The sequence below is a fragment of the Globicephala melas genome, chromosome Y (genome assembly GCF_963455315.2).
Source record: "Globicephala melas chromosome Y, mGloMel1.2, whole genome shotgun sequence".
NCBI classification, from domain to species: domain Eukaryota; kingdom Metazoa; phylum Chordata; class Mammalia; order Artiodactyla; family Delphinidae; genus Globicephala; species Globicephala melas.
The window spans coordinates 1,192,610-1,264,698 of NC_083336.1; positions in this window are offsets into that span (position 1 = coordinate 1,192,610).

Consider the following 72,089-nt stretch of genomic DNA (forward strand, 5'->3'; position numbering starts at 1 on the left):
TAGTGTAGGGTGTGAATAGAGTCACATTGAGCCATGCATATGTGTCTTGGCATGGGTGTTGTGGTATAGGCTGTGCATTGTGTCACAGTGACTGTCCGTGTGTGTGTGTGTGTGTGTTTGTGATGGTATAGTACGTGCATTGAATCAGAGAGAGCCATGCATGTGTCTCTCTGTGTGTGTGCTGGCATAGGCATTACATTGAGTCACAGTGAGCCATGTGTTTGTATGCTGGTGTAGACTCTGCATTGAGAAACAGTAAGCCTTGTGTGTGTGCCAGTACAGGTTGTGCATTGAGTCAGTGAGTCATATGTGTGTGTGTCTTTGTGTGTGTGTGTGCTGGTTTAGGCAGTGCATTGAGTCCAATGAGCAGTGTATGTTTGTGTGTGTGTGTGTGCTGCTATAGGTGGTTCACTGAGTCACAGTCAGGTATGTGTGAGTGAGTGTTTGTGTGTTCTTCTATAGGCTGTGAATTGATTCACAGTGAGCCCTGTGTGTATGGTGGTATAGGCGGTGCATTGAATCACAGTGATGGTTGTTTTTCTGTGTGTATGCTGCAGTAGGCTGTGAATTGAGTCACAGAAGGTGGGTCTTTGTGTGTGTATGTGCAGGTACAAGCTGCAGTTCGAGTCACAGTGATGGGTGCCTCTGTGCGGTGTTATAGGCTGTGTATTGAATCACAGCGAGCCGTATTAGTGTGTGTATGTGTATTTGTGTATGCGTGTGTGTGTGTGATGGTACAGGCTGAACATTGAGTCACTGAGGTGTGCATGTGTGTATGTGGTGCTACAGACTGTTCGTTAGGTCAAACTGAGCAATATGTGTGTGTAGGTGTGTGTGTGTACAGTTATTGGCTGTGCACTGAGTCACAGTAAACCATGTGTGTGTGGGGAGCTGGTATAGTCAGAGCACTGAGTCACAGTTGAATGTGTGGGAGTTGTTTGTGTATGTGTGTGTGTGTATTTGCTGGTGTAGACTGTGCATTGAGTCACAGTGAGTAGTGTGGTGTGTGTGTGCTGTGATGGTGTGGACTGTGGTTTTATCCACTTTGACCTGAACGGCTGTGTGTGTTTGTGTGTGTGTGTGTGCTGGCACTAGATGACAATTGAGACAGAGTGGGCTGTGTGTCTGTGTGTGCGCTGGTATAGACTCTGTATTGAGTCACTGTGAGCTGTGTGTGTATGTGTGTGCTCGTATAGGCTGTGCATTGAGTCACAGTGAGGTGTTTGTGTGTGTGTGTGCTGGTACAGGAAGCGTTTTCAGTCACAGTCTCGTGTGTGTGTGTGTGCATGTGAGTTTGTGTGCTGGTATGGGCTTTATTGTGCTGGTATGGGCTTTATTGACTCATGGGTGTGTGTGTGAGTGTGTGGTGATACAGACTGCATTGAGTCACAGTACACTGTGTGTGTGTGTGCTGGTATAGGCGATTTATTGAGTACCAGTGAGCCATGTGTGAGTGCGTGTTGGTGTGTGTGTGTGTGTACTGGTATAGGCTGTGCATTGAGTCACAGTGAGGCCTGCATCTGTGCATGTCTGTGTTTGTGTGTGTGTGTTTGCTGGTATAAGATGAGCTTTGAATCACTCTGAGGTGTGTGTGCATGTGCTGGTAAAATTGTGCCTTGATTCACTGTGTCATGTGAGTGTGTGTGCACGCTGGTATAGGTTGTGCATTGAGTCACAGTGGGAGGTGTGTGTGTCTGTGTGTTCTGGTATAGGGTGACAATTGAGGCACACTGAGGTCTGTGTGCACATGTGTGTATATGTGTGCTGGTACAGCCTGCTCATTGAGTCATATTGAGTTTTGTGTGTGTGTGTGTGCAGGTAGAGGCAGCACATTGAGTCACAGTGAGGTGTATGTGTGTGATGTTATATGCTATGCACTGATTCATAGGGAGGTTTGTGTCTGTGTGTGTGCACTTTCTGGTATAGGATTTGCATTGAATCACACTGAGCTGTGTTTTTGAGTGTCAGTATGTGTGCGTGTGTGGAGGTATGGGCTGTGGATTGACTCACAGTTTGCCGTATGTGCTTCTCTGTGTGTGTATGTCTGCTAGCATATCCTGTGCACTGAGTCACAGGGAGCCATGTGTGTGTGTGTGTGTGTGTGTTTCCTGGTATAGAGTGTGCATTGATTCACAGTCAGCCATGTGTTTGTGTGTGTGTGTGTGCACTGGTATAGGATGTGCAGTGAGTAAGAGTGCTGTGTGTGTGTGTCTGCGTGTTCTGATATAGGCTGACCATTGTGTAACATTGAGGGTGTGTGTGTGTGTGTGCTGGTATAGGCTGCATATTTTGTGACAGTGAGGTGTGTGTGTGTGTATGTGTAGGTACAGGCTGTGCATTGAGTCACAGTGTGGGGTGTGTGTGTGATGTTATATTCTGTGCACTAAGACACAGTGAGCCGTGTGTGTGTGCTGGTATAATCTGAGCATTGACTCACAGTGTGGTGTGGTGTATGTGCCTTTGCTGATATGGACTGTGCATTGAATCCCAGCCCTGTGTTAGTGTTTGTGTATTTGGTGCTGTAGAGTCTGCATGAGTCACAGTAAGATGTCTGTGTGTGTACTGCTATAGGCTGTACACTGAGCCATATTAAGGTGTGTTTCTGTGTGTGTGTGTGCGGGTATAGGCTATGCATTGACTCACATTGAGCCATGTGTTTGTATGTGCTACTATACACTGTTCATTGAGTCTCAGTGAGCCATTGTTGTGTGTGTCTGTTTACTTGTATGGGCTTGGCATTGAGTCACAGAGAGGTGTTTCTGTGTGTCTGTGTGTCTTTGTGGTGGTATAAACTGCATTGTTTCACACAGCGGTGTGTGTGAGAGTGTGTGTGTGTGCAGGTACAGGCTGGTATTGAAACACAGTGAGCCCTGTGTGTGTGTGTGTGTGTGTTTGTGTGCTGGAATAGGCAGAGCATTGAGTCTCAGGTGTGTGTATGTGTGTGTGTATGCTGGTATGGTCTCTGCATTGATTCACTAAGGTGTGTTGTGTGTGTATGTACATGGAGCTGAAGATTGTTCACTGATTCACAGTGAGCTGTGTGTGTATGTGTGTGTGTGTGATGGTATGGGCTTTGCATTGAGTCACTGAGGTGTGTGTCTGTGTGTGTATACCTGGAACTACAGACTGTGCACTGATTCACAATGAACCATGAGTGAATGTGTGTATGTGATAGTATAGGGTGTGCATAGAGTCACAATGAGCCGTGCATATGTGTCTTTGCATGGGTGTTGTGGTATAGGCTCTGCATTGGGTCACAGTGACTGTGCGTGTGTGTATGTGTGTGTTTGTGATGGTATAGTACAGGCATTGTATCAGAGAGAGCCATGCATGCGTCTCTGTGTGTGTGTGCTGGCATAGGCGTTACATTGAGTCACAGTGAGCCATGTGTTTGTATGCTAGTGGAGACTCTGCATTGAGTCACAATAAGAATTGTGTGTGTGCCAGTACAGGCTGTGCATTGAGTCAGTGAGTCATATATGTGTGTGTGTGTGTGTGCTGCTATATGCAGTGCATTGAGTCCAAGTGAACCATGTTTGTTTGTGTGTGTTTGTGGGTGCTGCTATAGGTGGTTCACTGAGTCACAGTCAGGTATGTGTGAGTGTTTGTGTGTTCTTGTATAGGCTGTGCATTGATTCACAGTGAGGCATGTGTGTAAGCTGGTACAGGAGGTGCATTGAGTCACAGTGATGGTTGTGTTTGTGTGTGTGTGTGTGCTGCAGTAGGCTGTGTATTGAGTCACAGAAAGTGGGTCTTTGTGTGTGTATGTGCATGTACAGGCTGCGGTTTGAGTCACAGTGATGGGTGTCTCTGTGTGGTGTTATAGGCTGTGCATTGAATCACAGCCCTGTGTTAGTGTTGTGTATTTGGTGCTGTAGAGTCTGCATGAGTCACAGTAAGGTGTGTGTGTGTGCTGCTATAGGCTGAGAATTGAGTCACACCTAGGTGAGTGTATGTGTATGTGTATGCTGATATGGGATTTGCATTGAATCACTGAGCGGTGTGTGTTTGTGTGTGTGTGTAATGCTATAGGCTGTACACTGAGCCATATTAAGGTGTGTTTCTGTGTGTGTGTGTGCGGGTATAGGCTATGCATTGACTCACATTGAGCCATGTGTTTGTGCTACTATACACTGTTCATTGAGTCTCAGTGAGCCATTGTTGTGTGTGTCTGTTTACTTGTATGGGCTTGGCATTGAGTCACAGAGAGATGTTTGTGTGTGTCTGTGTGTCTGTGTGGTGGTATAAACTGCATTGCGTCACACGGCGGTGTGTGTGAGAGTGTGTGTGTGTGCAGGTACAGGCTGGTATTGAACCACAGTGAGCCATGTGTGCGCGTGTGTGTGTGTGTGTGTGTGCTGGAATAGGCAGAGCATTGAGTCTCAGGTGTGTGTATGTGTGTGTGTATGCTGGTATGGTCTCTGCATTGATTCACTAAGGTGTGTTGTGTGTGTATGTACATGGAGCTGAACACTGTACACTGATTCACAGTGAGCTGTGTGTGTATGTGTGTGTGTGTGTGATGGTATGGGCTTTGCATTGAGTCACTGAGGTGTGTGTCTGTGTGTGTATACCTGGAACTACAGACTGTGCACTGATTCACAATGAGCCATGTGTGAATGTGTGTATGTGATAGTATAGGGTGTGCATAGAGTCACAAAGAGCCGTGCATATGTGTCTTTGCATGAGTGTTGTGGTATAGGGTCTGCATTGTGTCACAGTGACTGTGCGTGTGTGTGTGTGTGTGTTTGTGATGGTATAGTACGTGCATTGAATCAGAGAGAGCCATGCATGTGTCTGTGTGTGTGTGTGCTGGCATAGGCATTACATTGAGTCACAGTGAGCCATGTGTTTGTATGTTGGTGTAGACTCTGCATTGAGTCACAGTAAACCTTGTGTGTGTGCCAGTACAGGTTGTGCATTGAGTCAGTGAGTCATATGTGTGTGTGTTTGTGTGTGTGTGTGCTGGTTTAGGCAGTGCATTGAGTCCAAGTGAACCATGTATGTTTGTGTGTGTGTGTGTGTGCTGCTATAGGTGGTTCACTGATTCACAGTCAGGTATATGTGAGTGAGTGTTTGTGTGTTCTTCTATAGGCTATGCATTGATTCACAGTGAGCCCTGTGTGTATGGTGGTATAGGTGGTGCATTGAATCACAGTGATGGTTGTTTTTCTGTGTGTATGCTGCAGTAGGCTGTGAATTGAGTCACAGAAGGTGGGTCTTTGTGTGTGTATGTGCAGGTACAAGCTGCAGTTCGAGTCACAGTGATGGGTGTCTCTGTGTGGTGTTATAGGCTGTGCATTGAATCACAGCGAGCTGTATTAGTGTGTGTATGTGTATTTGTGTATGCGTGTGTGTGTGATGGTACAGGCTGAACATTGAGTCACTGAGGTGTGCATGTGTGTATGTGGTGCTACAGACTGTTCTTTAGGTCAAACTGAGCAATATGTGTGTGTAGGTGTGTGTATACAGTTATTTGCTGTGTACTGAGTCACAGTGAACCATGTGTGTGTGGGGAGCTGGTATAGTCAGAGCACTGAGACACAGTTGAATGTGTGGGAGTTGTTTGTGTATGTGTGTGTGTGTATTTGCTGGTGTAGACTGTGCATTGACACAGTGAGTAGTGCGGTGTGTGTGTGCTGTGATGGTGAGGACTGTGGTTTTATCCACTTTGACCTGAACGGCTGTTTGTGTTTGTGTGTGTGTGTGTGCTGGAACTAGGTGACAATTGAGACAGAGTGGGCTGTGTGTCTGTGTGTGCGCTGGTATAGACTCTGTATTGAGTCACTGTGAGCTGTGTGTGTATGTGTGTGCTCGTATAGGCTGTGCATTGAGTCACAGTGAGGTGTTTGTGTGTGTGTGTGCTGGTACAGGAAGCGTTTTCAGTCACAGTCTCGTGCGTGTGTGTGTGCATGTGAGTTTATGTGCTGGTATGGGCTTTATTGTGCTGGTATGGGCTTTATTGACTCATGGGTGTGTGTGTGAGTGTGTGGTGATACAGACTGCATTGAGTCACAGTGCGCTGTGTGTGTGTGTGCTGGTATAGGCGATTTATTGAGTACCAGTGAGCCATGTGTGAGTGCGTGTCGGTGTGTGTGTGTGTGTACTGGTATAGGCTGTGCATTGAGTCACAGTGAGGCCTGCATCTGTGCATGTCTGTGTGTGTATGTGTGTGTGTGCTGGTATAGGCTGAGCTTTGAATCACTCTGAGGTGTGTGTGCATGTGCTGGTAAAATTGTGCCTTGATTCACTGTGTCATGTGAGTGTGTGTGCACGCTGGTATAGGTTGTACATTGAGTCAGAGTGGGAGGTGTGTGTGTCTGTGTGTTCTGGTATAGGCTGACAATTGAGGCACACTGAGGTCTGTGTGCACATGTGTGTGTGTGTGCTGATACAGCCTGCACATTGAGTCATATTGAGTTGTTTGTGTGTGTATGTGCAGGTAGCAGCAGCACATTGAGTCACAGTGAGGTGTATGTGTGTGATGTTATACGCTATGCACTGATTCATAGGGAGGTTTGTGTGTGTGTGTGTGTACACTTTCTGGTATAGGATTTGCATTGAATCACACTGAGCTGTGCTTTTGAATGTCATTATATGTGCGTGTGTGGAGGTATGGGCTGTGGATTGATCACAGGTTGCCGTATGTACTTCTCTGTGTGTGTATGTCTGCTAGCATATCCTGTGCACTGAGTCACAGGGAGCCGTGTGTGTGTGTGTGTGTGTCCTGGTATAGAGTGTGCATTGATTCACAGTCAGCCATGTGTGTGTGTGTGTGTGTGTGTGCACTGGTATAGGATGTGCAGTGAGTCACAGTGAGGGGTGTTTGTTTCATTGTGCGTGTGCTTTCACAGGCTTAGAGGCACAATGAGATGTGGGTATGAGTGTGTCTGTGTGAGTGTGTGCTGCCATACACTGTGCCTTGAGTCACAGTGAGCTGTGTTGTGTGTTTGGTGCTGGTATGGAGTGGACACTGACTCACAGTGAGCCATGTGTGTGTGCTTGTATAGACGATTGAGTCACCATGAGACATGTGTGAGTGCATGTTAGTATGTGTGTGTGTTCACATATAGGCTGTGCATTGAGTCACAATAAGGTGTGAATGTGTGCGTGTGTGGGTTATTAGAGATTGTGCATTGAGTCACAGTGTCAAGTGAGTGTGTGCAGGCTGGTATAGACTGTACATTGCGTCACAGTGAAGGATGTGTGTGTCTGTGTGTTCTCATGTAGGCTGACCATTTAGTCACACTTTGGTGTGTGTGTGTGTGTGTGTGTGTGTGCTGGTATAGGCTGCATATCGCATCACAGTGATGTGTGTGTTTGTTTCTGTGCAGGTACAGGCTGTGCATTGAGTCATAGTGAAGTGTATGTGTGTGTGTGTGTGTGATGTCATATGCTGTGCACTGAGTCACAGTGAGCCGTGTGGTTGTGCTGGTATAAACTGAGCATTGGATCACACTGAGGTGTCATGTGTGTGTACGTGCTGGTGTGGATTGTATATTGAGTCACAACCATGTGTGAGTATTTGTGTGTGTGTGTTCTGGTACAGGCTGTGCATTCAGTCACAGTGAGGTGTGTGTGTGTGTGATGTTATATGCTATGCATGAGTCACAGGGAGGTGAGTGTGTGTGTGGGTGCACGTGCTGGTATATGCTTTGCATTGAGTCACACTAAGCTGTGTGTGAGTGATTGTATGTGTGTATGTGTGGAGGTACAGGCTGTGTATTGATTCACAGTGAGCCATGTGTGTTTCTTTGTGTGTGTAACTCTGCTAACACACACTGTGCACTGAGTAACAGGGAGCCGTGTGTGTGTGTCTACGTATGTTTTGGCATACTGTGAGCATTGAGTCAAACTGAGGTGTGTTCTGTGTGTCTGTATGCACTGGCATGGAATGTGCATGGAATCACATGGAGCTGTGCATGTGTGTGTGTGTGTATTTGGTGGTGTAGAGACTGTATTGTGTCACAGTAAGCTGTGTGTGTATATGTGTGTGTGCTGGTATAGCCTGTGCATTGAGTTACAGTGAACTGTGTGTGTGTGTTTGCTGGGGTAGGCTGTGCTTTGATTCAAGGTGAGCTGTGAGTGTGTGTGCTGTGCTGGTATGGACTGTGCACTGAGTCACAGAGAACCGTGTGTGTGTCTATGTGTGTTTTGGTATAAAGTGAGCATTGAATCACACTGAGTTGTATGCTGTGTGTATTCGTGCACTGGTATGGAGTCTGCATGGAATCACAGTGAGCTGTGCATGTGTGTGTGTGTATTTGGTTGTGTAGAGTCTGTATTGCATCACAATAAGCTGTGTGTGTGTGTGATGGTACGGGATGTGCACTGTGTCACAGAGAGCAGTGTGTGTGTGTCTCTGCTGGTATAGGCTGTGCATTGACTCACATTGAGCCTTGTGTATGTGCAAGTATAGTCTGAACATTGAGTTACAGTGAGATGTGTTGCATGTGTTTGTGCTGGTAAGAACTGTACATTATGTCAGAATGAGCCGTGCATGTGTGTGTGTGTCTGTGTGTGCATCTGTGTGCTGGTAGAGGTTGAGCACTGAATCACAGTTAGGTGTGTGTCTGTGAGTGTTCGTATGGGCTTTGCATTGAGTCACTGAGGTGTATGTGTGTGTTTGTGTGTGTGTGCGTGGTGCTACAGACTTCACTGAGTCACAGTGGCCCTTGTGTGTGTCTGTGTGCTGATATAGGCTGTGGATTGAGTCACAGTGAGTTATGTGTTTGTGTGTGCTGCTGTAGACTGCGCATTGAGTCAAAATGAGTTGTTTCTGTGTTACAGTGCTCGTATAGACTGTGCCTTGAATCACAGTCAGCATGTCTGTGTGTGTGTGCACTAGTATGTGTGGAGCATTTAATCAGTTATTTGTGTGTGTGTGTGTGTGTGCTCGTATGGTCTTTTCTTCGAGTAACTGAGGTGTATGTGTGTGTGTGTGGTTATACAGACTGTACATTGAGTCTCAGTGAGCCATGTGTGTGTGTGTGTATGAGAGTGTGTGTGTTGGTGGGCTTTCATTGATTCCATGGGGTGTGTGTGTCTGTGTTTGTTGTTCTAAAGACTGCATTGAGTCACAGTGAGTCGTGTGTGTGTGTGCTGATATAGGCGATTGATTGAGTCACGGTCAGCCATGTGTGTGTGCATGTTGGTATGTGTGTGTGTTCTTCTATAGGCTGTGCATTGAGTCACAGTGAACCCTGTATCTGTGCAGGTGTGTATGTGTGTGTGCTGGTATAGGCTGTGCCTTGAGTCACACTGAGGTGTGTGTGTATGCTTGTGTGTTTTGGTATACATTGTACATTGAGTCACAGTGCTGTGTGTTTGTGTGCACGCTGGTATAGTCTGTGCATTGAGTCACAGTGATGTGTGTGTGTGTGTGCGTGTTCTGGTATAGGCTGACCATTGTGTCACATTGAGGTGTGTGTGTGTGTGCTGGTATAGGCTGCACTTTTTGTCACAGTGAGGTGTGTGTGCGTGTATGTGCAGGTACAGGCTGCGCATTGAGTCACAGTGTGGGGGGTGTGCTTGTGTGTGTGATGTTATATGCTGTGCACTAGAACACAGTGAGCTGTGTGTGTGTGCTGGTATAATCTGAGCATTGAGTCACAGTGTGGTGTGGTGTGTGTGCCTTTGCTGGTATGGACTGTGCATTGAATCCCAGCCCTGTGTTAGTGTTTGTGTACTTGGTGCTGTAGAGTCTGCATGAGTCACAGTAAGGTGTGTGTGTGTGCTGCTATAGGCTGAGAATTGAGTCACACCTAGGTGAGTGTATGTGTATGCTGATAAGGGATTTGCATTGAATCACTGAGCAGTGTGTGTGTGTGTATGTGTGTGTACTGCAATAGGCTGTGCACTGAGCCACATTAAGGTGTGTTTCTGTGTGTGTGTGTGTGTGCGGGTATAGGCTATGCATTGACTCACATTGAGCCATGTGTTTGTATGTGCTAGTATACACTGTCCACTGAGTCTCAGTGAGCCATTGTTGTGTGTGTCTGTTTACATACATGGGCTTGGCATTGAGCCACAGAGAGGTGTTTGTGTGTGTCTGTGTGTCTGTGTGGTGGTATAAACTGCATTGTGTCACACGGCGGTGTGTGTGAGAGTGTGTGTGTGTGCAGGAACAGGCTGGTATTGAATCACAGTGAGCTGTGTGTGTTTGTGTGTGTGTGTGCTGCAATAGGCAGAGCATTGAGTCTCAGGTGTGTGTATGTGTGTGTGTATGGTGGTATGTTCTCTGTATTGATTCACTAAAGTGTGTTGTGTGTGTATGTACATGGAGCTGAAGACTGTACACTGATTCACAGTGAGCTGTGTGTGTATGTGTGTGTGTGTGTGTGATGGTATGGGCTTTGCATTGAGTCACTGAGGTTTGTGTCTCTGTGTATACCTAAAACTACAAACTGTGCACTGATTCACAATGAGCTATGTTTGAATGTGATAGTATAGGGTGTGCATATAGTCACAATAAGCCGTGCATATGTGTCTTTGCATGGGTGTTGTGGTATAGGCTGTGCATTGTGTCACAGTGACTGTGCGTGTGTGTGTGTGTGTTTGTGATGGAATAGTACGTACATTGAATCAGAGAGAGCAATGCATGTATTTCTGTGTGTGTGTGCTGGCATAGGCATTACATTGAGTCACAGTGAGCCATGTGTTTGTATGCTGGTTTAGACTCTGCATTGAGTCACAGTAAGCATTGTGTGTGTGCTAGTACAGGCTGTACACTGAGTCAGAGAGTCTTATGTGTGTGTGTGTGTGTGTGTGTGTGTGCTGGTATAGACAGGGCATTGAGTCCAAGAGAGCCGTGTATGTTTGTGTGTGTGTGTGTGTGCTGCAATAGGGGGTTCACTGAGTCAAAGTCAGGTATGTGTGAGTGAGTGTTTGTGTTTTCTTGTATAGGCTGTTCATTGATTCACAGTGAGCCATGTGTGTATGCTGGTATAGGAGGTGCATTGAGTCACAGTGATGGTTGTGTTTGTGTGTGTGTGTGAGTGTGTGTGTGCTGCAGTAGGCTGTGAATTGAGTCCAGAAGGTGGGTCTTTGTGTGTGTATGTGCAGGTACAGGCTGCGGTTTGAGTCAGAGTGATGGGTGTCTCTGTGTGGTGGTATAGGCTGTGCATTGAATCACAGTGAGCCGTATTTGTGTGTGTATGTGTATTTGTGTATGCATGTGTGTGTGATGTTACAGGCTGAACATTGAGTCACTGAGGTGTGCATGTGTGTATGTGGTGCTACAGACTGTTCATTAGGTCAAACTGAGCAATATCTGTGTTTATGTTTGTGTGTGTGTACAGTTATTGGCTGTGCATTGAGTAACAGTGAACAATGTGTGTGTGGGGAGCTGGTATAGTCACAGCACTGAGTCACAGTTAAATGTATGGGAGGTGTGTGTGTATGTGTGTGTGTGTATTTGCTGGTGTAGACTGTGCATTGAGTCACAGTGAATAGTGTGGTGTGTATGTGTCTGAGATGGTGTGGACTGTGGTTTTATCCACTTTGAACTGAACGAGTGTGTATGTGTGTGTGTGTGTGTGTGCTGGCACTGGATGACCATTGAGACAGAGTGGGCTGTGTGTGTGTTTGTGTCTCTGTGTGTGCTGGTATAGATTCTATATTGAGTCACTGTGAGCTGTGTGTGTATGTTGTGCACATATAGGCTGTGCATTGAGTCACAGTGAGGTGTTTTGGTGTGTGTGTGCTGGTACAGGAACCGTTTTCAGTCAGAGTCAGGTGTGTGTGTGTGTGCATGTGAGTTTGTGTGCTGGTATGGGCTTTATTGACTCATGGGTGTGTGTGTGAGTGTGTGGTGATACAGACTGCATTGAGTCACAGCGAGCTGTGTGTGTGTGTGTTGGTATAGTTGATTGATTGAGTACCAGTGAGCCATGTGTGAGTGTGTGTTGGTGTGTGTGTGTTCTTGTATAGGCTGTGCATTGATTCACAGTGAGCCATGTGTGTATGCTGGTATAGGAGGTGCTATGAGTCACAACGATGGTTGTGTTTGTGTGTGTGTGTGTGTGCTGCAGTAGGGTGTGAATTGAGTTACAGAAGGTGGGTCTTTGTGTGTGTATGTGCAGGTACAGGCTGCGGTTCGAGTCACAGTGATGGGTGTCTCTGTGTGGTGTTATAGGCTGTGCATTGAATCACAGCGAGCCGTATTTGTGTGTATGTGTATTTGTGTATGCGTGTGTGTGTGATGGTACAGGCTGAACATTGAGTCACTGAGGTGTGCATGTGTGTATGTGGTGCTACAGACTGTTCGTTAGGTCAAACTGAGCAATATGTGTGTGTGTGTGTGTGTGTCTGTGTACAGTTATTGGGTGTGCATTGAGTCACAGTGAACCATGTGTGTGTGGGGAGCTGGTATAGTCAGAGCACTGAGTCACAGTTAAATGTGTGGGAGTTGTGTGTGTATGTGTGTGTGTATTTGCTGGTGTAGACTGTGCATTGAGTCACAGTGAATAGTGTGGTGTGTGTGTGTCTGGGATGGTATGGACAGTGGTTTTATCCACTTTGACCTGAATGAGTATGTGTGTTTGTGTGTGTGTGTGTGTGTGCTGGCACTGGATGACCATTGAGACAGAGTGGGCTGTGTGTGTCTGTGTGTGCGCTGGTATAGACTCTGTATTGAGTGACTGTGAGCTGTGTGTGTATGTGTGTGCTCGTATAGGCTGTGCATTGAGTCACAGTGAGGTGTTTGTGTGTGTGTGTGCTGGTACAGGAAGCGTTCTCAGTCAAACTCTCGTGCGTGTGTGTGTGCATGTGAGTTTGGGTGCTGGTATGGGCTTTATTATTCTGGTATGGGCTTTATTGACTCATGGGTGTGTGTGTGAGTGTGTGGTGATACAGACTGCATTGAGTCACAGTGCGCTGTGTGTGTGTGTGCTTGTATAGGCGATTGATTGAGTACCAGTGATCCATGTGTGAGTGCGTGTTGGTGTGTGTGTGTGTTCTTGTATAGGCTGTGCAATGAGTCACAGTGAGGCCTGCATCTGTGCATGTGTGTGTGTATGTGTGTGTGTGCTGGTATAGGCTGAGCTTTGAATCACTCTGAGGTGTGTGTGCATGTGCTGGTAAAATTGTGCTTTGATTCACTGTGCCATGTGAGTGTGTGTGCACGCTGGTATAGGTTGTTCATTGAGTCAGAGTGAGAGGTGTGTGTGTCTGTGTGTTCTGGTATAGGCTGACAATTGAGGCACACTGAGGTGTGTGTGCACATGTGTGTGTGTGTGTGCTGATACAGCCTGCACATTGAGTCATATTGAGTTGTTTGTGTGTGTATGTGCAGGTAGCAGCAGCACATTGAGTCACAGTGAGGTGTATGTGTGTGATGTTATACGGTATGCACTGATTCATAGGGAGGTTTGTGTGTGTGTGTGTGTACACTTTCTGGTATAGGATTTGCATTGAATCACACTGAGCTGTGCTTTTGAATGTCATTATATGTGCGTGTGTGGAGGTATGGGCTGTGGATTGATCACAGGTTGCCGTATGCACTTCTCTGTGTGTGTATGCCTGCTAGCATATCCTGTGCACTGAGTCACAGGGAGCCGTGTGTGTGTGTGTGTGTGTGTGTCCTGGTATAGAGTGTGCATTGATTCACAGTCAGCCATGTGTGTGTGTGTTTGTGAGTGCACTGGTATAGGATGTGCAGTGAGTCACAGTGAGGGGTGTTTGTTTCATTGTGCGTGTGCTTTCACAGGCTTAGAGGCACAATGAGATGTGGGTATGAGTGTGTCTGTGTGAGTGTGTGCTGCCATACACTGTGCCTTGAGTCACAGTGAGCTGTGTTGTGTGTTTGGTGCTGGTATGGAGTGGACACTGACTCACAGTGAGCCATGTGTGTGTGCTTGTATAGACGATTGAGTCACCGTGAGACATGTGTGAGTGCATGTTAGTATGTGTGTGTGTTCACATATAGGCTGTGCATTGAGTCACAATAAGGTGTGAATGTGTGTGTGTGTGGGCCATTTCAGAGTGTGCATTGAGTCACAGTGTCAAGTGAGTGTGTGCAGGCTGGTATAGACTGTACATTGCGTCACAGTGAAGGATGTGTGTGTCTGTGTGTTCTCATGTAGGCTGACTATTTAGTCACACTTTGGTGTGTGTGTGTGTGTGTGTGTGCTGGTATAGGCTGCATATCGCATCACAGTGATGTGTGTGTTTGTTTCTGTGCAGGTACAGGCTGTGCATTGAGTCACAGTGAGGTGTATGTGTGTGTGTGTGTGTGATGTCATATGCTGTGCACTGAGTCACAGTGAGCCGTGTGGTTGTGCTGGCATAAACTGAGCATTGGATCCCACTGAGGTGTCATGTGTGTGTACGTGCTGGTGTGGATTGTATATTGAGTCACAACCATGTGTGAGTATTTGTGTGTGTGTGTTCTGGTACAGGCTGTGCATTCAGTCACAGTGAGGTGTGTGTGTGTGTGTGTGATGTTATATGCTATGCATGAGTTACAGGGTGGTGAGTGTGTGTGTGGGTGCATGTGCTGGTATATGCTTTGCATTGAGTCACACTAAGCTGTGTGTGAGTGTTTGTATGTGTGTATGTGTGGAGGTACAGGCTGTGTATTGATTCACAGTGAGCCATGTGTGTTTCTTTGTGTGTGTAACTCTGCTAGCACACACTGTGCACTGAGTAACAGGGAGCCGTGTGTGTGTGTCTACGTATATTTTGGCATAGTGTGAGCATTGAGTCAAACTGAGGTGTGTTCTGTGTGTCTGTATGCACTGGCATGGAATGTGCATGGAATCACATGGAGCTGTGCATGTGTGTGTGTGTGTATTTGGTGGTGTAGAGACTGTATTGTGTCACAGTAAGCTGTGTGTGTATATGTGTGTGTGCTGGTATAGCCTGTGCATTGAGTTACAGTGAACTGTGTGTGTGTGTTTGCTGGGGTAGGCTGTGCTTTGATTCAAGGTGAGCTGTGAGTGTGTGTGCTGTGCTGGTATGGACTGTGCACTGAGTCACAGAGAACCGTGTGTGTGTCTATGTGTGTTTTGGTATAAAGTGAGCATTGAATCACACTGAGTTGTATGCTGTGTGTTTTCGTGCACTGGTATGGAGTCTGCATGGAATCACAGTGAGCTGTGCATGTGTGTGTGTGTATTTGGTTGTGTAGAGTCTGTATTGCATCACAATAAGCTCTGTGTGTGTGTGTGTGATGGTACGGGATGTGCACTGTGTCACAGAGAGCAGTGTGTGTGTGTCTCTGCTGGTATAGGCTGTGCATTGACTCACATTGAGCCTTGTGTGTGTGCAAGTACAGTCTGAACATTGAGCTACAGTGAGATGTGTTGCATGTGTTTGTGCTGGTAAGAACTGTACATTATGTCAGAATGAGCCGTGCATGTGTGTGTGTGTCTGTGTGTGCGTCTGTGTGCTGGTAGAGGTTGAGCACTGAATCACAGTTAGGTGTGTGTCTGTGAGTGTTCGTATGGGCTTTGCATTGAGTCACTGAGGTGTATGTGTGTGTTTGTGTGTGTGTGCGTGGTGCTACAGACTTCATTGAGTCACAGTGAGCCTTGTGTGTGTCTGTGTGCTGATATAGGCTGTGGATTGAGTCACAGTGAGTTATGTGTGTGTGTGTGCTGCTGTAGACTGCGCATTGAGTCAAAATGAGTTGTTTCTGTGTTACAGTGCTCGTATAGACTGTGCCTTGAATCACAGTCAGCATGTCTGTGTGTGTGTGCACTAGTATGTGTGGAGCATTTAATCAGTTATTTCTGTGTATGTGTGTGTGTGTGCTCGTATGGTCTTTGCTTTGACTAACTGAGGTGTATGTGTGTGTGTGTGGTTATACAGACTGTACTTTGAGTTACAGTGAGCCATGTGTGTGTGTGTGTATGAGAGTGTGTGTGTTGGTGGGCTTTCATTGATTCCATGGGGTGTGTGTGTCTGTGTTTGTTGTTCTAAAGACTGCATTGAGTCACAGTGAGTCGTGTGTGTGTGTGCTGGTATAGGCGATTGATTGAGTCACGGTCAGCCATGTGTGTGTGCATGTTGGTATGTGTGTGTGTTCTTCTATAGGCTGTGCATTGAGTCACAGTGAACCCTGTATCTGTGCAGGTGTGTATGTGTGTGTGCTGGTATAGGCTGTGCATTGAGTCACACTGAGGTGTGTGTGTATGCTTGTGTTTTTTTGGTATACATTGTACATTGAGTCACAGTGCTGTGTGTTTGTGTGCACACAGGTATAGTCTGTGCATTGAGTCCAAGTGATGTGTGTGTGTCTGTGTGTTCTGATATAGGCTGACCATTGTATCACATTGAGGTGTGTGTGTGTGTGTGTGCTGGTATAGGCTGCACTTTTTGTCACAGTGAGGTGTGTGTGCGTGTATGTGCAGGTACAGGCTGCACATTGAGTCACAGTGTGGGGCGTGTGTGTGTGTGTGTGATGTTATATGTTGTGCACTAGGACACAGTGAGCCATGTGTGTGTGGTTGTATAATCTGAGCATTGAGTCACAGTGTGGTGTGGTGTATGTGCCTTTGCTGGTATGGACTGTGCATTGAATCCCAGCCCTGTGTTATTGTTTGTGTACTTGGTGCTGTAGAGTCTGCATGAGTCACAGTAAGGTGTGTGTGTGTGTTGCTATAGGCTGAGAATTGAGTCACACCTAGGTGAGTGTATGTGTATGTGTATGCTGATATGGGATTTGTATTGAATCAGTGAGCAGTGTGTGTGTGTTTGTGTGTACTGCAATAGGCTGTGCACTGAGCCACATTAAGGTGTGTTTCTGTGTAGGTGTGTGTGGGTATAGGCTATGCATTGACTCACATTGAGCCATGTGTTTGTATGTGCTACTATACACTGTTGATTGAGTCTCAGTGAGCCATTGTTGTGTGTGTCTGTTTTCTTGTATGGGCTTGGCATTGAGTCACAGAGAGGTGTTCGTGTGTGTCTGTGTGTCTGTGTGGTGGTATAAACTGCATTGAGTCACACGGCGGTGTGTTTGAGAGTGTGTGTGTGTGCAGGTACAGGTTGGTATTGAATCACAGTGAGCCGTGTGTGTGCCTGTGTGTGTGTGTGTGCTGGAATAGGCAGAGCATTGAGCCTCAGGTGTTTGTATGTGTGTGTGTATGCTGGTATGGTCTCTGCATTGATTCACTGAGGTGTGTTGCGTGTGTATGTACATGGAGCTGAAGACTGTACACTGATTCACAGTGAGCTGTGTGTGTATGTGTGTGTGTGTGTGATGGTATGGGCTTTGCATTGTGTCACTGAGGTGTGTGTCTGTGTGTGTATACCTGGAACTACAGACTGTGCACTGATTCACAATGAGCCATGTTTGAATGTGATAGTATAGGGTGTGCATAGAGTCACAAAGAGCCGTGCATATGTGTCTTTGCATGGGTGTTGTGGTATAGGCTGTGCATTGTGTCACAGTGACTGTGAGTGTGTGTGTGTGTTTGTGATGGTATAGTACATGCATTGAATCAGAGAGAGCCATGCATGTGTCTCTGTGTGTGTGTGCTGGCATAGGCATTACATTGAGTTACAGAGAGCCATGTGTTTGTATGCTGGTGTAGACTCTGCATTGAGTCACAGTAAGCCTTGTGTGTGTGCCTGTACAGGCTGTGCACTGAGTCAGTGAGTCTTATATGTGTGTGTGTGTGTGTGTGTGCTGGTATAGGCAGGGCATTGAGTCCAAGTGGCCGTGTATGTGTGTGTGTGTGTGTGCTGCTATAGGTGGTTCACTGAGTCAAAGTCAGGTATGTGTGAGTGAGTTTTTGTGTGTTCTTGTATAGGCTGTGCATTGATTAACTGTGAGCCATGTGTGTATTCTGGTATAGGAGGTGAATTGAGTCACAGTGATGGTTGTGTTTGTGTGTGTGTGTGAGTGTGTGTGTGCTGAGTAGGCTGTGAATTGAGTCCAGAAGGTGGGTCTTTGTGTGTGTATGTGCAGGAACAGGCTGCGGTTTGAGTCAGAGTGATGGGTGTCTCAGTGTTGTGTTATAGGCTGTGCATTGAATCACAGTGAGCCGTATTTGTGTGTGTATGTGTATTTTTGTATGTGTGTGTGTGTGTGATGGTACAGGCTGATCTTTGTGTCACTGAGTAGTGTATGTGTGTATGTCGTGCTACAGACTGTTCATTAGGTCAAACTGAGCAATATGTGTGTGTATGTGTGTGTGTGTATTTTGTGGTGTAGACTGTGCATTGAGTCACAGTTAGTAGTGCAGTGTGTGTGTGTCTGTGTTGGTGTGGACTGTGGTTTTATCCACTTTGACATGAACGAGTGTGTGAGTGTATCTGTGTGTGTGTGAGTGTGTGTGTGTGCTGGCACTCTATGACCATTGAGGCAGAGTGGGCTGTGTGTGTGTCTGTGTGTGTGCTGGTTTAGACTTTGTATTGATTCACTGTGAGCTGTGTGTTTATGCGTGTACTCGTATAGGCAGTGCATTGAGTCTCAGTGAGGTGTTTTTGTGTGTGTGTGCTGGTACAGGAAGCGTTTTCAGTCACACTCAGCTGTGTATGTTTGTGCACGTGATTTTGTGTGCTGGTATGGGTTTTATTGAAACATGGATGTGTGTGTGAGTGTGTGGTGATACAGACTGCATTGAGTTACAGCGAGGTGTGTGTGTGCTGGTATAGGTGATTGACTGAGTACCAGTGAGCCATGTGTGAGTGCATGTTGGTGTGTGTGTGTGTACTTGTATAGGCTGTGCATTTATTCACAGTGAGCCATGTGTGTATGCTGGTATAGGAGGTGCATTGAGTTACAGTGATGGTTGTGTATGTGTGTGTGTGTGTGTTTGTGCTGCAGTAGGCTGTGAATTGAGTCACAGAAGGTGGGTCTTTGTGTGTTTATGTGCAGGTACAGGCTGCGTTTTGAGTCAGAATGCTGGGTGTCTCTGTGTGGTGTAATAGGCTGTGCATTGAATCACAGCGAGCCGTATTTGTGTGTCCATCTGTATATGTGTATGCGTTTCTGTGTGTGATGGTACAGGCTGAACATTGAGTCACTGAAGTGTGCATGTGTGTATGTGGTGCTACAGACTGATCGTTAGGTCGAACTGAGCCATATGTGTGTGTGTGTGTGTGTGTGTACAGTTATTGGCTGTGCATTGAGTCACAGTGAACCATGTGTGTGTGGGGAGCTGGTATAGTCACAGCACTGAGTCACAGTTAAATGTGTGGGAGGTGTGTGTGTGTGTGTGTGTATTTGCTGGTGTAGGCTGTGCATTGAGTTACAGTGAGTAGTGCAGTGTGTGTGTGTCTGTGATGGTGTGGACTGTGGTTTTATCCAATTTGACCGGAATGAGTGTGTGTGTTTGTGTGTGAGTGTGTGTGTGTGTGTGTGCTGGCACTGGATGACCATTGAGACAGAGTGGGCTGTGTGTGTCTGTGTGTGCACTCGTATAGACTCTGTATTGAGTCACTGTGAGCTGTGTATGTGTGTGCTCGTATAGGCTGTGCATTGAGTCACAGTGAGGTGTTTGTGTGTGTGTGGGCTGGTACAGGAAGAGTTTTCAGTCACAGTCTCGTGTGTGTGTGCATGAGAGTTTGTGTGCAGATATGGGCTTTATTGTGCTGGTATGGGCTTTATTGACTCATGGGTGTGTGTGTGAGTGTGTGGTGATACAGACTGCATTGAGTCACAGTGAGCTGTGTGTGTGTGTGCTGGTATAGGCGATTGTTTGAGTACCACTGAGCCATGTGTGAGTGCGTGTTGGTGTGTGTGTGTGTACTGGTATTGACCGTGCATTTAGTCACAGTGAGGCCTGCATCTGTGCATGTGTGTGTGTGTGTGTGCTGTTAAAGCACACAAACAACTCACTGTGTCTGAATGCGCAGCCTATACCAACACACACACAAACACACTCAGCTCACTGTGATTCAATGCCCAGCCTATACTTGCACACACATGTACATTCACACACACACCTCACTGTGACTCAATGGTCAGCCTGTGTCAGCCCAGAGGTATTCAAAAACACACACAGAGCTCACTGTGACTCAAGGCACATTACCTAGCAGCACACATACACAAACATAATTCACTGTCACTCAGTTCACAGTCTAAACAAGCATCACACCCACACTCACAGCTCACTGTGACTCAATGTGCAGCCTATATAAGCACACACATACACACACAGCCACAGACTCTCACGGTGCACTGTAATACAGTGTACATCTTGTACCGCCATAAGAAACTCACAACCACACTGTGACTCAATGCTCAAACTATACCAGCACATGCTCACACACACAGCTCACTGTGACTGAATTGACGGCCTATACCATCACACACGCATAAACAGCTCACTATGAATCAATGCACAGCCTGTACCTTCATGCACAAACACACACACATGGCCATGACTCAGTTCACAGTCTATAACAATACAACACACACATGGCTCACTGTGACGCAACACACAGCCTAAACCAGCACACTTTGACACACACACACAGATGCACATGACTCACAGTGACTCAATGCACCGTCCATACCTGCACAGAAACCCATACAAAGAGATGGCTCACTGGGACTCTTTGCACAGACTATTCCAACAAACCCTCACAGACACTAACGGATCACTGTGACTCAATGTATAGCCTCTATCAGCATGCATAAACACACAAACACACTGTTCATTGTGAGTAAGTGCACAGCTTATTACAGCATACATGCATGCCCACAGACACACATAGCTCACTGTGAATCAATCGACAGTCTCTGACAGCACACACACACACAAACAGACACAAACCACACCATGACTCACACACACACCTCACTGTGACTCAATGCTCAGACTATACCAGCACACTCACATGCGCACAGATCAGTGTGACTGAATTCACAGCCTATACCAGCACACACAGCTCACTGTGAGTCAATGCATAGCCTATATATGCATGCACACACACACACACATGGCCGTGACTCAGTTCACTGTGTATAACAGCACACACTCACACAGGGCTTACTGTGACACAACACACAACCAAAAACAGCACATGTGGACACACACACACCCAGAGACACACACGACTCACTGTGACTCAATGCACTGTCCATATTTGCACAGACACACACACACAGATGGCTCACTCGGACCCTGGGCACAGCCTATAACAACAAACCCTCACAGACACTAATGGATCACTGTGACTCAATGCATAACCTATATCAACAATCATACACACACACCCAAACACGGCCATGTGACTCAGTGCACAGCTTATAACAGAACACATGCAGGCAGACACACACACACACAGCTCACTGAGACTCACTCCACGTCTCTAACAGCACACACACTCAAACCTCACTGTGTCTGAATACACAAGCTATACTAGCACACACACTGACACACATGTCACTGTGACACAATGCATAGCGTATCTCAGCACACACACTCACAAAGCTAACTGAGACTCAATGCCCAGCCTACAGCTGAACAGACACACACCCCTCACTGTGACTCAATGCACAGCTTATGCAAGCACTCACACACAAGGCTCAGTGTGACTCAATTCATAGTCTCTAACAACACACACCTCACTGTGACTCAATACGCACCTACAACAGCACAGACATATAGACACACACCTCACTGTGACTCAATGCACAGCCTATACCAGTACACACCAACACATGCACAAACACTCACAGCTCACTGTGACTCAATGTCCAGCATACACCTGAACAAGACACACAGACTCACACACAAACCTCACTGTGTCTCAGTGCATGGCCTAGGCCAGTGCACAAACACAGACACTCACACACACACCTCATTGTGACTCAATACCCAGCCTATATGTTCACACATATGCACACACACACACAGCTCAGTGTGAATCAAGGCAAAACATAGAGCAGCACTACACGCACAACCACACACAAAGCTCAATGTGAATCAATCAACCTATAAAAGCACACATGCATGCACACACACAGACACTATGTACAGTCTATAGAGTGACACACAGTAACCCATGGCTCACTGTTACAAAATGCGCAGCCTCTACCAACAGACACACACACACACACACAGAGCCACACATATACATGGCTCACTGTATCTCAATGTTCATCTTATACCAGATCACACACACACACACACCACACTGTGACTCAATTGTCAGAATATACCAGAACACACACATGAAAACAGCTCACTCTAACTCAATGCATGGCCTATACCAGCACAACACACACACACAGCTCACTATGTGTCAATGCAAAACCTATACCAGCATGCCCACACACACACACACACACACACACAGAAAAGGCCATGACTCAGTTCACAGTGTATTCAAACACACTCACACACATGGCTCACTGTGACTCAGTAACCAGCCTACACATGGACAGACACACACACACCTCACTGTGAATGGATGCACAGCCTATACCAGTACAGAAGCATACACAAACACACACCACACATGGTCACTAACTGCCAGCCTTTAGATGCAGACACATGCACACTCACACACACACAACTCACTGTGAAAGAATGCTCCACCTGTACTGGCACACACAAACACACACACACAGAGTTCACTGTGAAGCAATGCAAAGTGTATACCAGCACACACCCACACACACAGTTAAATGTGAATGAAGGCACAGCCTATAAAAGCACACACGCAGGAACACACACACACATGGATAACTGTGACTGAGTACAGTGTGGAACAGCACACAAACACACAATCACACCACACCTCGGTGTGATTCAATGTGCAGCCTCTACAAGAACACTCACACACACACACGACTCACTGTGACTGAATGCGCAGCCTATACCAGCACACACACAAACACACTCAGCTCACTGTGATTCAATGCCCAGCCTATACTTGCACACACATGCACATTCACACACACACCTCACTGTGACTCAATGCTCAGCCTATGTCAGCCCAGAGGTATTCAAAAACACACAGAGCTCACTGTGACTCAATGCACATTACCTAACAGCACACACACACACACACACACACACACAGAGACACACATGGCTCACTGTGACTCAGTTCGTAGTCTATACCAGCATCACAGCCACACTCACAGCTCACTTTGACTCACTGCACCACCTATGTAAGCACACATATACACACACAGCCACAGACACACACGGCTCACTGTAACTCAGGGTAAATCTTATACCGGCAAAACAAACTCACAACAACACTGTGACACAATGCTCAAACTATACGAGGATGTGCACACGCAAACAGCTCACTGTGACTGAATTGACGGCCTATACCAGCACACACACATATACAGCTCACTATGAATCAATGCACAGCAGGTACCTTCATGCACAAGTACACATACGTGGCTGTGACTCATTTCACTGTCAATACCAACACAACAAACACATGGCTCCCTGTGACACAACACGCAACCTAAACCAGCACACTTTGACACACACACGCACACACACTAGGACGCACACGATTCACAGTGACACAATGCACTGTCCATACCTGCAGAGAAACACATACACAGAGACGGCTCACTGGGACTGTGCACAGCCTATACCAACAAACCCTCCCAGACACTAACGGATCACTGTGACTCAAATGCACAGCCTATATCTGCATGCATAAACACACAAACTGCTCATTGTGACTTAATGCACAGCTTATAAAAGCACACATGCAAGCACAGACACACATGGCTCACTGTGAATCAATCCACAGTCTCTAACAGCACACACAAACACACACAAAACTCACTGTGACTGAATACACCACCTATACCAGCACACACACACACACACACAAGGCTCACTGTGACTCAATGCCAAGCAAAAAACTGAACAGACACACACAGACACCTCACTCTGATTCAATCCTCAGACTATACCTGCACACTCACATGCACACAGATCAGTGTGAATGAATTCACTGCCTATACCAGCACACACACACACACACAGCTCAGTATTAGTCAACGCATAACCTATATCTGCATGCACACACACAAACACACACATGGAATATCTCAGTTCACAGTCTATACCAGCACACACACACACGGCTTACTGTGACACAACAAGCAGCCTAAAACAGCACATGTGGACACACACACACATACAACTCACTGTGACTCAATGCACTGTTCATATTTGCACAGACACACACACACACAGATGGCTCACTGGGACCCTGTGCATAGCCTATAACAACAAATCCTCACAGACACTAACGTATCACTGTGACGCAATGCATACACACACAAAAACACGGCCATGTGACTCAGTGCACAGCGAATAACAGAACACATGCATGCACACACACAAACAAGGCTCACTGTGACTCAGTGTGCCACCTATATAAGCACACACATACACACACTGCCACAGACACACACAGCTCACTGTAACACAGTGTACATCTTACACCGGCACAAGAAATTCACAACCACACTGTGACTCAATGCTCAAATTATACCAGCACATGCTCACACACACAGCTCACTGTGCCTGAATTCACGGCCTGTACTGGCACACACACATACACAGCTCACTATGAATCAATGCACAGCCCGTAGCTTCATGCACAAAGAAACACACAAGTCCGTGACTCATTTCACAGTCTATACCAACACAACACACACATGGCTCACTGTGACACAGCCTAAAGCAGCACACTTTGACACACACACACACACACACTAGATGCACAAGACTCACTGAGACTCAATGCACCGTCCATCCCTGCAGAGAAACACATACACAGAGATGGCTCACTGGGACTCTTTGCACAGACTATTCCAACAAACCCTCACAGACACTAACGGATCACTGTGACTCAATGTATAGCCTCTATCAGCATGCATAAACACACAAACACACTGTTCATTGTGAGTAAGTGCACAGCTTATTACAGCATACATGCATGCCCACAGACACACATAGCTCACTGTGAATCAATCGACAGTCTCTGACAGCACACACACACACAAACAGACAGAAACCGCACCGAGACTCAGTACACAATCTCTTTCAGCACACACACACACAAGACTCACTATGACTCAATGCTAAACCTACAACTGAACAGACACACACACTCACACACACACCTCACTGTGACTCAATTCTCAGACTATACCAGCACACTCACATGCGCACAGATCAGTGTGACTGAATTCACAGCCTATACCAACACACACACACACACAGCTCACTGTGAGTCAATGCATAGCCTATATATGCATGCACACACACACACACACGGCCGTGACTCAGTTCACTGTCTATAACAGCACACACTCACACAGGGCTTACTGTGACACAACACACAACCAAAAACAGCACATGTGGACACACACACACCCAGAGACACACACGACTCACTGTGACTCAATGCACTGTCCATATTTGCACAGACTCACACACACAGAGATGGCTCACTGGGACTCTGTGCACAGCCTATTCCAACAAACCCTCACAGACACTAACGGATCACTGTGAATCAATGCACAGCCTATACCACCAAGCATACCCACCCAAAAACATGGCCATGTGACTCAGTGCATGGCGAATAACTGAACACATGCATGCACACAAACAAGGCTCACTGTGACTCAATTCACAGTCTTTAACATCACACACACACACACACCCCTCAGTGATTCAATGCACACTTACACCAAAACAGACACACGACTCATTGACTCAATACACAGCCTATACCAGCACATACACACACACTCACACACATGCACACATGGCTCACTGTGACTCAATGCCAGCATACACCTGAAAAGACACACAATCACACACAAATATCACTGTGTCTCAGTGCATGGCCTATACCAGTGCACACAAACACAAACTCACACACACACGTCACTGTGACTCAATGTCCAGCCTGTATGTTCACAGACATGCATACTCACACACACACAGGTCACAGTGAATCAAAGCAAAACATATAGCTGCAAAACATACACAGCCACACACAAAATCAATGTGAATCAATGCATAGCCTATGCAAGCACACATGCATGCACACACACAGACACAATGCCAAGTCTATAGAGTGACACACAGAAACACATGGCTCAATGTTACACAATGCGCAGCCTCTAGCAGCACACACACACACACACACACTGCCACACACAAGCACGGCTCACTGTGACTCAATAACCAGCCTACACCTGGACAGACAATCACACACACCTCACTGAGAATGAATGCACAGCCTATACCAGTGCAGAAACATACACAAACACACATGGCACATTGTGACCAATTTTCAGCCTCCAGATGCAGGCACACACACTCACACACACACACCATACTGTGACACAACGCTCAGCCTGTACCCGCACACACACACACACACACACACACTTCAATGTGAATCAAGGCACAGCCTATAAAAGCACACACGCATGCACACACACACAGAGCAAACTGTGACTGAATGCACAGTATGGAACAACACACACACACTCATACACACCTCACTGTTATTGAGTGTGCAGCCTCTACAAGCACACTCACATACATGGCTCACTGTGACTGAATGTGCAGCCTTGATCTGCACACCCACGAACACACACAGCTCACTATGTTTCAATGCCCAGCCTATACTTGCACACACATGCACACTCACACACACACCGCACTGTGACTCAATGCTCAGCCTATGCCAACCCAGTGGTATTCAAAAACACACACAGAGCTAACTGTGACTCAACACACGTTATCAAACAGCACACACACACACACAGACACATGGTTCACTGTGACTCAGTTCTTAGTCTATACCATCATCACACCCACACTCACAGCTCACTGTGACTCACTGCACTGCCTATATAAGCACACACATACACACACAACCACAGACACACACAGCTCACTGTAACTTAATGTAAATCTTGACCGGCAGAACAAACTCACAACAAAACTGTGACTCAATGCTCAAACTATACCAGCACATGGACATGGAAACAGCTCACTGTGACTGAATTGATGGCCTATACCAGCACACACACATACACATCTCACTATGAATCAATGCACAGCCTGTAGCTTCGTGCACAAGTACACACACATGGCCGTGCCTAAGTTCACTGTCTATACCAACACAACAAACACATGGCTCCCTGTGACACAACACGCAGCCTAAACCAGCACACTTTGACACACACACACACAAACGCAGATACACACGATTCCCAGTGACACAATGCACAGTCCATACCTGCAGAGAAACACATACACAGAGACGGCTCACTGGGACTGTGCACAGCCTATACCAACAAACCCTCCCAGACACTAACGGATCACTGTGACTCAAATGCACAGCCTATATCTGCATGCATAAACACACAAACACACTGCTCATTGTGACTCAATGCACAGCTTATAACAGCACACATGCATGCAAGACACATATGGCTCACTGTGGATCAATCCACAGTCTCTAACAGCACACACAGACACACACAAAACTCACTGGGACTCAATACACCACCTATACCAGCACAAACACACACACACAAGGCTCACTGTGACTCAATGCCTAGCCGACAACTGAACAGACACACACACACAAACATATAACTGTGATTCAATCCTCAGATTATACAAGCACACTCACATGTACACAGATCAGTGTGACTGAATTCACTGCCTATACCAGCACACACACACACAGAGCTCAGTATTAGTCAAAGCAGAGCCTATGTCTGCACGCACACGCACACACACACAGGGGATGACTCAGTTCACAGTCTATAAGAGCACACACACACACGGCTTTCTATGAAAAACAGGCAGCCTAAAACAGCACATGTGGACACACACACAACTCACTGTGACTCAATGCACTGTCCATATTTGCACAGACATGCACACACAGAGATGGCTCACTGGGACTCTGTGCACAGCCTATACCAACAAACTCTCACAGACACTAACGGATCACTGTGAATCAATGCACAGCCTATACCACCAAGCATACCCATCCAAAAACACGGCCATGTGACTCAGTGCACGGTGAATAACTGAACACATGCATGCACACACACAAACAAGGCTCACTGTGATTCAATGTGCCACCTATATAAGCACACACATACGCACACTGTTACGGACACACACGACTCACTGTAACTCAGTGTATGTCTTACACCGGCACAAGAAATTCACAACCACTCTGTGACTCAATGCTCAAACTGTACCAGCACATGCTCACACACAGAGCTCACTGTGACGGAATTCACTGCCTGTAGCAGCACACACATATACACAGCTCACTATGAATCAAGGCACAGCTCGTAGCTTCATATGCAAACAAACACACACGGCCGTGACTCATTTCACAGTCTACACCAGTACATCCACACACGGATTACTGTGACACAAAGAGCAGCCTAAAACAGCACTTGTGGACAGACACACACACACAACTCACTGTGACTCAATGCACTGTCCATATTTGCACAGACACACACAAACAGATGGCAAACAGATGCACAGCCTATAACAACAAACCCTCACAGACACTAACGGATCACTGTGACTCAATGCATAGCCTATATCAGCATGCATAAACACACAAACACACTGTTCATTGTGACTAAGTGTACAGCTTATTATAGCATACATGCACGCCCACAGACACACATGGCACACTATGAATCAATCGACAGTCTCTGACAGCACACACACACACACACACAAACACACATAAACCGCACCGTGACTCAATACACAATCTCTATCAGCACACACACACACAAGGCTCACTGTGACTGAATGCTAAACCTGCAACTGAACAGACACACACTCACACACACACCTCACTGTGAGTCAATGCTCAGATTATACCAACACACTGACATGCACACGATCAGTTTGACCGAATTCACAGCCTATACCAGCACACACACACACAGCTCACCCTGAATCAATGCATAGCCTATATATGCATGCACACACACAAACACATAACCAGGACTCAGTTCACTGTCTGTAACAGCACACACTCACACAGGGTTTACTGTGACAGAACACGCAACCAAAAACAGCACATGTGGACACACACACACCCAGAGACACACACAACTCACTGTGACTCAATGCACTGTCCATATTTGCACAGACACACACACTGGGACCCTGGGCACAGCCTATAACAACAAACCCTCAAAGACACTAACGGATCACTGTGACTCAATGCATAGCCTATATCTACAAGCATACACACACACCCAAACATGGCCATGTGACTCAGTGCACAGCTTATAACAGAACACATGCAGGCAGACACACACACATGCAGCTCACTGAGACTCAACCCACGTCTCTAAGAACACACACACTCAAACCTCACTGTGTCTGAATACACAAGCTATACTAGCACACACACAGACAGACACTGACAGACTTGTCACTGTGACTCAATGCATAGCGTATCTCAGCACTCATACACACAAAGCTAACTGAGACTCAATGCCCAGCCTACACCTGAACAGACACACACACCTCACTGTGACTCAATACACAGCCTATGCAAGTGCACACACACACACACAAGGCTCAGTGTGAGTCAATTCACAGTCTCTAACAACACACACCTCACTGTGACTCAATGCACACCTACAACAGCACAGACACATAGACACACACCTCACTGTGACTAAATGCACAGCCTATACCAGTACACACCAACACACATGCACACACACTCACGGCACACTGTGACTCAATGCCCAGCATACACCTGAAAAGATACACACACTCATACAGAAACCTCACTGTGTCTCACTGCATGGCCTATGCCAGTGCACAAACACAGACACTCACACACACACCTCATTGTGACTCAATACCCAGCCTATATGTTCACACATATGCACGCTCACAACACACAGCTCATTGTGAATCAATGCAAATCATATAGCAGTACAACATGCACAACCACACACAAAGCTCAATGTGAATCACAACCACACACAAAGCTAAATGTGAATCAAAGCATAGCCTATACAAGCACACATGCATGCACACACACAGACACTATGTGCAGTCTATAGAGTGACACGCAGAAACCCATGGCTCACTGTTACAAAATGTGCAGCCTCTACCAGCAGACACACACACACACAGCCACACATAAACACGGCTCACTGTTACTCAATGTTCATCTTATTCCAGAACACACACACACACACCACACTGTGACTCAATGGTCAGAATATACCAGAATGCACACATGAAAACAGCTCACCTGACTCAATGCTTTGCCTATACCAGCACAACACACACACACAGCTCACTATGTGTCAATGCAAAACCTATACCAGCATGCCCAGACACACACACACACATGCACAAATGGCCATGACTCAATTCACAGTGTATTCAAGCACACACACCCACACGGCTCACTGTGCCTTAATAAGCAGCATACACCTGCACAGACACACACACACACTTCACTGTGAATGGATGCACAGCCTGTACCTTCATGCACAAACATACACAGATGGTCAAGACTCAGTTCACAGTCTATACCAACACAACACACAGATGGCTCACTGTGACACAACACAGCCTAAACAAACACACTTTGACACACACACACAGATGCACACAACACACAGTGACTCAATGCAGAGTGCATACCGGCACAGAAACACATACGCACAGACGGCTCACTGGGAATGTGCACGGCCTATACCAACAAACCCTCACAGACACTAAGGGATCACTGTGACTCAATGCACAGCCTATATCGGCATTCATAAACACAGTTTATAACAGCACACATACATGCACACAGACACATATGGCTCACTGTGAATCAATCCACATTCTCTAACAGCACACACAGACACACACGAAACTCACTGTGACTCAATGCACCACCTATACCAGCACACATAGACACACACAAGGCTCAATATGACTCAGTGTCAAGCTGACAACTGAAGAGACACACACACACACACCTCACTGTGATTCAATCCTCGGACTATACAAGCACACTCATATGCACACAGATCAGTGTGACAGAATTCACTGCTTATACCAGCACACACACACATACCCAGCTCCTTATTGGTCAGTGCATAGCCTATATCTGCATGCACACACACACACACACATGCCGTGACTCAATTCACAGTCTATACCAGCACACACACACATGGCTTACTGGGACACAACAAGTATCCTAAAATAGCACATGTGGACACACACACCCAGAGACACACACATCTCACTGTGACTCAGTGCACTGTCCAGATTTGCACAGACACACACACACACACGTCTCACTGGCACTCTGTGCACAGTCTATACCAACAAACACTCACAGACACTAACGGATGACTTTGACTCAATGCATAGTTTATATCAGCAAGCATACACACACAAAAATACGGTCATGTGACTCAGTGCACAGCTAATAATAGAACACATGCATGCACACACACAAACAAGGTTCACTGTGACTCATTTCACAGTCTCTAACATCACACACACACCCCCCCCAGAGTGATTCAATGCACACTGACACCAAAACAGACACACAGACACACACCTCACTGACTCAATGCACAGCCTCTACCAGCACACTCACTCACACTCACACACACACACGGCTCACTGTGACTCAGTGCCCAGCATAAACCAGAAAAGACACACACAAATATCACTGTGTCTCAGTGCATGGCCTATACCAGTGAACACAAACACAAACTCACACACACACCTCACTGTGACAAAACGTCCAGCCTATATGTTCACACATATGCACACTCACACACACACAGCTCACAGTGAATCAATGCAAATCATACAGCTGCAAAACATGCACAACCACACACTAACTCAATGTGAATCAATGCATAGACTATACAAGCACACATGCATACACTCACACAAACACAATGCACAGTTTATAGAGTGACACCCATGGCTCAGTGTTACACAATGCACAGCCTCTAGCAGCACACACCCACACCCACACACACAGCCACACATATGCATGGCTCACTGTATCTCAATGTACATCTTATACCAGAACACACACACACACACACATACACAGCGACACACCACACTGTGACTCAATGTTCAGAATATACCAACATGCACACATGAAAACAGCTCACTCACACTCAATGCATGGCCTATACCAGCACAAAACACACACGTAGCTCACTATGTGTCAATGCAAAAACTATACCAGCATTCACACACACACACACGGCCATGACTCAGTTCACAGACTTTACAAGCACACACACACACATGGCTCACTTTCACCCAGAAACCAGCCTATGCCAGGACAGACACACACACACCTCACTGTGAATGAATGCACAGCCTATACCAGTACAGAAACATACACAAACACACAAGGCAAACTGTGACTAATAGCCAGCTTGTAGATGCAGAGACATGCACACTCACACAAACACACTTCACTGTGACACAATGCTCAGCCTGTAGCACAACACACAGACACACACACACACACACCCAGCAGACTGTGAAACAATGCAAAGCATACACCAGCACACACCCACACACACATTTCAATGTGAATAAATGCACAGCTTATAAAATCACACACAAATGCACACACACACACGGCTAACTGTGACAGAATGCACAGAATGGAACAGCACACACACACACAATCACACACACACCTCACTGTGATTCAGTGTTCAGCTTCTACAAGAGCACACACACATACACATGGCTCACTGTGACTGATTGCGCAGCCTATACCAGCACACCCAAGAAAACACACAGCTCACTGTGACTCAATGCCCAGCCTATATTTGCACACACATGCACACTCACACACACACCTCACTGTGACTCAATGCTCAGCCTATACGAGCCCAGAGGTATTCACAAACACAAACAGAGCTCACTGTGACTCAATGCACATTAACTTGAAGCAAACACACACACACATGGTTCACTGGGACTCACTTCACAGTCTATACTAGCATCACATCCACACTCACAGCTCACTGTGACTCAATGCACCACCTATATAGGCACACACATACACACACAGCCACAGACACCCACGGCTCACTGTAACTCGGTGTACATATTGTACCAGCAAAACAAACTCACAACCAAACTGTGACTCAATGCTCAAACTATATCAGCACATTCACACACAAACAGCTCACTGTGACTCAATTGACAGCCTATACCATCACACACACATAACATCTCACTATGAGTCAATGCATAGCCTATGTCTGCATGCATACACACACACACACACACATGGCCTTGACTCAGTTCACAGACTCAGTTCACAGCACACACTCACACATGGCTTACTGTGACAAAACACTCAACCGAACACAGCACATGTGGACACACACACACCCAGAGACACACATGACTCACTGTGACTCAATGCACTGTCCATATTTGCACACACACACACACAGATGGCTCACTGAGACCCTGTGCACAGCCTATACCAACAAACCCTCACAGACACTAACAGATCAGTGTGACTCAATGCACAGCGTATATCTGCATGCATAAACACACAAACACACTGTTCATTGTAACTAAATGAACAATTTCTTACAGCATACATGCATGCCCACAGATACACATGGCTCACTGTGAATCAATCGACAGTCTCTAGCAGCACATACACACACACAGCCACACACATGCACGGCTCACTGTATCTCAATGTACATCTCATACCAGGACACACACACACACACACACACACAGCTCATTGTGAAACAATGCAAAACGTATACCAGCAGACACCCACACACCCACACTCACAGTTTAATGTGAATAAAGGCACAACCTATAAAAGCACACATGCATGCACACACACACACAGCAAAAAGTGACTGAATGCCCAGTATGTAACAACACACACACACACTCATACACACCTCAGTGTTCATTAGTGTGCAGCTTCTACAAGCACACTCACATACACACACGGTTCACTGTAACTGAATGTGCAGCCTATATCAGCACACACACAAACACACACAGCTCACTGTGCTTCAATGCCCAGCCTATAATTGTACACACATGCACACCCACACACACACCACACTGTGACTCAATGCTCAGCCTATGCCAGCCCAGAGGTATTCAAAAACACACGCAGAGCTCACTGTGACTCAATGCACATTACCTAACAGCACACACACACACTCACACACATGGCTCATAGTCAGTTCATAGTCTATACCAGCATCACACCCGCACTCAAAGCTCACTGTGACTCACTGCACCACCTATATAAGCACACACATACACACAGAGCCACAGACAGACACGGCTCACTGTATCTCTGTGTAAATCTTGTAACGGCAAAACAAACTCAAAACAACACTGTGACTCAATGTTCAAAATATACCAGCACATGCACATGCAAACAGCTCACTGTGACTGAATTGATGGTCTATACTGGCACACACACATACACAGCTCACTATGAATCAATGCACAGTCGGTACCTTCATGCACAAGTACACACACATGGCTGTGACTCAGTTCACAATCTATAACAACACAACACAAACATGGCTCACTGTGACACAACATGCTGCCTAAAGCAGCACACTTTGACACACACACACACACACACAGAAGCACAAGACTCACAGTGACTTAATGCACAGTCCATACCTGCAGATAAACCCATACAAAGTGACAGCTCACTGGGACTGTGCACAGCCTATACCAAGAAACACTCACAGACACTAACGGTTCACTGTGACTCAAATGCACAGCCTATATCTGCATGCATAAACACACAAGCACACTTTCATTGTGACTCAAGGCACAGCCTATACCACCAAGCATACACACACAAAAACACAGCCATGTGACTCAGTGCACAGCTAATAACAGAACACATGCATTCACACACACAAACAAGGCTCACTGTGACTCAATGTGCAATCTATATAAGCACACACATACTCACACAGCCACAGACACACACGGCTCACTGTGACTAAATGCACAGCCTATACCAGTACACACCAACACACGTGCACACACACTCAAGGCACACTGTGACTCAATGCCCAGCATACACCTGAAAAGACACACACACTCATACACAAACCTCACGGTGTCTCACTGCATGGCCTATGCCAGTGCACAAAGACAGACACTCACACACACATCTCATTGTGACTCAATACCCAGCTTATATGTTCACACATATGCACGCTCACACACACACAGCTCATTGTGAATCAATGCAAAACATAGAGCAGCAGAACACGCACAACCACACACAAAGCTCAATGTGAATCAATGCATAGCCTATACAAGCACACATGCATGAACACACACAGACACTATGTGCAATCTATAGAGTGACACACAGAAACCCATGGCTCACTGTTACAAAATGCGCAGCCTCTACCAACAGACACACACACACACACAGCTACACATAAACACGGCTCACTGTATCTCAATGTTCATCTTATTCCAGAACACACACACACACACCACACTGTGACTCAATGGTCAGAATATCCCAGAATGCACACATGAAAACAGCTCACTCTGACTCAATGCTTTGCCTATAACAGCACAACACACACACACAGCTCACTATGTGTCAATGCAAAACCTATACCACCATGCCCCCCCACACACACATGCACAAAAGGCCATGACTCAGTTCACAGTGTATTCAAGCACACTCACATACATGGCTCACTGTGACTTAATAACCAGCGTACACCTGCACAGACACACACACACACTTCACTGTGAATGGATGCACAGCCTGTACCTTCATGCACATACACATATGTGTGAGACTCAGTTCACAGTCTATACCAACACAACACACACATGGCTCACTGTGACACAACACACAGCCTAAACAAACACACTTTGACACACACACACAGATGCACACAACACACAGTGACTCAATGCACAGTGTATACCCACACAGAAACACATACACAGAGACGGCTAACTGGGAATGTGCACAGCCTATACCACAAACCATCACAGACACTAACGGATCACTGTGACTCAATGCACAGCCTATATCTGCATGCATAAACACAAACACACTGCTCATTGTGACTCAATGCACAGTTTATAGCAGCACACATACATGCACACAGACACATATGGCTCACTGTGAATCAATCCGCAGTCTCTAACAGCACACACAGACACACACAAAACTCACTGTGACTCAATACACCACCTATATCAGCACACACAGACACACACAAGGCTCACTGTGACTCAATGTCAAGCTGACAACTGAAGAGACACACACACACACACCCCTCACTGCGATTCAATCCTTGAACTATACCAGCACACTCACATGCACACAGATCAGTGTGACAGAATTCACTGCTTATACCAGCACACACACACACACACAGCTCCTTATTGGTCAATGCATAGCCTATATCTGAATGCACACACACACACACGCCGTGACTCAATTCACAGTCTATACCAACACCCACACAAATGGCTTACTGGGACAAAACAAGTAGCCTAAAATAGCATATGTGGACACACACACACAGAGACACACACATCTCACTGTGACTCAATGCACTGTCCATATTTGCAGAGACACACACACACACACACAGACGGCTCACTGGCACTCTGTGCACAGCCTATACCTACAAACCCTCACAGACACTAACGGATGACTTTGACTCAATGCATAGCTTATATCAGCAAGCATACACACACAAAAATATGGTCATGTGACTCAGTGCACAGCTAATAATAGAACACATGCATGCACACACACAAACAAGGCTCACTGTGACTCATTTCACAGTCTCTAACATCACACACACACACACCCCACAGTGATTCAATGCACACTGACACCAAAACAGACACACAGAGACACACCTCACTGACTCAATGCACAGCCTATACCAGCACACTCACACACACTCATACACACACACAGCTCACTGTGACTCAATGCCCAGCATAAACCTCAAAAGACACACACAAATATCACTGTGTCTCAGTGCATGGCCTATACCAGTGCACACAAACACAAACTCACACACACACCTCACTGTGACAAAATATCCAGCCTATATGTTCACACACATGCGCACTCACACACACAGAGCTCACAGTGAATCAATGCAAAACATATAGCCGCACAACATGCACAACCACACTAACTCAATGTGAATCAATGCATAGCCTATACAAGCACACATGCATGCACACACAAAGACACAATGCACAGTCTATAGAGTGACACACAGAAACACATGGCTCAGTGTTACACAATGTGCAGCCTCTAGCAGCACACACACACCCACACACACAGTCACACACATGCATGGCTCACTGTATCTCAATGTATATCTTATACGAGAACACACACACACACACACATACACAGCTCATTGTGAAACAATGCAAAACGTATACCAGCAGACACCAACACACCCACACTCACAGATCAATGTGAATCAAGACACAGCCTATAAAAGCACACTTGCATGCACACACACACACAGCAAACTGTGACTGAATGCCCAGTATGTAACAGCACACACACACACTCATACACACCTCACTGTTAATCAGTGTGCAGCTTCTACAAACACACTCACATACACAAACGGCTCACTCTAACTGAATATGCAGCCTATATCAGCACACACACAAACACACACAGCTCACTGTGCTTCAATGCCCACCCTATACTTGCACACACATGAACACTCACACACACACCACACTGTGACTCAATGCTCAGGCTATGCCAGCCAAGAGGTATTCAAAAACACACACAGAGCTCACTGTGACTCAGTGCACATTACCTGACAGCACACACACACACACACACACACTCACACACATGGCTCATTGTCAGTTCATAGTCTATACCATCATCACACCCACACTCAAAGCTCACTGTGACTCACTGCGCCACCTATATAAGCCCACACATACACACAGAGCCACAGACAGTCACGGCTCACTGTATCTCTGTGTAAATCTTGTACCGGCAAAACAAACTCACAACAACACTGTGACTCAATGCTCAAACTATACCAGCACATGCACCTGGAAACAGCTCACTGTGACTGAATTGACGGTCTATACCGGCACACACACATACACAGCTCACTATGAATCAATGCACAGCCTGTACCTTTGTGCACAAGTACACACACATGGCTGTGACTCAGTTCACAGTCTATACCAACACAACACAAACATGGCTCACTGTAACACAACACGCTGCCTTAACCAGCACACTTTGACACACACACACACACACACACACACAGAAGCACAAGACTCACAGTGACTTAATGCACAGTCCATAACTACAGATAAACCCATACAAAGTGATAGCTCACTGGGATTGTGCACAGCCTATACCAAGAAACCCTCACAGACACTAACGGATCAAGTATAGGCTGGGCATTGAAGCACAGTGAGCTGTGTGTGTTTGTGTGTGTGCTGATATAGGCTGCACATTCAGTTACAGTGAGCCGTGTGTGTATGTGAGTGTGCTTGTAGAAGCTGCACACTGGTTAACAGTGAGGTGTTTATGAGTGTGTGTGTGTGCTGTTACATACTGGGCATTCAGTCACAGTTTGCTGTGTGTGTGTGTGTGCATGCATGTGTACTTTTATAGGCTGTGTCTTGATTCACATTGAACTGTGAGTGTGGGTGTGTGGGTGTCTGCTGGTATACATTTTGCATTGTTTCACAATGAGCTGTGTGTGTGTGTGTGTGTGTGTGTGTTCTGGTATAAGATGTTCATTGAGATACAGTGAGCCGTGCATGTGTGTGGCTGTGTGTGTGTGTGTGTGCTGCTAGAGGCTGCACATTGTGTAACACTGAGCCATGTGTTTCTGTGTGTCACTCTATAGACTGTGCATTGAGTCTGTGTGTGTGCATGCATGTGTGCTGGTATAGGCTATGCATTGATTCACATTGAGTTATTGTGTGGTTGTGCGTGTTGTTTGGCTATATGTTTTGCATTGATTCACTGTGAGCTGTGTGTGTGTGAGTGTGCACGTGTGTGAACATACAGGTTGGACATTGAGTCACAGTGAGGTGTGTGTGTGAGTTTCTGTTTGTGTGCAGTGGTAAAAGCCACTCACTGAGAAACAGTGATGTTTGTGTGTGATTGTGTGTGTCTTTTCAGGTTTATGTTGGGCATTGAGTCACAGTGAGCCGTGTGTGTGTGTGCATGTGTGTGTTTGTGTGCTGGTATAGGCTTGCATTGAGTCACAGTGAGGTGTGTGTGTCTGTTCAGGTGTACACTGGGCATTGAGTCTCAGCTTTGTATGTCTGTGTGTGTGTGCTGAGATAGGCTGTACATTGAGTCACAGTGACATGTGTGTCAGTGTCTGTGTGAGTGTGTAATAGTATAGCTTGTGTGCTCAGACACAGTGAGGTTTCAGTGTGAGTGTGTGTGTGCTGTTAGACACTGTGGATTGAGTATCAGTGAGCCATGTTTGTTTTTTTGTGTGTGCATGCATGTGTTCTGTTATAAGCTGTGCACTGAGTCACATGGCCGTATTTGTGTGTGTGTGTGTGTTTGCCTGTTGATATAGGCTATGCATTGAGTCACAGTGATCCGTTAGTGTCTGTGAGGGTTTGTTGTTATAGGCTGTGCACAGGGTCCCAGTGAGCGATCTGTGTGTGTGTCTGTGCAAATATGGACAGTGAATTGAGTCACAGTGAGTCATGTGTGTCTCTGCCTGTCTGTGTGTCCACATATGCTGTTTTCGGTTGTGTGTTGTGTCACAGTAAGCCATGTGTGAGTGTGTACTGGTATAGACTGTGAACTGAGTCACGGCCATGTGTGTGTGTGTGTGTGTATGCATGCAGACATAGGCTATGCATTGACTCATAGTGAGCTGTTTGTGTGTTTGTGACGGTATAGGTTGTCAATTGAGTCACAGTGAGCTGTTTGCATGTGATCACAGAGTGATCCGTTAGTGTCTGTGAGGGTTTCTTTGTATAGGCTGTGCACAGTCCCAGTGAGCTCTCACTTTGTATGGATTTATCTGCAGGTATGGACTGTGCATTAACTCACTGTGAGAATTGTGCTTTTGTGTGTGTGCGTGTTTGTGTGTTGTGTCAAAGTGTGCTGGTTTAGGCAGCATGTTGTGTCACAGTGAGCCATGTTTGTGTTGTGTTGGTATAGACTGTGAACTGAGTCACATCCATGTGTGTGTACTTGTGCACGAAGGTACCGGCTGTGCATTGATTCATAGTGAGCTGTGTATGTGTGTGTGCCAGTATAGACCATCAATTCAGTCACAGTGAGCTGTTTGCATGTACATGTGCTGGTATAGTTTGAGCATTGAGTCACAGTGTTTTTGTGAGTTTGTTTTGCTGGTACAGACTTACAAAGAGATACAGTGAGCCGTGTCTGTCTGTGGCTCTGTGTGTATGTGTGTGCTTATATAGGTGGCACAGTGAGTCACAGTGAGCTTTGAGTGATGGTGTGATGCTGGTATAGACTATGAACTGACTATGAGCCATGTGTGTGAGTGTGTGTGTGTGTGTGCGTGCTGTTAGGTAATGTGCATTGAGTCACAGTAGCTCTGTGTGTGTTTTTGAATACCTCTTGGCTGGCATAGGCTGAGAATTGAGTCACAGTGTGGTGTGTGTGTGAGTGTTCATGTGTGTGCAAGTATAGGCTGGACATTGAAGCACAGTGAGCTGTGTGTGTTTGTGTGTGTGCTGATATAGGCTGCACATTCAGTTACAGTGAGCCGTGTGTGTATGTGAGTGTGCTTGTAGAAGCTGCACACTGGTTAACAGTGAGGTGTGTATGAGTGTGTGTGTGTGCTGTTACATACTGGGCATTCAGTCACAGTTTGCTGTGTGTGTGTGTGCATGCATGTGTGCTTTTATAGGCTGTGCCTTGATTCACATTGAACTGTGAGTGTGGGTGTGTGGATGTCTGCTGCTATACATTTTGCGTTGTTTCACAATGAGCTGTGTGTGTGTGTGTGTGTATTCTGGTATAAGATGTTCATTGAGATACAGTGAGCCGTGCATGTGTGTGGCTGTGTGTGTGTGTGTGTGTGCTGCTAGAGGCTGCACATTGTGTAACACTGAGCCATGTGTTTCTGTGTGTCACTCTACAGACTGTGCATTGAGTCTGTGTGTGTGCATGCATGTGTGCTGGTATAGGCTATGCATTGATTCACATTGAGTTATTGTGTGGTTGTGCGTGTTGTTTGGCTATATGTTTTGCATTGATTCACTGTGAGCTGTGTGTGTGAGTGTGCACGTGTGTGAACATACAGGTTGGACATTGAGTCACAGTGAGGTGTGTGTGTGAGTTTCTGTTTGTGTGCAGTGGTAAAAGCCACTCACTGAGAAACAGTGATGTTTGTGTGTGATTGTGTGTGTCTTTTCAGGTTTATGTTGGGCATTGAGTCACAGTGAGCCGTGTGTGTGTGTGCATGTGTGTGTTTGTGTGCTGGTATAGGCTGTGCATTGAGTCACAGTGAGGTGTGTGTGTCTGTTCAGGTGTACACTGGGCATTGAGTCTCAGCTTTGTATGTCTGTGTGTGTGTGCTGAGATAGGCTGTACATTGAGTCACAGTGACATGTGTGTCAGTGTCTGTGTGAGTGTGTAATAGTATAGCTTGTGTGCTCAGACACAGTGAGGATTGAGTGTGAGTGTGTGTGTGCTGTTAGAGACTGTGGATTGAGTATCAGTGAGCCATGTTTGTTTTTGTGTGTGTGCATGCATGTGTTCTGTTATAAGCTGTGCACTGAGTCACATGGCCGTATTTGTGTGTGTGTGTGTGTTTGCCTGTTGATATAGGCTATGCATTGAGTCACAGTGATCCCTTAGTGTCTGTGAGGGTTTGTTGTTATAGGCTGTGCACAGGGTCCCAGTGAGCGATCTGTGTGTGTGTCTGTGCAAATATGGACAGTGAATTGATTCACAGTGAGTCATGTGTGTCTCTGCCTGTCTGTGTGTCCACATATGCTGTTTTCGGTTGCGTGTTGTGTCACAGTAAGCCATGTGTGAGTGTGTACTGGTATAGACTGTGAACTGAGTCACGGCCATGTGTGTGTGTGTGTGTGTGTATGCATGCAGACATAGGCTATGCATTGACTCATAGTGAGCTGTTTGTGTGTTTGTGACGGTATAGGTTGTCAATTGAGTCACAGTGAGCTGTTTGCATGTGATCACAGAGTGATCCGTTAGTGTCTGTGAGGGTTTCTTGATATAGGCTGTGCACAGTCCCAGTGAGCTCTCACTTTGTATGGATTTATCTGCAGGTATGGACTGTGCATTAACTCACTGTGAGAATTGTGCTTTTGTGTGTGTGCGTGTGTGTGTGTTGTGTCAAAGTGTGCTGGTTTAGGCAGCATGTTGTGTCACAGTGAGCCATGTTTGTGTTGTGTTGGTATAGACTGTGAACTGAGTCACATCCATGTGTGTGTACTTGTGCACGAAGGTACCGGCTGTGCATTGATTCATAGTGAGCTGTGTATGTGTGTGTGCCGGTATAGACCATCAATTCAGTCACAGTGAGCTGTTTGCATGTACATGTGCTGGTATAGTTTGAGCATTGAGTCACAGTGTTTTTGTGAGTTTGTTTTGCTGGTACAGATTTACGAAGAGATACAGTGAGCCGTGTCTGTCTGTGGCTCTGTGTGTATGTGTGTGCTTATATAGGTGGAGCAGTGAGTCACAGTGAGCTTTGAGTGATGGTGTGATGCTGGTATAGACTATGAACTGACTATGAGCCATGTGTGTGAGTGTGTGTGTGTGTGTGTGCGTGCTGTTAGGTAATGTGCATTGAGTCACAGTAGCTCTGTGTGTGTTTTTGAATACCTCTTGGCTGGCATAGGCTGAGAATTGAGTCACAGTGTGGTGTGTGTGTGAGTGTTCATGTGTGTGCAAGTATAGGCTGGACATTGAAGCACAGTGAGCTGTGTGTGTTTGTGTGTGTGCTGATATAGGCTGCACATTCAGTTACAGTGAGCCGTGTGTGTATGTGAGTGTGCTTGTAGAAGCTGCACACTGGTTAACAGTGAGGTGTGTATGAGTGTGTGTGTGTGCTGTTACATACTGGGCATTCAGTCACAGTTTGCTGTGTGTGTGTGTGCATGCATGTGTGCTTTTATAGGCTGTGCCTTGATTCACATTGAACTGTGAGTGTGGGTGTGTGGGTGTCTGCTGCTATACATTTTGCATTGTTTCACAATGAGCTGTGTGTGTGTGTGTGTGTGTGTTCTGGTATAAGATGTACATTGAGATACAGTGAGCCGTGCATGTGTGTGGCTGTGTGTGTGTGTGTGCTTGTGTGTGAACATATAGGCTGGACATTGAGTCACAGTGAGGTGTGTGTGTGAGTTTGTGTTTATGTGCAGTGGTAAAAGCCACGCAATGAGAAAACAGTGATGTTTGTGTCTGATAGTGTGTGTCTTTTCAGGTTTATGCTGGGCATTGAGTCACAGTGAGCCATGTGTGTGTGTGCATGTGTGTGTTTGTGTGCTGGTATAGGCTGTGCATTGAGTCACAGTGAGGTGTGTGTGTCTGTTCAGGTGTACACTGGGCATTGAGTCTCAGCTTTGTATGTCTGTGTGTGTGTGCTGAGATAGGCTGTGCATTGAGTCACAGTGACATGTGTGTCAGTGTCTGTGTGTGTGTGTAATAGTATAGCTTGTGTGTTCAGACACAGTGAGGTTTGAGTCTGTGTGTGCTGTTAGAGACTGTGGATTGAGTATCAGTGAGCCATGTTTGTTTATGTGTGTGTGCATGCATGTGTTCTGTTATAAGCTGTGCACTGAGTCACATTGCCGTATTTGTGTGTGTGTGTGTATGCCTGTTGATATAGGCTATGCATTGAGTCACAGTGATCCGTTAGTGTCTGTGAGGGTTTGTTGTTATAGGCTGTGCACAGGGTCCCAGTGAGCCATCTGTGTGTGTGTGTCTGTGCAAATATGGACAGTGCATTGAGTCACAGTGAGTCATGTGTGTCTCTGGGTGTGTGTGTGTCCACATTTGCTGTGTTCAGTTGCGTGTTTTGTCACAGTAAGCCATGTGTGATTATGTGCTGGTATAGACTGTGAACTGAGTCATGGCCATGTGTTTGTGTGTGTGTGTGTGTGTGTGTATGCATGCAGACTAGGCTATGCATTGACTCATAGTGAGCTGTTTATGTGTTTGTGATGGTATAGGCTGTCAATTGATTCACAGTGAGCTGTTTGTGTGTGCATGTGCTGATATAGTTTGAGCATTGAGTCACAGTTTAGCTGTGAGTTTGTTTTGCCGGTACATGATGTACACCGAGTTACAGTGAGCCGTGGGTGTCTGTGGCTTTGTGTGTATGTGTGTGCCTATATAGGTGGTGCAGTAAGTCACAGTGAGCTGTGAGTGTGGGTGTGATGCTAGTATAGACTGTGAACTGAGTCACAGAGAACCATGTGTGTGTGTGTATGTGTGTTGTTTGTTTCAAGTTAATGAGCATTTTGTCACAGTGAGCTCTGTGTGTGTTTGTGAATACCTCTGGGCTGGTATAGGCTGAGCATTGAGTCACAGTGAGGTGTGTGTGTGAGTGTGCGTGTGTGTGCAAGTATAGGCTGGGCATTGAATCACAGTGAGCTGTGTGTTTTCGTGTGTGTGCTGGTATAGGCTGCGCATTCAGTCACAGTGAGCCGTGTGTATGTGTGAGTGCTCTTGTAGAGGCTGCACATTGAATCACAGTGAGGTGTGTGTGTGATTGTGTGTGTGTGTGCTGTTCCATTCTGTGCATTCTGTCACAGTTAGCCGTGTGTGTGTGCGCATTTGTGTGTGATTTTATAAGCTGTGCATTGATTCACATTGAACTGTGTGTGTGGGTGTGTGCTGGTGTATGCTTTGCATTTTTCACAGTCATCTGGGGGTATGTGTGTCTGTGTGTTGTGCTACAGGCTGAGCATTGTGTCACAGTGAAGTGTGTTTGTGGGAGTGTGCATGTGTCTGCATCTAAAGGCTGGCTATTAGTCACAGTGTGCCTTGTGTGTTTGAGTATGTTTCTTTACTGGTATAGGCTGTGCAGTCATTCACAGTGAGGTGTGTTTGTGTGTCTGTCCTGGCATAGGCTGGTTATTGAGTGACAGTGAACCATGTGTGTGTGTGTGCTTCTAAAGTCTGTGAACTGAGTCATGGTCGTGTTTGTGTGTGTGAATGCTGGTATAGTTTATGCATTGACACATAGTGATACACGTGTGTGTTTCGTGATGGTATAAGCCATGCACTGAGTGTGAGTGAGCTGTTTTCATGTGTGCATGCTGGTATATTCTGAACTTTCAGTCACAGTGTGGTGTGTGGCCGTGTCTGTGTGTGTGTGTGTGTGTGTTCCGGTATAAGATGTACATTGAGATACAGTGAGCCGTGCATATGTGTGGCTGTGTGTGTGGGTGTGTGTGTGTGCTGCTAGAGGCTGCACATTGTGTAACACGGAGCCATGGGTGTGTTGTGTGTTGGTGGGCTTTCATTGATTCAATGGGTGTGTGTGTCTGTGTTTGTTGTGCTAAAGACTGCATTGAGTCACAGTGAGTCGTGTGTGTGTGTGCTGGTATAGATGATTGATTGAGTCACGGTCAGCCATGTGTGTGTGCATGTTGGTATGTGTGTGTGTTCTTCTATAGGTTGTGCATTGAGTCACAGTGAACCCTGTATCTGTGCAGGTGTGTATGTGTGGTGCTGGTATAGGCTGTGCATTGAGTGACACTGAGGTGTGTGTGTATGCTTGTGTGTTTTGGTATACATTGTACATTGAGTCACAGTGCTGTGTGTTTGTGTGCACGCTGGTATAGTCTGTGCATTGAGTCACAGTGATGTGTGTGTGTCTGCGTGTTCTGGTATAGGCTGACCATTGTGTCACATTGAGGTGTGTGTGTGTGCTGGCATAGGCTGCACTTTTTGTCACAGTGAGGTGTGTGTGTGTGTATTTGTAGGGACAGGCTGTGCATTGAGTCACAGTGTGGGGTGTGTGTGTGATGTTATATGCTGTGCACTTGGACACAGTGAGCCATTTGTGTCTGCTGGTATACTCTGAGCATTGAGTCACAGTGTGGTGTGGTGTGTGTGCCTTTGCTGGTATGGACTGTTCATTGATTCCCAGCCCTGTGTTAGTGTTTGTGTATTTGGTGCTGTAGAGTCTGCATGAGTCACAGTAAGGTGTGTGTGTGTGCTGCTATAGGCTGAGAATTGAGTCACACCTAGGTGAGTGTATGTGTATGTGTATGCTGATAAGGGATTTGCATTGAATCAGTGAGCGGTGTGTGTGTGTGTGTGTACTGCTATAGGCTGTGCACTGAGCCACATTAAGGTGTGTTTCTGTGTATGTGTGTGCGGGTATAGGCTAAGCATTGACTCACATTGACCATGTGTTTGTATATGCTAGTATACACTGTTCATTGAGTCTCAGTGAGCCATGGTTGTGTGTGTCTGTTTACTTGTATGGGCTTGGCATTGAGTCACAGTGAGGTGTGTGTGTGTGTCTGTGTGTCTGTGTGGTGGTATAAGCTGCATTGAGTCACAAGGCGGGGTGTGTGAGAGTGTGTGTGTGTGCAGGTACAGGCTGGTATTGAATCACAGTGAGCTGTGTGTGTGTGTGTGTGTGTGCTGCAATAGGCAGAGCATTGAGTCTCAGGTGTGTGTATGTGTGTGTGTATGCTGGTATGGTCTCTGAATTAATTCACTAAGGTGTGTTATGTGTGTATGTACATGGATCTGAAGACCGTATACTGATTCACAGTGAGCTGTGTGTGTATGTGTGTGTGTGTGTGATGGTATGGGCTTTTCATTGAATCACTGAGGTTTGTGTCGGTGTGTGTATACCTGGAACTACAGACTGTGCACTGATTCACAACGAGCCATGTGTGAATGTGTGTATGTGATAGTATAGGGTGTGCATAGAGTCACAAAGAGCCGTGCATATGTGTCTTTGCATGGGTTTTGTGGTATAGGCTGTGTACTGTGGCACAGTGACTGTGCGTGTGTGTGTGTGTTTGTTTTTGTGATGGTATAGTGCGTGCATTGTATAAGAGAGAGCCATGCATGTGTCTCTGTGTGTGTGTGCTGGTATAGGCATTACGTTGCATCACAGTGAGCCATGTGTTTGTATGCTGGTGTAGACTCTGCCTTGAGTCACAGTAAGCCTTGTGTGTGTGCCAGTACAGGCTATGCATTGAGTCAGTGAGTCATATATGTGTGGGTGTGTGTGTGTGCTGGTATATGCAGTGCATTGAGTCCAAGAGAGCCGTGTATGTTTGTGTGTTTGTGTGTGTGCTGCTATAGGTGGTTCCCTGAATCACAGTCAGTTATGTGTGTGTGTGTGTTTGTGTGTTCTTGTATAGGCTGTGCATTGATCCACAGTGAGCCATGGGTGTATGCTGGTATAGGAGGTGCATTGAGTCACAGTGATGGTTGTGTTTGTGTGTGTGTGTGCTGCAGTAGGCTGTGAATTGAGTCACAGAAGGTGGGTCTTTGTGTGTGTATGTGCAGGTACAGGCTGCGGTTTGAGTCAGAGAGATGGGTGTCTCTGTGTGGTGTAATAGGCTGTGCATTGAATCACAGTGAGCCATATTTTTGTGTGTATGTGTATTTTTGTATGTGTGTGTGTGTGTGTGTGATGGTACAGGCCGAACACTGAGTCACTGAGGTGTTCATGTGTGTATGTGGTGCTACAGACTCTTCGTTAGGTCAAACTGAGACATATGTGTGTGTATGTGTGTGTGTGTGTGTACAGTTATTGGCTCTGCATTGAGTCATGGTGAACCATGTGTGTGTGGGGAGCTGGTATAGTCACAGCACTGAGTCACAGTTAAATGTGTAGGAGATGTGTGTGTATGTGTGTGTGTGTATTTGCTGGTGTATACTGTGCATTGAGTCACAGTTAGTAGTGCAGTGTGTGTGTGTCTGTGATGGTGTGGACTGTGTTTTTATCCACTTTGACATGAACGAGTGTGTGTGTGTGTATCTGTGTGTGTGTGTGTGTGTGTGCTAGCACTGAATGACCATTGAGACAGAGTGGGCTCTGTGTGTGTCTGTGTGTGTGCTGGTATAGACTCTGTATTGATTCACTGTGAGCTGTGTGTTTAAGTGTTTGCTCGTATAGGCAGTGCATTGAATCTCAGTGAGGTGTTTCTGTGTGTGTGTGCTGGTACAGAAAGCGTTTTCAGTCACAGACAGGTGTGTGTGTGTGTGCATGTGATTTTGTGTGCTGGTATGGGCTTTATTGTGCTGGTATGGGTTTTATTGAATCATGGGTGTGTGTGTGAGTGTGTGGTGATACAGATTTTATTGAGTCACAGCGAGCTGTGTGTGTGTGTCCTGGTATAGGTGATTGACTGAGTACCAGTGAGCCATGTGTGAGTGCGTGTTGGTGTGTGTGTGTGTTCTTGTATAGGCTGTGCATTGATTCACAGTGAGCCAAGTGTGTATGCTGTCATAGGAGGTGCATTGAGTCACAGTGATGGTTGTGTTTGTGTGTGTGTGTTTGTGCTGCAGTAGGCTGTGAATTGAGTACCAGAAGGTGGGTCTTTGTGTGTGTATGTGCAGGTACAAGCTGCGGTTTGAGTCAGAGTGATGGGTGTCTCTGTGTGGTGTTATAGGCTGCGCATTGAATCACAGTGAGCCGTATTTGTGGGTGTATGTGTATTTGTGTATGCGTGTGTGAGTGTGATGTTACAGGCTGATCATTGAGTCACTGAGGTGTGGATGTGTGTATGTGGTGCTACAGACAGTTCGTTAGGTCAAACTGAGCAATATGTGTGTGTATCTGTGTGTGTGTGTACAGTTATTGGCTGTGCACTGAGTCACAGTGAACCATGTGTGTGTAGGGAGCTGGTATAGTCACAGCACTGAGTCACAGTTAAATGTGTGGGAGGTGTGTGTGTGTGTGTGTGTGTGTATTTGCTGGTGTAGACTGTGCATTGAGTCACAGTGAGTAGTGCAGTGTGTGTGTGTCTGTGATGGTGTGGACTGTGGTTTTATCCACTTTGACCTGAACGAGTGTGTGTGTTTGTGTGTGTGTGTGTGCTGACACTGGATGACCATTGAGACAGAGTGGGCTGTGTGTGTGTGTGTGTCTGTGTGTGCACTGGTATAGACTCTGTATTGAGTCACTGTGAGCTGTGTGTGTATGTGTGTGCTCGTATAGGCTGTGCATTGAGTCACAGTGAGGTGTTTGTGTGTTGTGTGCTGGTACAGGAAGCATTTTCAGTCACAGTCTCGTGTGTGTGTGTGTGCATGTGATTTTGTGAGCTGGTATGGGCTTTATTGTGTTGGTATGGGGTTTATTGACTCATGGGTTTGTGTGTGAGTGTGTGGTGATACAGACTGCATTGAGTCAGAGTGAGCTGTGTGTGTGTGTGCTGGTATAGGCGATTGTTTGAGTATCAGTGAGCCATGTGTGAGTGCGTGTTGGTGTGTTTGTGTGTACTGCTATAGACTGTGCATTGAGTCACAGTGAGGCCTGCATCTGTGCATGTCTGTGTGTGTGTGTGTGTGTGTGCAGTTATATATTGATTCACTGTGCCATGTGAGTGTGTGTACACGCTGGTATACATTGTGCATTGAGTCAGAGTGAGAGGTGTGTGTGTCCGTGTGTTCTGGTATAGGCTGACAATTGAGGCACACTGAGGTGTGTGTGCACATGTGTGTGTGTGTGCTGGTACAGCCTGCACATTGAGTCATATTGAGTTGTTTGTGTGTGTATGTGCAGGGAGAGGCACCACTTTGAGTCACAGTGAGGTGTATGTGTGTGATGTTATACGTTATGCACTGATTCATAGGGAGGTTTGTATGTGTGTGTGTGCACATTCTGGTATAGGATTTGCATTGAATCACACTGAGCTGTGTTTTTGAGTGTCAGTATGTGTGCATGTGTGGAGGTATGGGCTGTGGATTGACTCACAGTTTGCCGTATGTGCTTCTCGGTGTGTGTATGTCTGCTAGCATGTCCTGTGCACTGAGTAACAGGGAGCCATGTGTGTGTGTGTGTGTGTGTCCTGGTATAGAGTGTGTATTGATTCACAGTCAGCCATGTGTTTGTGTGTGTGAGTGCACTGGTATAGGATGTGCAGTGAGTCAGAGTGATGTGTGTGTGTGTCTGCATGTTCTGATATTGGCTGACTATTGTGTCAGATTGAGGTGTGTGTGTGTGTGTGTTGGTATAGGTTGCACTTTTTGTCACAGTGAGGTGTGTGTGTGTGTATGTGTAGGTAAAGGTTGTGCATTGAGTCACAGTGTCGGGTGTGTGTGTGTGTGTGTGATGTTATATTCTGTGCACTAGGACACAGTGAGTCGTGTTTGTGTGATGTTATAATCTGAGCATTGAGCCACTGTATGGTGTGGTGTGTGTGCCTTTGCTTTTATGGACTGTGCATTGAATCCAATCCATGTGTTAGTGTTTGTGTATTTGGTGTTGTACAGTCTGCATGAGTCACAGTAAGATATGTGTGTGTGCTGCTATTGGCCGAGAATTGAGTTACACCTAGGTGAGTGTATGTGTATGCTGATATAGAATTTGAATTGAATCACTGAGCAGTGTGTGTGTGTGTGTACTGCTATAGGCTGTGCACTGAGCCACATTAAGGTGTGTTTCTGTGTATGTGTGTGCCGGTATAGTCTATGCATTGACTCACATAGAACCATGAGTTTGTATGTGCTAGTATACACTGTTCATTGAGTCTCAGTGAGCCATGGTTGTGTGTGTCTGTTTACTTGTATGGGCTTGGCGTTGATTCACAGTGAAGTGTGTGTGTGTGTGTGTCTGTGTGGTGGTATAAACTGCATTGAGTCACACGGCGGTGTGTGTGAGAGTGTGTGTGTGTGCAGGTACAGGCTGGTATTGAACCACAGTGAGCCATGTGTGCGTGTGTGTGTGTGTGTGTGTGTGCTGGAATAGGCAGAGCATTGAGTCTCAGGTGTGTGTATGTGTGTGTGTATGCTGGTATGGTCTCTGCATTGATTCACTAAGGTGTGTTGTGTGTGTATGTACATGGAGCTGAAGACTGTACACTGATTCACAGTGACCTGTGTGTGTATGTGTGTGTGTGTGTGTGTGATGGTATGGGCTTTGCATTGAGTCACTGAGGGGTGTGTCTGTGTGTGTACACCTGGAACTACAGACTGTGCACTGATTCACAATGAGCCATGTGTGAATGTGTGTATGTGATAGTATAGGGTGTGAATAGAGTCACATTGAGCCATGCATATGTGTCTTGGCATGGGTGTTGTGGTATAGGCTGTGCATTGTGTCACAGTGACTGTCCGTGTGTGTGTGTGTGTGTGTGTTTGTGATGGTATAGTACGTGCATTGAATCAGAGAGAGCCATGCATGTGTCTCTCTGTGTGTGTGCTGGCATAGGCATTACATTGAGTCACAGTGAGCCATGTGTTTGTATGCTGGTGTAGACTCTGCATTGAGAAACAGTAAGCCTTGTGTGTGTGCCAGTACAGGTTGTGCATTGAGTCAGTGAGTCATATGTGTGTGTGTCTTTGTGTGTGTGTGTGCTGGTTTAGGCAGTGCATTGAGTCCAATGAGCAGTGTATGTTTGTGTGTGTGTGTGTGCTGCTATAGGTGGTTCACTGAGTCACAGTCAGGTATGTGTGAGTGAGTGTTTGTGTGTTCTTCTATAGGCTGTGGATTGATTCACAGTGAGCCCTGTGTGTATGGTGGTATAGGCGGTGCATTGAATCACAGTGATGGTTGTTTTTCTGTGTGTATGCTGCAGTAGGCTGTGAATTGAGTCACAGAAGGTGGGTCTTTGTGTGTGTATGTGCAGGTACAAGCTGCAGTTCGAGTCACAGTGATGGGTGCCTCTGTGCGGTGTTATAGGCTGTGTATTGAATCACAGCGAGCCGTATTAGTGTGTGTATGTGTATTTGTGTATGCGTGTGTGTGTGTGATGGTACAGGCTGAACATTGAGTCACTGAGGTGTGCATGTGTGTATGTGGTGCTACAGACTGTTCGTTAGGTTAAACTGAGCAATATGTGTGTGTAGGTGTGTGTGTGTACAGTTATTGGCTGTGCACTGAGTCACAGTAAACCATGTGTGTGTGGGGAGCTGGTATAGTCAGAGCACTGAGTCACAGTTGAATGTGTGGGAGTTGTTTGTGTATGTGTGTGTGTGTATTTGCTGGTGTAGACTGTGCATTGAGTCACAGTGAGTAGTGTGGTGTGTGTGTGCTGTGATGGTGTGGACTGTGGTTTTATCCACTTTGACCTGAACGGCTGTGTGTGTTTGTGTGTGTGTGTGTGCTGGCACTAGATGACAATTGAGACAGAGTGGGCTGTGTGTCTGTGTGTGCGCTGGTATAGACTCTGTATTGAGTCACTGTGAGCTGTGTGTGTATGTGTGTGCTCGTATAGGCTGTGCATTGAGTCACAGTGAGGTGTTTGTGTGTGTGTGTGCTGGTACAGGAAGCGTTTTCAGTCACAGTCTCGTGTGTGTGTGTGTGCATGTGAGTTTGTGTGCTGGTATGGGCTTTATTGTGCTGGTATGGGCTTTATTGACTCATGGGTGTGTGTGTGAGTGTGTGGTGATACAGACTGCATTGAGTCACAGTGCACTGTGTGTGTGTGTGCTGGTATAGGCGATTTATTGAGTACCAGTGAGCCATGTGTGAGTGCGTGTTGGTGTGTGTGTGTGTGTACTGGTATAGGCTGTGCATTGAGTCACAGTGAGGCCTGCATCTGTGCATGTCTGTGTTTGTGTGTGTGTGTTTGCTGGTATAAGATGAGCTTTGAATCACTCTGAGGTGTGTGTGCATGTGCTGGTAAAATTGTGCCTTGATTCACTGTGTCATGTGAGTGTGTGTGCACGCTGGTATAGGTTGTGCATTGAGTCACAGTGGGAGGTGTGTGTGTCTGTGTGTTCTGGTATAGGGTGACAATTGAGGCACACTGAGGTCTGTGTGCACATGTGTGTATATGTGTGCTGGTACAGCCTGCTCATTGAGTCATATTGAGTTTTGTGTGTGTGTGTGTGCAGGTAGAGGCAGCACATTGAGTCACAGTGAGGTGTATGTGTGTGATGTTATATGCTATGCACTGATTCATAGGGAGGTTTGTGTCTGTGTGTGTGCACTTTCTGGTATAGGATTTGCATTGAATAACACTGAGCTGTGTTTTTGAGTGTCAGTATGTGTGCGTGTGTGGAGGTATGGGCTGTGGATTGACTCACAGTTTGCCGTATGTGCTTCTCTGTGTGTGTATGTCTGCTAGCATATCCTGTGCACTGAGTCACAGGGAGCCGTGTGTGTGTGTGTGTGTGTGTGTCCTGGTATAGAGTGTGTATTGATTCACAGTCAGCCATGTGTTTGTGTGTGTGAGTGCACTGGTATAGGATGTGCAGTGAGTCAGAGTGATGTGTGTGTGTGTCTGCATGTTCTGATATTGGCTGACTATTGTGTCAGATTGAGGTGTGTGTGTGTGTGTGTTGGTATAGGTTGCACTTTTTGTCACAGTGAGGTGTGTGTGTGTGTATGTGTAGGTAAAGGTTGTGCATTGAGTCACAGTGTCGGGTGTGTGTGTGTGTGTGTGATGTTATATTCTGTGCACTAGGACACAGTGAGTCGTGTTTGTGTGATGTTATAATCTGAGCATTGAGCCACTGTATGGTGTGGTGTGTGTGCCTTTGCTGTTATGGACTGTGCATTGAATCCAAGCCATGTGTTAGTGTTTGTGTATTTGGTGTTGTACAGTCTGCATGAGTCACAGTAAGATATGTGTGTGTGCTGCTATTGGCCGAGAATTGAGTTACACCTAGGTGAGTGTATGTGTATGCTGATATAGAATTTGAATTGAATCACTGAGCAGTGTGTGTGTGTGTGTACTGCTATAGGCTGTGCACTGAGCCACATTAAGGTGTGTTTCTGTGTATGTGTGTGCCGGTATAGTCTATGCATTGACTCACATAGAACCATGAGTTTGTATGTGCTAGTATACACTGTTCATTGAGTCTCAGTGAGCCATGGTTGTGTGTGTCTGTTTACTTGTATGGGCTTGGCGTTGATTCACAGTGAAGTGTGTGTGTGTGTGTGTCTGTGTGGTGGTATAAACTGCATTGAGTCACACGGCGGTGTGTGTGAGAGTGTGTGTGTGTGCAGGTACAGGCTGGTATTGAACCACAGTGAGCCATGTGTGCGTGTGTGTGTGTGTGTGTGCTGGAATAGGCAGAGCATTGAGTCTCAGGTGTGTGTATGTGTGTGTGTATGCTGGTATGGTCTCTGCATTGATTCACTAAGGTGTGTTGTGTGTGTATGTACATGGAGCTGAAGACTGTACACTGATTCACAGTGACCTGTGTGTGTATGTGTGTGTGTGTGTGTGTGATGGTATGGGCTTTGCATTGAGTCACTGAGGGGTGTGTCTGTGTGTGTACACCTGGAACTACAGACTGTGCACTGATTCACAATGAGCCATGTGTGAATGTGTGTATGTGATAGTATAGGGTGTGAATAGAGTCACATTGAGCCATGCATATGTGTCTTGGCATGGGTGTTGTGGTATAGGCTGTGCATTGTGTCACAGTGACTGTCCGTGTGTGTGTGTGTGTGTGTGTTTGTGATGGTATAGTACGTGCATTGAATCAGAGAGAACCATGCATGTGTCTCTCTGTGTGTGTGCTGGCATAGGCATTACATTGAGTCACAGTGAGCCATGTGTTTGTATGCTGGTGTAGACTCTGCATTGAGAAACAGTAAGCCTTGTGTGTGTGCCAGTACAGGTTGTGCATTGAGTCAGTGAGTCATATGTGTGTGTGTCTTTGTGTGTGTGTGTGCTGGTTTAGGCAGTGCATTGAGTCCAATGAGCAGTGTATGTTTGTGTGTGTGTGTGTGCTTCTATAGGTGGTTCACTGAGTCACAGTCAGGTATGTGTGAGTGAGTGTTTGTGTGTTCTTCTATAGGCTGTGGATTGATTCACAGTGAGCCCTGTGTGTATGGTGGTATAGGCGGTGCATTGAATCACAGTGATGGTTGTTTTTCTGTGTGTATGCTGCAGTAGGCTGTGAATTGAGTCACAGAAGGTGGGTCTTTGTGTGTGTATGTGCAGGTACAAGCTGCAGTTCGAGTCACAGTGATGGGTGCCTCTGTGCGGTGTTATAGGCTGTGTATTGAATCACAGCGAGCCGTATTAGTGTGTGTATGTGTATTTGTGTATGCGTGTGTGTGTGTGATGGTACAGGCTGAACATTGAGTCACTGAGGTGTGCATGTGTGTATGTGGTGCTACAGACTGTTCGTTAGGTCAAACTGAGCAATATGTGTGTGTAGGTGTGTGTGTGTACAGTTATTGGCTGTGCACTGAGTCACAGTAAACCATGTGTGTGTGGGGAGCTGGTATAGTCAGAGCACTGAGTCACAGTTGAATGTGTGGGAGTTGTTTGTGTATGTGTGTGTGTGTATTTGCTGGTGTAGACTGTGCATTGACACAGTGAGTAGTGCGGTGTGTGTGTGCTGTGATGGTGTGGACTGTGGTTTTATCCACTTTGACCTGAACGGCTGTGTGTGTTTGTGTGTGTGTGTGTGCTGGCACTAGGTGACAATTGAGACAGAGTGGGCTGTGTGTCTGTGTGTGCGCTGGTATAGACTCTGTATTGAGTCACTGTGAGCTGTGTGTGTATGTGTGTGCTCGTATAGGCTGTGCATTGAGTCACAGTGAGGTGTTTGTGTGTGTGTGTGCTGGTACAGGAAGCGTTTTCAGTCACAGTCTCGTGTGTGTGTGTGTGCATGTGAGTTTGTGTGCTGGTATGGGCTTTATTGTGCTGGTATGGGCTTTATTGACTCATGGGTGTGTGTGTGAGTGTGTGGTGATACAGACTGCATTGAGTCACAGTGCGCTGTGTGTGTGTGTGCTGGTATAGGCGATTTATTGAGTACCAGTGAGCCATGTGTGAGTGCGTGTTGGTATGTGTGTGTGTGTACTGGTATAGGCTGTGCATTGAGTCACAGTGAGGCCTGCATCTGTGCATGTCTGTGTTTGTGTGTGTGTGTTTGCTGGTATAGGCTGAGCTTTGAATCACTCTGAGGTGTGTGTGCATGTGCTGGTAAAATTGTGCCTTGATTCACTGTGTCATGTGAGTGTGTGTGCACGCTGGTATAGGTTGTACATTGAGTCAGAGTGGGAGGTGTGTGTGTCTGTGTGTTCTGGTATAGGCTGACAATTGAGGCACACTGAGGTCTGTGTGCACATGTGTGTATATGGGTGCTGGTACAGCCTGCTCATTGAGTCATATTGAGTTTTTTTTGCGTGTGTGTGCAGGTAGAGGCAGCACATTGAGTCACAGTGAGGTGTATGTGTGTGATGTTATATGCTATGCACTGATTCATAGGGAGGTTTGTGTCTGTGTGTGGGCACTTTCTGGTATAGGATTTGCATTGAATCACACTGAGCTGTGTTTTTGAGTGTCAGTATGTGTGCGTGTGTGGAGGTATGGGCTGTGGATTGACTCACAGTTTGCCGTATGTGCTTCTCTGTGTGTGTATGTCTGCTAGCGTATCCTGTGCACTGAGTCACAGGGAGTCATGTGTGTGTGTTTGTGTGTGTGTGTGCTGGTTTAGGCAGTGCATTGAGTCCAAGTGAACCATGTATGTTTGTGTGTGTGTGTGCTGCTATAGGTGGTTCACTGAGTCACAGTCAGGTATATGTGAGTGAGTGTTTGTGTGTTCTTCTATAGGCTATGCATTGATTCACAGTGAGCCCTGTGTGTATGGTGGTATAGGTGGTGCATTGAATCACAGTGATGGTTGTTTTTCTGTGTGTATGCTGCAGTAGGCTGTGAATTGAGTCACAGAAGGTGGGTCTTTGTGTGTGTATGTGCAGGTACAAGCTGCAGTTCGAGTCACAGTGATGGGTGTCTCTGTGTGGTGTTATAGGCTGTGTATTGAATCACAGCGAGCCGTATTAGTGTGTGTATGTGTATTTGTGTATGCGTGTGTGTGTGATGGTACAGGCTGAACATTGAGTCACTGAGGTGTGCATGTGTGTATGTGGTGCTACAGACTGTTCTTTAGGTCAAACTGAGCAATATGTGTGTGTAGGTGTGTGTTTGTACAGATATTGGCTGTGCACTGAGTCACAGTGAACCATGTGTGTGTGGGGAGCTGGTATAGTCAGAGCACTGAGTCACAGTTGAATGTGTTGGAGTTGTTTGTGTATGTGTGTGTGTGTATTTGCTGGTGTAGACTGTGCATTGAGTCACAGTGAGTAGTGCGGTGTGTGTGTGCTGTGATGGTGTGGACTGTGGTTTTATCCACTTTGACCTGAACGGCTGTGTGTGTTTGTGTGTGTGTGTGTGCTGGCACTAGATGACAATTGAGACAGAGTGGGCTGTGTGTCTGTGTGTGCGCTGGTATAGACTCTGTATTGAGTCACTGTGAGCTGTGTGTGTATGTGTGTGCTCGTATAGGCTGTGCATTGAGTCACAGTGAGGTGTTTGTGTGTGTGTGTGCTGGTACAGGAAGCGTTTTCAGTCACAGTCTCGTGTGTGTGTGTGTGCATGTGAGTTTGTGTGCTGGTATGGGCTTTATTGTGCTGGTATGGGCTTTATTGACTCATGGGTGTGTGTGTGAGTGTGTGGTGATACAGACTGCATTGAGTCACAGTGCGCTGTGTGTGTGTGTGCTGGTATAGGCGATTTATTGAGTACCAGTGAGCCATGTGTGAGTGCGTGTTGGTGTGTGTGTGTGTGTACTGGTATAGGCTGTGCATTGAGTCACAGTGAGGCCTGCATCTGTGCATGTCTGTGTTTGTGTGTGTGTGTTTGCTGGTATAGGCTGAGCTTTGAATCACTCTGAGGTGTGTGTGCATGTGCTGGTAAAATTGTGCCTTGATTCACTGTGTCATGTGAGTGTGTGTACATGCTGGTATAAGTTGTGAATTCAGTCAGAGTGGGAGGTGTGTGTGTCTGTGTGTTCTGGTATAGGCTGACAATTGAGGCACACTGAGGTCTGTGTGCACATGTGTGTATATGTGTGCTGGTACAGCCTGCTCATTGAGTCATATTGAGTTTTTTTTGTGTGTGTGTGCAGGTAGAGGCAGCACATTGATTCACAGTGAGGTGTATGTGTGTGATGTTATATGCTATGCACTGATTCATAGGGAGGTTTGTGTCTGTGTGTGTGCACTTTCTGGTATAGGATTTGCATTGAATCACACTGAGCTGTGTTTTTGAGTGTCAGTATGTGTGCGTGTGTGGAGGTATGGGCTGTGGATTGACTCACAGTTTGCCGTATGTGCTTCTCTGTGTGTGTATGTCTGCTAGCATATCCTGTGCACTGAGTCACAGGGAGCCGTGTGTGTGTGTGTGTGTGTGTGTCCTGGTATAGAGTGTGTATTGATTCACAGTCAGCCATGTGTGTGTGTGTGTGAGTGCACTGGTATAGGATGTGCAGTAAGTCAGAGTGATGTGTGTGTGTGTCTGCATGTTCTGATATAGGCTGACCATTGTGTAACATTGAGGGTGTGTGTGTGTGTGTGCTGGTATAGGCTGCATATTTTGTCACAGTGAGGTGTGTGGGTGTGTATGTGTAGGTACAGGCTGTGCATTGAGTCACAGTGTGGGGTGTGTGTGTGATGTTATATTCTGTGCACTAGGACAGAGTGAGCCGTGTGTGTGTGCTGGTATAATCTGAACATTGAGTCACAGTGTGGTGTGGTGTGTGTGCCTTTGCTGGTATGGACTGCGCATTGAATCCCAGCCCTGTGTTAATGTTTGTGTATTTGGCGCTGTAGAGTCTGCATGAGTCACAGTAAGATGTGTGTGTGTGTACTGCTATAGGCTGTACACTGAGCCATATTAAGGTGTGTTTCTGTGTGTGTGTGTGCGGGTATAGGCTATGCATTGACTCACATTGAGCCATGTGTTTGTGCTACTATACACTGTTCATTGAGTCTCAGTGAGCCATTGTTGTGTGTGTCTGTTTACTTGTATGGGCTTGGCATTGAGTCACAGAGAGGTGTTTGTGTGTGTCTGTGTGTCTGTGTGGTGGTATAAACTGCATTGCGTCACACGGCGGTGTGTGTGAGAGTGTGTGTGTGTGCAGGTACAGGCTGGTATTGAACCACAGTGAGCCATGTGTGCGCGTGTGTGTGTGTGTGTGTGTGCTGGAATAGGCAGAGCATTGAGTCTCAGGTGTGTGTATGTGTGTGTGTATGCTGGTATGGTCTCTGCATTGATTCACTAAGGGGTGTTGTGTGTGTATGTACATGGAGCTGAAGACTGTACACTGATTCACACTGACCTGTGTGTGTATGTGTGTGTGTGTGATGGCATGGGCTTTGCATTGAGTCACTGAGGTGTGTGTCTGTGTGTGTATACCTGGAACTACAGACTGTGCACTGATTCACAATGAACCATGAGTGAATGTGTGTATGTGATAGTATAGGGTGTGCATAGAGTCACAATGAGCCGTGCATATGTGTCTTTGCATGAGTGTTGTGGTATAGGGTCTACATTGTGTCACAGTGACTGTGCGTGTGTGTGTGTGTGTGTTTGTGATGGTATAGTACGTGCATTGAATAAGAGAGAGCCATGCATGTGTCTGTGTGTGTGTGTGCTGGCATAGGCATTACATTGAGTCACAGTGAGCCATGTGTTTGTATGCTGGTGTAGACTCTGCATTGAGTCACAGTAAGCCTTGTGTGTGTGCCAGTACAGGTTGTGCATTGAGTCAGTGAGTCATATGTGTGTGTGTTTGTGTGTGTGTGTGCTGGTTTAGGCAGTGCATTGAGTCCAAGTGAACCATGTATGTTTGTGTGTGTGTGTGTGTGCTGCTATAGGTGGTTCACTGAGTCACAGTCAGGTATGTGTGAGTGAGTGTTTGTGTGTTCTTGTATAGGCTATGCATTGATTCACAGTGAGCCCTGTGTGTATGGTGGTATAGGTGGTGCATTGAATCACAGTGATGGTTGTTTTTCTGTGTGTATGCTGCAGTAGGCTGTGAATTGAGTCACAGAAGGTGGGTCTTTGTGTGTGTATGTGCAGGTACAAGCTGCAGTTCGAGTCACAGTGATGGGTGTCTCTGTGTTGTGTTATAGGCTGTGCATTGAATCACAGTGAGCTGTATTAGTGTGTGTATGTGTATTTGTGTATGCGTGTGTGTGTGATGGTACAGGCTGAACATTGAGTCACTGAGGTGTGCATGTGTGTATGTGGTGCTACAGACTGTTCTTTAGGTCAAACTGAGCAATATGTGTGTGTAGGTATGTGTGTGTACAGTTATTTGCTGTGCACTAAGTCACAGTGAACCATGTGTGTGTGGGGAGCTGGTATAGTCAGAGCACTGAGTCACAGTTGAATGTGTGGGAGTTGTTTGTGTATGTGTGTGTGTGTATTTGCTGGTGTAGACTGTGCATTGAGTCACAGTGAGTAGTGCGGTGTGTGTGTGCTGTGATGGTGTGGACTGTGGTTTTATCCACTGTGACCTGAACGGCTGTGTGTGTTTGTGTGTTTGTGTGTGTGTGTGTGCTGGCACTAGATGACAATTGAGACAGAGTGGGCTGTGTGTCTGTGTGTGCGCTGGTATAGACTATGTATTGAGTCACTGTGAGCTGTGTGTGTATGTGTGTGCTCGTATAGGCTGTGCATTGAGTCACAGTGAGGTGTTTGTGTGTGTGTGTGCTGGTACAGGAAGCGTTTTCAGTCACAGTCTCGTGTGTGTGTGTGTGCATGTGAGTTTGTGTGCTGGTATGGGCTTTATTGTGCTGGTATGGGCTTTATTGACTCATGGGTGTGTGTGTGAGTGTGTGGTGATACAGAATGTATTGAGTCACAGTGCACTGTGTGTGTGTGCTGGTATAGGCGATTTATTGAGTACCAGTGAGCCATGTGTGAGTGCGTGTTGGTGTGTGTGTGTGTGTACTGGTATAGGCTGTGCATTGAGTCACAGTGAGGCCTGCATCTGTGCATGTCTGTGTTTGTGTGTGTGTGTTTGCTGGTATAAGATGAGCTTTGAATCACTCTGAGGTGTGTGTGCATGTGCTGGTAAAATTGTGCCTTGATTCACTGTGCCATGTGAGTGTGTGTGCACGCTGGTATAGGTTGTGCATTGAGTCAGAGTGGGAGGTGTGCGTGTCTGTGTGTTCTGGTATAGGCTGACAATTGAGGCACACTGAGGTCTGTGTGCACATGTGTGTATATGTGTGCTGGTACAGCCTGCTCATTGAGTCATATTGAGTTTTTTTTGTGTGTGTGTGCAGGTAGAGGCAGCACATTAAGTCACAGTGAGGTGTATGTGTGTGATGTTATATGCTATGCACTGATTCATAGGGAGGTTTGTGTCTGTGTGTGTGCACTTTCTGGTATAGGATTTGCATTGAATAACACTGAGCTGTGTTTTTGAGTGTCAGTATGTGTGCGTGTGTGGAGGTATGGGCTGTGGATTGACTCACAGTTTGCCGTATGTGCTTCTCTGTGTGTGTATGTCTGCTAGCATATCCTGTGCACTGAGTCAGAGGGAGCCGTGTGTGTGTGTGTGTGTGTGTCCTGGTATAGAGTGTGTATTGATTCACAGTCAGCCATGTGTGTGTGTGTGTGAGTGCACTTGTATAGGATGTGCAGTGAGTCAGAGTGATGTGTGTGTGTGTCTGCATGTTCTGATATAGGCTGACCATTGTGTAACATTGAGGGTGTGTGTGTGTGTGCTGGTATAGGCTGCATATTTTGTCACAGTGAGGTGTGTGGGTGTGTATGTGTAGGTACAGGTTGTGCATTGAGTCACAGTGTGGGGTGTGTGTGTGATGTTATATTCTGTGCACTAGGACAGAGTGAGCCATGTGTGTGTGCTGGTATAATCTGAACATTGAGTCACAGTGTGGTGTGGTGTGTGTGCCTTTGCTGGTATGGACTGTGCATTGAATCCCAGCCCTGTGTTAGTGTTTGTGTATTTGGCGCTGTAGAGTCTGCATGAGTCACAGTAAGATGTGTGTGTGTGTACTGCTATAGACTGTACACTGAGCCATATTAAGGTGTGTTTCTGTGTGTGTGTGTGTGGGTATAGACTATGCATTGACTCACATTGAGCCATGTGTTTGTATGTGCTACTATACACTGTTCATTGAGTCTCAGTGAGCCATTGTTGTGTGTGTCTGTTTACTTGTATGGGCTTGGCATTGAGTCACAGAGAGGTGTTTGTGTGTGTCTGTGTGTCTGTGTGGTGGTATAAACTGCATTGCGTCACACGGCGGTGTGTGTGAGAGTGTGTGTGTGTGCAGGTACAGGCTGGTATTGAACCACAGTGAGCCATGTGTGTGCGTGTGTGTGTGTGTGCTGGAATAGGCAGAGCATTGAGTCTCAGGTGTGTGTCTGTGTGTGTGTATGCTGGTATGGTCTCTGTATTGATTCACTAAGAGGTGTTGTGTGTGTATGTACATGGAGCTGAAGACTGTACACTGATTCACACTGACCTGTGTGTGTATGTGTGTGTGTGTGATGGCATGGGCTTTGCATTGAGTCACTGAGGTGTGTGTCTGTGTGTGTATACCTGGAACTACAGACTGTGCACTGATTCACAATGAACCATGAGTGAATGTGTGTATGTGATAGTATAGGGTGTGCATAGAGTCACAATGAGCCGTGCATATGTGTCTTTGCATGAGTGTTGTGGTATAGGGTCTACATTGTGTCACAGTGACTGTGCGTGTGTGTGTGTGTGTGTTTGTGATGGTATAGTACGTGCATTGAATAAGAGAGAGCCATGCATGTGTCTGTGTGTGTGTGTGCTGGCATAGGCATTACATTGAGTCACAGTGAGCCATGTGTTTGTATGCTGGTGTAGACTCTGCATTGAGTCACAGTAAGCCTTGTGTGTGTGCCAGTACAGGTTGTGCATTGAGTCAGTGAGTCATATGTGTGTGTGTTTGTGTGTGTGTGTGCTGGTTTAGGCAGTGCATTGAGTCCAAGTGAACCATGTATGTTTGTGTGTGTGTGTGTGTGCTGCTATAGGTGGTTCACTGAGTCACAGTCAGGTATGTGTGAGTGAGTGTTTGTGTGTTCTTGTATAGGCTATGCATTGATTCACAGTGAGCCCTGTGTGTATGGTGGTATAGGCGGTGCATTGAATCACAGTGATGGTTGTTTTTCTGTGTGTATGCTGCAGTAGGCTGTGAATTGAGTCACAGAAGGTGGGTCTTTGTGTGTGTATGTGCAGGTACAAGCTGCAGTTCGAGTCACAGTGATGGGTGTCTCTGTGTTGTGTTATAGGCTGTGCATTGAATCACAGTGAGCTGTATTAGTGTGTGTATGTGTATTTGTGTATGCGTGTGTGTGTGATGGTACAGGCTGAACATTGAGTCACTGAGGTGTGCATGTGTGTATGTGGTGCTACAGACTGTTCTTTAGGTCAAACTGAGCAATATGTGTGTGTAGGTATGTGTGTGTACAGTTATTTGCTGTGCACTAAGTCACAGTGAACCATGTGTGTGTGGGGAGCTGGTATAGTCAGAGCACTGAGTCACAGTTGAATGTGTGGGAGTTGTTTGTGTATGTGTGTGTGTGTATTTGCTGGTGTAGACTGTGCATTGAGTCACAGTGAGTAGTGCGGTGTGTGTGTGCTGTGATGGTGTGGACTGTGGTTTTATCCACTGTGACCTGAACGGCTGTGTGTGTTTGTGTGTTTGTGTGTGTGTGTGTGCTGGCACTAGATGACAATTGAGACAGAGTGGGCTGTGTGTCTGTGTGTGCGCTGGTATAGACTCTGTATTGAGTCACTGTGAGCTGTGTGTGTATGTGTGTGCTCGTATAGGCTGTGCATTGAGTCACAGTGAGGTGTTTGTGTGTGTGTGTGCTGGTACAGGAAGCGTTTTCAGTCACAGTCTCGTGTGTGTGTGTGTGCATGTGAGTTTGTGTGCTGGTATGGGCTTTATTGTGCTGGTATGGGCTTTATTGACTCATGGGTGTGTGTGTGAGTGTGTGGTGATACAGAATGTATTGAGTCACAGTGCACTGTGTGTGTGTGCTGGTATAGGCGATTTATTGAGTACCAGTGAGCCATGTGTGAGTGCGTGTTGGTGTGTGTGTGTGTGTACTGGTATAGGCTGTGCATTGAGTCACAGTGAGGCCTGCATCTGTGCATGTCTGTGTTTGTGTGTGTGTGTTTGCTGGTATAAGATGAGCTTTGAATCACTCTGAGGTGTGTGTGCATGTGCTGGTAAAATTGTGCCTTGATTCACTGTGCCATGTGAGTGTGTGTGCACGCTGGTATAGGTTGTGCATTGAGTCAGAGTGGGAGGTGTGCGTGTCTGTGTGTTCTGGTATAGGCTGACAATTGAGGCACACTGAGGTCTGTGTGCACATGTGTGTATATGTGTGCTGGTACAGCCTGCTCATTGAGTCATATTGAGTTTTTTTTGTGTGTGTGTGCAGGTAGAGGCAGCACATTAAGTCACAGTGAGGTGTATGTGTGTGATGTTATATGCTATGCACTGATTCATAGGGAGGTTTGTGTCTGTGTGTGTGCACTTTCTGGTATAGGATTTGCATTGAATAACACTGAGCTGTGTTTTTGAGTGTCAGTATGTGTGCGTGTGTGGAGGTATGGGCTGTGGATTGACTCACAGTTTGCCGTATGTGCTTCTCTGTGTGTGTATGTCTGCTAGCATATCCTGTGCACTGAGTCAGAGGGAGCCGTGTGTGTGTGTGTGTGTGTGTCCTGGTATAGAGTGTGTATTGATTCACAGTCAGCCATGTGTGTGTGTGTGTGAGTGCACTTGTATAGGATGTGCAGTGAGTCAGAGTGATGTGTGTGTGTGTCTGCATGTTCTGATATAGGCTGACCATTGTGTAACATTGAGGGTGTGTGTGTGTGTGCTGGTATAGGCTGCATATTTTGTCACAGTGAGGTGTGTGGGTGTGTATGTGTAGGTACAGGTTGTGCATTGAGTCACAGTGTGGGGTGTGTGTGTGATGTTATATTCTGTGCACTAGGACAGAGTGAGCCATGTGTGTGTGCTGGTATAATCTGAACATTGAGTCACAGTGTGGTGTGGTGTGTGTGCCTTTGCTGGTATGGACTGTGCATTGAATCCCAGCCCTGTGTTAGTGTTTGTGTATTTGGCGCTGTAGAGTCTGCATGAGTCACAGTAAGATGTGTGTGTGTGTACTGCTATAGACTGTACACTGAGCCATATTAAGGTGTGTTTCTGTGTGTGTGTGTGTGGGTATAGACTATGCATTGACTCACATTGAGCCATGTGTTTGTATGTGCTACTATACACTGTTCATTGAGTCTCAGTGAGCCATTGTTGTGTGTGTCTGTTTACTTGTATGGGCTTGGCATTGAGTCACAGAGAGGTGTTTGTGTGTGTCTGTGTGTCTGTGTGGTGGTATAAACTGCATTGCGTCACACGGCGGTGTGTGTGAGAGTGTGTGTGTGTGCAGGTACAGGCTGGTATTGAACCACAGTGAGCCATGTGTGTGCGTGTGTGTGTGTGTGCTGGAATAGGCAGAGCATTGAGTCTCAGGTGTGTGTCTGTGTGTGTGTATGCTGGTATGGTCTCTGTATTGATTCACTAAGAGGTGTTGTGTGTGTATGTACATGGAGCTGAAGACTGTACACTGATTCACAGTGAGCTGTGTGTGTATGTGTGTGTGTGTGTGATGGTATGGGCTTTGCATTGAGTCACTGAGGTGTGTGTCTGTGTGTGTATACCTGGAACAACAGACTTTGCACTGATTCACAATGAACCATGAGTGAATGTGTGTATGTGATAGTATAGGGTGTGCCTAGAGTCACAATGAGCCGTGCATATGTGTCTTTGCATGGGTGTTGTGGTATAGGCTCTGCATTGTGTCACAGTGACTGTGCGTGTGTGTGTGTGTGTGTTTGTGATGGTATAGTACAGGCACTGTGTCAGAGAGAGCCATGCATGCGTCTCTGTGTGTGTGTGCTGGCATAGGCATTACATTGAGTCACAGTGAGCCATGTGTTTGTATACTGGTGGAGACTCTGCATGAAGTCACAGTAAGACTTGTGTGTGTGCCAGTACAGGCTGTGCATTGAGTCAGTGAGTCATATAAGTGTGTGTGTGTGTGTGTGTGCTGCTATATGCAGTGCATTGAGTCCAAGTGAACCATGTTTGTTTGTGTGTGTTTGTGGGTGCTGCTATAGGTGGTTCACTGAGTCACAGTCAGGTATGTGTGAGTGTTTGTGTGTTCTTGTATAGGCTGTGCATTGATTCACAGTGAGGCATGTGTGTAAGCTGGTACAGGAGGTGCATTGAGTCACAGTGATGGTTGTGTGTGTGTGTGTGTGTGCTGCAGTAGGCTGTGTATTGAGTCACAGAAAGTGGGTCTTTGTGTGTGTATGTGCATGTACAGGCTGCGGTTTGAGTCACAGTGATGGGTGTCTCTGTGTGGTGTTATAGGCTGTGCATTGAATCACAGCCCTGTGTTAGTGTTGTGTATTTGGTGCTGTAGAGTCTGCATGAGTCACAGTAAGGTGTGTGTGTGTGCTGCTATAGGCTGAGAATTGAGTCAAACCTAGGTGAGTGTATGTGTATGTGTATGCTGATATGGGATTTGCATTGAATCACTGAGCGGTGTGTGTTTGTGTGTGTGTGTACTGCTATAGGCTGTACACTGAGCCATATTAAGGTGTGTTTCTGTGTGTGCGGGTATAGGATATGCATTGACTCACATTGAGCCATGTGTTTGTATGTCCTAGTATACACTGTTCATTGAGTCTCAGTGAGCCTTTGTTTTGTGTGTCTGTTTACTTGTATGGGCTTGGCATTGAGTCTCAGACAGGTGTGTGTGTGTGTCTGTGTGTCTGTGTGGTGGTATCATCTGCATTGAGTCACACGGTGGTGTGTGTGAGAGTGTGTGTGTGTGCAGGTACAGGCTGGTATTGAATGACAGTGAGCCGTGTGTGTGCCTGTGTGTGTGTGTGTGCTGGATTAGGCAGAGCATTGTGTCTCAGGTGCGTGTATGTGTGTGTGTATGCTGGTATGGTCTCTGCATTGATTCACTAAGGTGTGTTGTGTGTGTATGTACATGGAGCTGAAGACTGTACACTGATTCACACTGACCTGTGTGTGTATGTGTGTGTGTGTGATGGTATGGGCTTTGCATTGAGTCACTGAGGTGTGTGTCTGTGTGTGTATACCTGGAACTACAGACTGTGCACTGATTCACAATGAGCCATGTGTGAATGTGTGTATGTGATAGTATAGGGTGTGCATAGAGTCACAAAGAGCCGTGCATATGTGTCTTTGCATGAGTGTTGTGGTATAGGGTCTGCATTGTGTCACAGTGACTGTGCGTGTGTGTGTGTTTGTGATGGTATAGTACGTGCATTGAATCAGAGAGAGCCATGCATGTGTCTGTGTGTGTGTGTGCTGGCATAGGCATTACATTAAGTCACAGTGAGCCATGTGTTTGTATGCTGGTGTAGACTCTGCATTGAGTCACAGTAAGCCTTGTGTGTGTGCCAGTACAGGTTGTGCATTGAGTCAGTGAGTCATATGTGTGTGTGTGTTTGTGTGTGTGTGTGCTGGTTTAGGCAGTACATTGAGTCCAAGTGAACCATGTATGTTTGTGTGTGTGTGTGTGTGCTGCTATAGGTGGTTCACTGAGTCACAGTCAGGTATGTGTGAGTGAGTGTTTGTGTGTTCTTCTATAGGCTATGCATTGATTCACAGTGAGCCCTGTGTGTATGGTGGTATAGGCGGTGCATTGAATCACAGTGATGGTTGTTTTTCTGTGTGTATGCTGCAGTAGGCTGTGAATTGAGTCACAGAAGGTGGGACTTTGTGTGTGTATGTGCAGGTACAAGCTGCAGTTCGAGTCACAGTGATGGGTGTTTCTGTGTGGTGTTATAGGCTGTGCATTGAATCACAGCGAGCCGTATTAGTGTGTGTATGTGTATTTGTGTATGTGTGTGTGTGTGATGGTACAGGCTGAACATTGAGTCACTGAGGTGTGCATGTGTGTATGTGGTGCTACAGACTGTTCGTTAGGTCAAACTGAGCAATATGTGTGTGTAGGTGTGTGTGTGTACAGTTATTTGCTGTGCACTGAGTCACAGTGAACCATGTGTGTGTGGGGAGCTGGTATAGTCAGAGCACTGAGTCACAGTTGAATGTGTGGGAGTTGTTTGTGTATGTGTGTGTGTGTATTTGCTGGTGTAGACTGTGCATTGAGTCACAGTGAGTAGTGTGGTGTGTGTGTGCTGTGATGGTGTGGACTGTGGTTTTATCCACTTTGACCTGAACGGCTGTGTGTGTTTGTGTGCATGTGTGTGCTGGCACTAGATGACAATTGAGACAGAGTGGGCTGTGTGTCTGTGTGTGCGCTGGTATAGACTCTGTATTGAGTCACTGTGAGCTGTGTGTGTATGTGTGTGCTCGTATAGGCTGTGCATTGAGTCACAGTGAGGTGTTTGTGTGTGTGTGTGCTGGTACAGGAAGCGTTTTCAGTCACAGTCTCGTGTGTGTGTGTGTGCATGTGAGTTTGTGTGCTGGTATGGGCTTTATTGTGCTGGTATGGGCTTTATTGACTCATGGGTGTGTGTGTGAGTGTGTGGTGATACAGACTGCATTGAGTCACAGTGCGCTGTGTGTGTGTGTGCTGGTATAGGCGATTTATTGAGTACCAGTGAGCCATGTGTGAGTGCGTGTTAGTGTGTGTGTGTGTGTGTACTGGTATAGGATGTGCATTGAGTCACAGTGAGGCCTGCATCTGTGCATGTCTGTGTTTGTGTGTGTGTGTTTGCTGGTATAGGCTGAGCTTTGAATCACTCTGAGGTGTGTGTGCATGTGCTGGTAAAATTGTGCCTTGATTCACTGTGCCATGTGAGTGTGTGTGCACGCTGGTATAGGTTGTGCATTGAGTCACAGTGGGAGGTGTGTGTGTCTGTGTGTTCTGGTATAGGCTGACAATTGAGACACACTGAGGTCTGTGTGCACATGTGTGTATATGTGTGCTGGTACAGCCTGCTCATTGAGTCATATTGAGTTTTGTGTGTGTGTGTGCAGGTAGAGGCAGCACATTGAGTCACAGTGAGGTGTATGTGTGTGATGTTATATGCTATGCACTGATTCATAGGGAGGTTTGTGTCTGTGTGTGGGCACTTTCTGGTATAGGATTTGCATTGAATAACACTGAGCTGTGTTTTTGAGTGTCAGTATGTGTGCGTGTGTGGAGGTATGGGCTGTGGATTGACTCACAGTTTGCCGTATGTGCTTCTCTGTGTGTGTATGTCTGCTAGCATATCCTGTGCACTGAGTCACAGGGAGCCATGTGTGTGTGTGTGTGTGTCCTGGTATAGAGTGTGCATTGATTCACAGTCAGCCGTGTGTGTGTGTGTGTGTGTGCACTGGTATAGGATGTGCAGTGAGTCAGAGTGATGTGTGTGTGTGTCTGCATGTTCTGATATAGGCTGACCATTGTGTAACATTGAGGGTGTGTGTGTGTGTGTGCTGGTATAGGTTGCATATTTTGTGACAGTGAGGTGTGTGTGTCTGTATGTGTAGGTACAGGCTGTGCATTGAGTCAAAGTGTGGGTGTGTGTGTGTGATGTTATATTCTGTGCACTAAGACACAGTGAGCCATGTGTGTGTGCTGGTATAATCTGAGCATTGAGTCACAGTGTGGTGTGGTGTGTGTGCCTTTGCTGGTATGGACTGTGCATTGAATCCCAGCCCTGTGTTAGTGTTTGTGTATTTGGTGCTGTAGAGTCTGCATGAGTCACAGTAAGATGTGTGTGTGTGTACTGCTATAGGCTGTACACTGAGCCATATTAAGGTGTGTTTCTGTGTGCGTGTGTGCGGGTATAGGCTATGCATTGACTCACATTGAGCCATTTGTTTGTATGTGCTACTATACACTGTTCATTGAATCTCAGTGAGCCATTGTTGTGTGTGTCTGTTTACTTGTATGGGCTTGGCATTGAGTCTCAGACAGGTGTGTGTGTGTGTCTGTGGGTCTGTGTGGTGGTATAAACTGCATTGAGTCACATGGCGGGGTGTGTGAGAGTGTGTGTGTGTGCAGGTACAGGCTGATATTGAACCACAGTGAGCCGTGTGTGTGCGTGTGTGTGTGTGTGTGCTGGAATAGGCAGAGCATTGAGTCTCACGTGTGTGTATGTGTGTGTGTATGCTGGTATGGTCTCTGCATTGATTCACTAAGGTGTGTTGTGTGTGTATGTACATGGAGCTGAACACTGTACACTGATTCACAGTGAGCTGTGTGTGTATGTGTGTGTGTGTGTGATGGTATGGGCTTTGCATTGAGTCACTGAGGTGTGTGTCTGTGTGTGTATACCTGGAACTACAGACTGTGCACTGATTCACAATGAGCCATGTGTGAATGTGTGTATGTGATAGTATAGGGTGTGCATAGAGTCACAAAGAGCCGTGCATATGTGTGTTTTCATGGGTGTTGTGGTATAGGGTCTTCATTGTGTCACAGTGACTGTGCGTGTGTGTGTGTGTGTCTGTTTGTGATGGTATAGTACATGCATTGAATCAGAGAGAGCCATGCATGTGTCTCTGTGTGTGTGTGCTGGCATAGGCATTACATTGAGTCACAGTGAGCCATGTGTTTGTATGTTGGTGTAGACTCTGCATTGAGTCACAGTAAGCCTTGTGTGTGTGCCAGTACAGGTTGTGCATTGAGTCAGTGAGTCATATGTGTGTGTGTGTTTGTGTGTGTGTGTGCTTGTTTAGACAGTGCATTGAGTCCAATGAGCAGTGTATGTTTGTGTGTGTGTGTGTGTGCTGTTAGGTAATGTGCATTGAGTCACAGTAGCTCTGTGTGTGTTTTTGAATACCTCTGGGCTGGCATAGGCTGAGAATTCAGTCACAGTGTGGTGTGTGTGTGTGTTCATGTGTGTGCAAGTATAGGCTGGACATTGAAGCACAGTGAGCTGTGTGTGTTTGTGTGTGTGCTGATATAGGCTGCACATTCAGTTACAGTGAGCTGTGTGTGTATGTGAGTGTGCTTGTAGAAGCTGCACACTGGTTAACAGTGAGGTGTGTATGAGTGTGTGTGTGTGCTGTTACATACTGGGCATTCAGTCACAGTTTGCTGTGTGTGTGTGTGCATGCATGTGTGCTTTTATAGGCTGTGCCTTGATTCACATTGAACTGTGAGTGTGGGTGTGTGGATGTCTGCTGGTATACATTTTGCATTGTTTCACAATGAGCTGTGTGTGTGTGTGTGTGTGTTCTGGTATGAGATGTACATTGAGATACAGTGAGCCGTGCATGTGTGTGGCTGTGTGTGTGTGTGTGTGCTGCTAGAGGCTGGGCATTGTGTAACACTGAGCTATGTGTTTCTGTGTGTCACTCTATAGACTGTGCATTGAGTCTGTGTGTGTGCATGCATGTGTGCTGGTATAGGCTATGCATTGATTCACATTGAGTTAATGTGTGGTTGTGCATGTTGTGTGGCTATATGTTTTGCATTGATTCACTGTGAGCTGTGTGTGTGTGAGTGTGCATGTGTGTGAACATATAGGCTGGACATTGAGTCACAGTGAGGTGTGTGTGTGAGTTTGTGTTTATGTGCAGTGGTAAAAGCCACGCAATGAGAACCAGTGATGTTTGTGTCTGATAGTGTGTGTCTTTTCAGGTTTATGCTGGGCATTGAGTCACAGTGAGCCGTGTGTGTGTGTGCATGTGTGTGTTTGTGTGCTGGTATAGGCTGTGCATTGAGTCACAGTGAGGTGTGTGTGTCTGTTCAGGTGTACACTGGGCATTGAGTCTCAGCTTTGTATGTCTGTGTGTGTGTGCTGAGATAGGCTGTACATTGAGTCACAGTGACATGTGTGTCAGTGTCTGTGTGAGTGTGTAACAGTATAGCTTGTGTGTTCAGACACAGTGAGGTTTGAGTGTGAGTGTGTGTGTGCTGTTAGAGACTGTGGATTGAGTATCAGTGAGCCATGTTTGTTTTTGTGTGTGTGCATGCATGTGTTCTGTTATAAGCTGTGCACTGAGTCACATTGCCGTATTTTTGTGTGTGTGTGTATGCCTGTTGATATAGGCTATGCATTGAGTCACAGTGCTCCGTTAGTGTCTGTGAGGGTTTGTTGTTATAGGCTGTGCACAGGGTCCC